Source organism: Henckelia pumila, chromosome 3 (genome assembly GCF_033568475.1).
Source record: "Henckelia pumila isolate YLH828 chromosome 3, ASM3356847v2, whole genome shotgun sequence".
NCBI lineage: Eukaryota > Viridiplantae > Streptophyta > Magnoliopsida > Lamiales > Gesneriaceae > Henckelia > Henckelia pumila.
The window spans coordinates 177,281,880-177,353,968 of NC_133122.1; the positions used below are offsets into that span (position 1 = coordinate 177,281,880).

General features: G+C 34.1%; 4 protein-coding genes and 1 pseudogene across 4 annotated transcripts in view; 2 read left to right on the forward strand and 3 right to left on the reverse strand.

Moving 5' to 3' along the window:
• Positions 1-4,156: 4,156 nt before the first annotated feature.
• Positions 4,157-8,396, reverse strand: LOC140890030 (sodium/calcium exchanger NCL2-like; annotated as a pseudogene).
• A 15,058-nt stretch (positions 8,397-23,454) lies between these two features.
• Positions 23,455-24,336, forward strand: LOC140890031 (uncharacterized). The gene has a single exon (XM_073297780.1). It carries the CDS (start codon positions 23,455-23,457, stop codon positions 24,334-24,336), a length of 882 nt encoding a protein of 293 aa, XP_073153881.1.
• Positions 24,337-30,179: 5,843 nt separating this feature from the next.
• On the forward strand, positions 30,180-32,622 carry LOC140891507 (transcription factor TCP4-like). Its single transcript, XM_073300026.1, has 2 exons — positions 30,180-31,921; positions 32,010-32,622. Exon 1 carries the CDS (start codon positions 30,674-30,676, stop codon positions 31,874-31,876), a length of 1,203 nt encoding a protein of 400 aa, XP_073156127.1. The 5' UTR covers positions 30,180-30,673; the 3' UTR covers positions 31,877-31,921; positions 32,010-32,622.
• Positions 32,623-34,389: 1,767 nt separating this feature from the next.
• LOC140891927 (sodium/calcium exchanger NCL2-like) lies at positions 34,390-37,889 on the reverse strand. The gene is made up of 9 exons (XM_073300626.1): positions 37,418-37,889; positions 36,722-36,934; positions 36,444-36,628; positions 36,199-36,344; positions 35,821-36,085; positions 35,578-35,723; positions 35,226-35,481; positions 34,850-35,137; positions 34,390-34,746 (listed from the first exon to the last, which is right to left on the reverse strand). Exons 1-9 carry the CDS (start codon positions 37,824-37,826, stop codon positions 34,483-34,485), a joined length of 2,172 nt encoding a protein of 723 aa, XP_073156727.1. The 5' UTR covers positions 37,827-37,889; the 3' UTR covers positions 34,390-34,482.
• Positions 37,890-68,121: 30,232 nt separating this feature from the next.
• Positions 68,122-72,089, reverse strand: part of LOC140891506 (sodium/calcium exchanger NCL2-like) — a 5,043-nt gene continuing 1,075 nt past the window's right edge. The window contains exons 2-9 of the mRNA XM_073300025.1: positions 70,659-70,871; positions 70,357-70,541; positions 70,044-70,189; positions 69,586-69,850; positions 69,300-69,445; positions 68,936-69,191; positions 68,567-68,854; positions 68,122-68,453 (exon numbers count right to left, since the gene is read on the reverse strand). Coding sequence (XP_073156126.1) covers positions 68,205-68,453; positions 68,567-68,854; positions 68,936-69,191; positions 69,300-69,445; positions 69,586-69,850; positions 70,044-70,189; positions 70,357-70,541; positions 70,659-70,871 — 1,748 coding nt within the window. The 3' untranslated portion in view covers positions 68,122-68,204. The remainder of the gene's footprint in view (positions 68,454-68,566; positions 68,855-68,935; positions 69,192-69,299; positions 69,446-69,585; positions 69,851-70,043; positions 70,190-70,356; positions 70,542-70,658; positions 70,872-72,089) is intronic.

The window sequence follows — 72,089 nt, forward strand, 5'->3', positions numbered from 1 at the left end:
TGGAGTCTGATCCCCCAAATCCCAGGCCATAATTCATTGTTTCCTTCAAGTATCTCAATGTCCACTTAGCAGCCTCCCAATGAATCTTTCCAGGTTTTTCCATAAACCTGCTGATCACGCTCATTGCATATGCCAAGTCAGGTCTTGTGCATACCATGGCGTACATAATAGATCCCACAACATTTGCATATGACACTTTATCCATATGATCCTCTTCATCCTCTGTTTTTGGTGATTGATCCTTGGACAACTTGAAATGAGATGCCATTGGTAACTGAACTCCCTTGGCCTCAAGCATACTGAATTTTTTCAGTGCCTTCTCCAAATATCCTTTTTGAGTGAGATATAGAAGTCCCTTTCTCCTGTCCCTCGCAATTTCCATGCCTAGGATTTTGACAGCTTCACCAATATCTTTCATCTCAAATTCTTGCTTCAATCCAGCCTTCAATCTCTGTATGTGAGCTTTATCCCGGCTTGTAATCAAGATATCATCTACGTATATCATCAAGTAGATGGGATCTTGGTTGGATTCCCTTTTAAAGTACACACACATATCCGAATTGCATCTTTTGAACTTTTGACTTTCCATGAATGCATTGAATTTCTTGTTCCATTGTCTCGGGGATTGTCTCAATCCATATAATGATTTCTTCAGCAAACACTTTGTCTTCCTATCCTTTACTCACAAATCCTTCAGGCTGCTCCATGAAGATTTTCTCATCCAGATCTCCATAGAGGAATGCAGTTTTGACGTCAAGTTGATGCAATTCCAAGTTTTGTTGTGCCACCAACGCAAGGAGGATTCTAATTGACCTATGCTTCACAACTGGTGAGTACATTTCACCAAAATCCACTCATGTTGAAGGAATCCTCTTGCAACTAACCTCGCCTTATATCTTGGAGGATTACATGGAATTATATGATCTTTCTTCCTATAAATCCATCTGCAAGATATCAGCTTGTGTTCTTTAGGTTTAACCACCAACTTCCATGTTTGATTTTCCTTTAAGGACATCATCTCCTCCTCCATAGCTTGTATCCATCTCAAGCTATCCTTTCCTTGTATAGCCTCCATATAAGTTGTAGGCTCCCATTGTTCCTGTATGTTATCCGCTACAGCTAAAGCATAAGAAATTATGTCAGCATAGCCATACCTTTCAGGGGGTATAATTTGTCTCCTGGTCCTTTCCCTGGCCAGATTATATTGTGTTGGCTCCTCCAAGTTTTCAGTAGGTGGAGGGGATTCCCTTTGCTCCTCAATCCTTTGAGACAAATTTTGTTCAGACATCTCAGTGGCTTCTGATATTTCCCACTGAGTAATATTCTCCTTCTCTGAACTAAATGGAGTATTGTCCAGGTCTCTCCCTTTCTCCTTCCTCATAGCCATTTCATCTTCCTTGAACACCACGTCTCTGCTAATTAAGCACTTCTTGTATCTAGTCTCCAGGCACCAAAGTTTGTAGCCTTTAACACCTTCTGGATATCCCAAGAAAATACACTTTAATGCCCTAGCATCCAATTTGTCTTGCCTGGTATGCACATATGCTAAGCAACCAAAAGTTCTTAACATACTGTAATCAGGCAGCTTCCCACTCCAGATTTCCTGAGGTGTTTTGAATTTTAATGCTGTAGAAGGGCACCTGTTAATCAAATATGCTGCTGTGACGGCAGCCTCTGCCCAAAATGTTTTTGGCAGATTTGCATCAATAAGCATGCACCGTATTCTCTCAAGCAAGGTTCTATTGAACCTCTCAGCTAAGCCATTTTGTTGGGGATTACCTGGAACAGTCCTGTGCCTTAGTATTCCTCCTTCTGCACATAGATTCTTGAACTCCCTTGACAAGAATTCCATTCCATTGTCAGTCCTTATGACCTTGATCCTCCTCCCTGATTGAGTTTCAATCAGTGTCTTCCATTCCTTGAACTTTTGGAAAGTTTGATCCTTGCTGGCAAGTGGAAAGACCCATAGTTTTCTGGAATAATCATCCACTATGGTCAAGAGATACACTGCACCAGCATGTGAATGAGTCTTTGTTGGTCCCCATAAGTCCATGTGTATGTAGTCCAATTTTGATCTAGTTGTATGCTGTCCAGTGTTGAATTTCACCTTGTGAGTTTTGCCAAGAGTACAATACTCACAAAATTCCAAGTCATCCTCAAGATGATCCCCCAACGCTCCTTGCTTCTTGAGTTCCTGAATACCTTTGTGACTCACATGACCCAGTCTCTTGTGCCATAAGGAAGTTGTATTCCTTCTCCCGGTCACAAGATTACAGACTGGATTTGTTACAACTTTTCCCAGCAGATGATATAATCCATGTCTCAGTTCTCCCTTGTACATGACCATGGCTCCCTTGATAATCCTCAAGCTTTTGTTGTCTCCGGTAAAAGTGTATCCAGCCTTATCAAATTCACCAAGTGAGATAATATTCCTCTTAAGCTCAGGAATGCATCTCACATCCTGCAACGTTCTTACCATGCCATCATGTAATTTGAGACTCACAGTGCCTATTCCCTCCACTGCACATGCTTTATCATCTCCGAGAAGTACTTTTGGCCCGGATAAACTTTTAAAGTTTTGAAGCCATACCTTGTGGTGTGTCATATGAAACGTGCATCCGGAGTCTAAGATCCACTCCTCCATGAGATTTCCAGAGGAAGTCATCAAAGCATCAGAAAAAGCCATGAGAGCTTCGGCTGTGTCATATCCCTCAATAACATTAGCTTCATCCTTTTGCTCATCATCCTTCGACTTCTTCTTCCTCCTCTGGACAATCACGTTTGAAATGTATTTCTTTATGACACACAAAGCATTTCAGCTTTGTCTTTGACAGTGACCTTGGTCTACTTCTTTGTTTATTGATCTCCTTCATTTGTTGCCTTCCTCTCACATTTAATCCTTCACCATTCCTGTCTCTGTCTTTTGCATCTGATTTCTTTTTTAAATCCTTAGATCTCAGTGCACTTTGGACATCTTCCAGAGATAAACTCTCCCTTCCATACAGCAACGTGTCCACAAAATTTAAGTATGATCCTGGTAAAGAACTGATCAATAAGAGTGCCTGATCCTCGTCATCCACAGCCACTCCAATGTTTTCCAAGTCTTGGATTATTTTCTCAAATGCATCTAGTTGAGATTCGAGATCACCATCCTCCCTCATCTTGAAAGCATACAAGGATTGCTTCAAGAATAACCTGCTCACTAGAGTTTTTGTCATGTACAAAGACTCTAGTTTACTCCACACTCCAGCAGCTGTATCTTCCTTCGCCACCTTCCTCAAAACCGAATCAGACAAGTTTAAGATCAGTATGATGTGGGCCTTGTGAAGTAAATCAGTCTTTTCTTGGGCCGATAAACTTGCTGGTAATTCTTTCTGCTCCTTCAAGGCAAGATCGAGGCCTTGGTGAACCAGCAATGCTCGCATTTTAATCCCCCATAATCCAAAATCGTTGTTTCCATTGAATTTCTCCAGATCAAACTTTGTGGACGTCATCGTTGCACCCTCAACCCTCAACCTGTCTCTGATGCCAATTTGTTGAGATTTTGGCAGTGGAAATTGTTAAGGGAATGCTGTATTCCGTTGGAAAAGTGTGAATATGAGAAAGCTTATAAAAGAGACACAAAGAAAATTTCCCAGAACCAAATTCTTCATTCAAATACAAGAGTTATACAAGTGATGAAATCCACTCAAATCTCTCTAAATATTCTGTGACCTTGGTTGAAAAATTTTACTGTTGCTCTTTTCACATTTGCCAATGGACCACGTGGGCTCCCTCTAAAATACTAGTTTTTTTTAATTTTTTTTTTTGGGGCTTGGAAACATAAACACATAAAAAGTTTCTGTATGGCCGGTTGCTTGTTAGAACATTGGTATTTGTAACTATAAACAATATGTCTTCGTTTGGTACTAAAGATGAAATATTAGTTTACTGAACAGAGAAATTGCAATCTTTAACTAAAATTTCCCCCTTCTGACCACAAGAATAAATGAATGATTCGAACAAATGGGAGCAGATATGATTGCCCAAAGTTGATAAGTAGTATATGAGATTGGACTATCAACCATGAACAATGAATGAATGATTTTTCATGTGACGAAATGCAACATCTTTTGTATGATTTTACAATTTTTGGAGATCTTTTTGTGAAATGGTTTCATAGATCTACGAAAGCCAGAAACCAATCAAAATCTTCCAGACTATAAACGATGACCAACGACAACGGGGAAAGCAGATAAGCCAAGAGTGATGTCCACACTGGGAAAATAGTGCTGAAACTCGATAGGCATCCGATTATGACAGATACAAACAGAACCATCAAAACTTCAGCAGAAAAATTCCACGCCACGCCCCGAAAATAGATCAGGGAGAGAAGAACTGCTAATCCCAGAATGTTGTTCATGAACACAGTACCGTATATCTGCATTGGTTAAACAAGTGGATTAATTTCAAGAAATGGCAAAATCTTTATCTTATGCAAGTAAATTCCGAGTCTTTGATTAGTTCTGTTTTCAGTCGTTTACCTAAGACAATGTCAAAGATATAGTGTGTAGCTTCGTTCTCCGGAATTCGGTGATAGCTGATACAGCTAATCTTGCATTGGTGGCGAGTGGCACGAGCACAAACACGACGTAAATGAAGGCAAGCTCGTAGCTTTAGAGAAGCCCCGAACACTATGTATAAGAGGCTCGGCCAGAACCCCAAGCATCACAATCCCCAGTATCAAAAGAAATATAGCTTTCATCCATGCTAAGGCCGATTTGTCGACGAACTTGTCCTCGATGAGTTTATCAGTCTGTTCCCATGTTTTCTGCACGAATGTTTGCTAGACAAAGTCAGACAATGATATAAAACTAACACACACTCGTGAATTAGAAGACTTATTGATGTTTACTTGCTTGATAATGATCGTCTTCGCTCTTTTACGAGATGGGATTTTGGTTGTAAGTTAGATTCAGCCATTTGGATAATCCCATCACAAATTCTTCCTCGTTAATCATCTTATCTCCATTTATATCAAGCTCTTCCATCATTTTGGATGCTCCAATATCAGCATCGCCAGGAAGTATTCCGACGCGGCTATCGGTCACTAGCTGCTTCAATTCAGAGTATGATAGGCAGTTGTCTTGGTCAAGATCGATGTCCTTGAACAACCTGAAATCTCCGAAGAAGTTTACAATGAAAACTGGAAATTTTTCATGCAAACAACATAATTAATTCAGAATAAGATAACTCGTTTTGAAATATACCTTTTCATAGCAATGATATCAGGTGAGCCATCTTCTGTTAAAAGGCTCCCATACACAGAGCTCTGGAGATGGTCCAATATATCTGGAACCAAGCGTTACATTATTTCGCGCTCTTCCCTTTTCTTTTGAACCCAAGGCTTAAGAACCTGAAACCCATATAGTCAAACGAATTTAAACATACAAAATAATCAAGATTCGAATACTTATCTCCTACCCCTTTTTCTTGACATAGAGAAAAATTCACCTTGTACAAGTCCTTGAGTGATTTAACAGAGTGATATCTAATATTCATCGTATCCTTGGTGTCATCGAGCCATTTCGACATCCCCTTGACAAATTCATCCATGGTTATTTTCTGGTCATTGTCAATATCGAATTCCTGCATTATCTCTGCAGTTGTAGTATCCTTGTCCGATTCAAGTTTTCTGAACTTGATTTCTTGCAGAAACTCTTTTAGCTCGGGGAAAGAGATAGCCTTATCTCCATCTTGATATCTTTCCTCAAACAGCCTGCAAAAGAATAAGCATCCATAATTCAATCGGAGTGTAACGGAGAAGTACTAGCTAGCATCCACGAGTCGGCTCGGTCTCAGACAAAATATGACTTGTTCTGTCAAAGGTACCTTCTTATGGTCACCACATTTGGTGAGCCATTGTCTGTCAAGAGCTTCCCCATGGTCTGATTCTGCAAGTGTTTCAGGATGTCGACTACTAAATGCTCGTGTTTTATGTATAGTAATCGCTGCCTCTGAATCCAAGTCTGAAAGAACTGCTCAATTTGTGAAACAAAAAGAGTGTTTTTTAGACCATCCCAATAGATCACAAGTACAACAAGAATTCCCAAAGGGTTGCAGAGTTAGCTAGCCTGATAAAAGAAGTAAGAAATCAAGAACATGACTGAAACAACAGGAGTGATCATCAGAAACACTCGTTGTCCATCGCAGGACAGACGAAAAGTCGTCGGAATGAGGATGATCACTAATGGTATCACAGAGACATGATCCTGGCAGTGAAACTCGTGCCCAAATCCGTAACCACGCCATAACCTACAACACATGCAACAAAAAGGGATTCAGTACCGATCACTATCGAACATAATCGACGTCCCATTTTCGCGAGAGAAATCGACCTAGTGAAGAACCAACCTGGCCATTGTGAAATCAACAATCTCTCAAAAGGGTTGTTGAATTTACTATCAGAGGGATGATATTGCAAGTTCTTGCCAAAATGCTGACTGCTGAGTAGAATACAGGTTCCCCAGATGAGAGTGAGGAGCAAGATGGCAGATACCGCCAGCAATCCCACTCCCGTTAACACGAACTCCCCGGCTAGTTCTTCACTGCTCAACAACCAAGAAGCTGCAAAAAAATAAATAAATAAATAAATAAATAAAAATAATAAAAAATTTGTTTTGTTTTAGTTCCTAATTAAAATACTAATTTATGTACTCAGATTGATTTATGAACAAATGAGTGAGTAAAATAACGTGTTTAATAAATTAGGCAAAAAAAGACAATTAATGAGTTGCCTTTGAGAAAGACAGTTGTATTTTCCGACAAAATTTTACAATAGTTTACTGGACTTTTGCAATACTGCATGGCATCGGTGAATTCAGTACTCTACCCAAACTGAACATGTACAAAGGAAAGTTTATAAATTTTGTACGAGCAGTTATGAAAAATGAACATGATAAACCCATTCTCATGATTTGGAAGTCAATAGAGCAGATGAACAGAAATAAATTGGTATCGGTTTTAATCGTGAGGAAACTAAGATTGAAACTGTTAAAAATCCCGACCGGACTAATACATGTCAACCAAATCCTATGAGAGGAAATCAAAATCAATACCACAATCAACAATCAGTTCAGAAGCGATATCGGTAACTCAAAGATATTGGAAAGGGAAAACAACATATGATATAACAAGCACATCATTCTCCACGACCTAGAGCACAGAATTTAGCACGAACCTATAGGAACAGTGAACTGGTAAACTAATCAAAGTATTTCAGATTTGGGTTCCCAAAGGATTAATCCCTCGTTGACCCAAATAGATGTGAGTACAAAAATTATTCAACCTTGTGACTGCAGGTAACAAGTATTAAAGAAAAGTTGGATGAATCATGATATTTAGACAGTGGATGCTCGAGACACATGGCTGGAAATACTAAACTACTGTCTGAACTCACTAAATGCAATGGTCCAACTATCACTTTTGGTGATAATTCACAGGGTAGGACCGTGGGTAAGAGTAAGATTATCCATGATAATATAATCGTTAAATTTGTTCTACTGGTTGAAAACTTGAAATACAACTTAATTAGCATTAGTCAACTATGTGATTATGAATACTCCGTTGAATTTCAAAAACTATCTTGTCTTGTTAAAGATGCTTCTGGTAACATTATTTTGATAGGAAACGAATGTGGAAACACATATAAAGTCTGCTGGAACAATCAGTTTAGCAAATCAGTTTGCCTCGTAGCTTCCAATTCTAAACGCAACTGATTTTATTCTCATTTCTTAGAGCATATGTCACAGTTAATTAATAGTTTACTTGTTCAAGGCTAGAGAAAACGTTTATCGATTCTTTAATTACCTGCGTCATGAATTTTTAAATATTTTAATTATTCATTCAAGAATCGTAGAATTTCTAGATGTATTAGTAGATATTACCGTGAATAATCGTAACTGATATATAAAAGACAAAGTCATGAATTTGGACGACGATTGATGGTTAAATTAATTTGAACGGGAAAGCTAGCTTTAACATATATATATATATATCACCGCACCCTTGGGTGCGGCCTATGCTCAAAACAACTTTAATTGACTTGAAATTTTCACGGTAAAATCGTCTTATAAATACGAATCCAACGATATATATATATACACACACACAGATATATATATATATATATATATATAGAGTTCTTTTATGGTGCCCAACACTATATGCTCATTTCATGTCTACCATGTACAATAGATGAGTTGACCGATATAATAGATGAGTTGACTTGTACATGGTGGACATGAAGTGGGCATATAGTATTGGGCACCATAAAAGAACTATATATATATATATATATATATATATATATATATAATATGCTGCTCACCCACATTGCCAACTTCCGTGCCAACCATTGAGATGACACTCAACTATTGGATCTACAATTCATGATCACATCCAATAGACGAGTGTCACATCATTGGCGGGCACAGAGGTTGACATGGTGTATAGGCAACATAATATATATATATATATATATATATATATATATATATATATATATATATATAGAGGATCCGAATATATCAAATCTATATATATATATATCAGTTTTGTTATGCTGCCTACTTTTCATGCTCACCACCATGTCCATCTATGAGGTGACACTCATCCATTGGATGAACCATTTGTATATGATTCATCTCATCCATTGGATGATTGCCACATCATAGGTGGGCATGGAGGTGGGCACGGAAGGTGGGCAGCATAACAAAACTCATATATATATATATATACATATATATATATATATATATATATATATATATATGCGAAGTTTTTACTAAATATAATAATTTTTCGCCAAAACAAGATTACTAAAAAGGAAATTATGTTAATTAATGATATATGTAATGATGATGATTTTTTATTTAAAATTTAAAATTAATTGGATATTATCACAATTTTGAATTCCAATTAGTGATTTTGTGTATATAAATATCAATAAATATTATAAATGATACTATGCCAATTTTTAGTTCAAAATTTAAAATTGTTCAAAATAAAAATATTTGAAATTTTATAAAAATAAATTAAAATAATGTTGAAAGTTCTAATGTCCAAACGAGTGGTTATCATATCAAATCTCTTTAAACATATATATAAATATTTATTTATATATAAAGTTAAACCCACGTGCTAAAATAGAACAAACACAATCCCTAATCCCACAACCCTTGACCCATTCTCGCCACCCACTTCCCATCTAATTTCCGTTCGATTGCTGCCGAAAAAGGCCTTCCGATCGTAATTGAAATTAAACTTTGGTCATCTATGTAGAATTGGTTGAAAAAATTGATAACAATATATAATTAGTAATAATTTTGATTGTTTCTAGAAAAAAAATTAATAATTTTGATTTTAGTCTTCCATATATATAATTTAAAATTCTGGTTCCGCCTTGACTAGACCATTGAATTGATCAACACCACCACTTTATGTTAGGATATCGGAGCTCGATTTTTTTTTTTTTTTTTTTTTGCCACAGAATAAATATACAACTCAGGTGACATTTAAGTGTTGTTATTACAAATAACTGGAGCCACATGAACCAATGTCAGCTGCTAATTAATATTATCTCGTGTCAAAACTTGCTCCTACAATAAATGCTTCAGAGTTCAAAAACAAAGAGAGACATAATGCCTTGGAAATGTTTTGATACTTGGAGAACATGTTTTCATATAAAACAAGTATAAAAATATATCGAACTATATACACTTTTTCGAAATCTCCGATAGTAAGACGGCTCACCAGATTATCGTATAATGATCCTAATTGCCTATAGAAAATGTGGAAATATAATCTTTATAAAAAAAAGGGTTGAATTTAATTTATAAGAAGACATGGCATGTAACTTAGGGCATGCATGCAATTAAAGGTAGCACACATGACACATTGAAGAAGACAACTCAAATGCCCATTTTAATACAAGCACTCATCACATTACATAAAGCTACACTTATTGCATGCATGCTTTAGGACTACTCATTCTCACCACATTTACGTTATATTCAACCCCACTTGCTCTTTATTTAATTATTTAATTAATTTTTTTTTAATTAATTTTTTTTTGAAATATATATATATATATATATATATATATATATATATACACGATTTTGATCATCCGTCTATATGCATTATCAAATTTTAGTCTTGATATAATTAAGCTACATTTTTTGATTTTTTACAATTGTATTTTTAATCGAGAGTGCTGACGTGACACTGCACTCGTCAGTAGACTCAGTACACATAAATGTCACATTTAACACGTTAGTGAAAATTGTTGGGTGGAAAAATTTTGAATGATTCCCATCTACCAAAATTATACAAGATGATTTGATCAACACAAAATATTTTTAATGATGGATCTAAATAATATCTAAATTGTTTAATCAATTCTTACAAAATTATTAAGGTTGGATTTTAGGAATTAAATTCGATGCCTACACTGTAACATTTTCGCATGATGGTTCGTGCCTCTGTTCATCCGACATTGACAGAGAAACAAGCTACAAATTAAATACTCCAAGATTTTTAATAAAAAAAATTTATTGTCAATTTTAAACAAATACATCATATTTAATTAGAACTGATATCCATGAATAGGCTCATCACATGTTTAGGTTTAATTGAAGTCCATAGCCAAGAAACAAGGCATGAGTCCAAGTCTAAGTGGTAAGATTGGCCCATGGCGGTAGGTGGTCGAGGCGAGGCATGTTGAAGTTGAAGTTGAAGTTGGAGTGGGAGTGGGAGTGGGAGTGGGTGTTGGAGTTGATGCTAAGCCTAAGAGTGAAGGAGAGTAGCTAGGGTAGAACATACCTGAAGTGGGTGAGTCACTTAGCTCTTAACCTAAGATTCGTCTCAAGGGCAATACCTCTTAGCTTCAGCCTCGCTTCAAGGCTAGTCCTAGATGAATAAGTGCGTGAGTTTCACTCACGTGGTCCCCTACCTTATACTCTATAAATATCGGGTTTGCTCACTTCATTCGCAACTCATTAATTTTATTTTTGAGGGGCGCCCAAGCTCTCCTCTTCACTCATTTATTTTCGACTCTGACTTGAGCGTTAGAGGGGCTACGCCGGGATACTTTTCAGACCCCCTCGAACACTTTCGCTTGGTTTCAGGTTCGCCTACGGACTTGGAGCTTTGGGCTTAGGTTGGATTCGGATCATCAAATTTTAGTGAGTATCAAAAACCTATTTAAAAAATTAATTAGAACCTATTTAAAAAATCGGTTTCATGAAATCATATATAGTTTTTGTTCTATCTATTTGGTAGATATCATTGATCATTGTATACTTTCATTTTTATCCGGTCATTTCATATCATTACTTCATCTTGCATTGGATCGATAATTATTAGACCATGATTTGTTAATACATATATTGTAAAAATGTTTTAAGGCTCAAACAACATATTTATTGTTTTTATGATGATAGAACTCACGGTTATATATTTTGATATTCATATGATAATAAATCTTTGAACTGATACAATAACATGCAATTCATGTTAGCTAGATAAAACATATTAAATAAAATCAGGGCAACATACATGCTCGAACGAGAAAGTCCAGCAACGAGTTGTTATTATTATGAGTCAATAAAAGTACGTCCATAATATTACTTCAATTAATTTTCATCCTTCCTTGAATTTACTAGATTGATCAGCGGTTGCTATCATACAATCTGATATTTAAATTATAGATGCAATCAATCAATTAGAGGGGGTCCAATTGGGTGTTTGTTCAAATCCAATTATTGAAATTTAAAATTTAAAAATAGCAAAATAAATTATTATATTTACACTCTTGTATTATCATAATATAAAGTTCTTTGTCAATTCGGTTTTCTAAAAGGGATTTGGTACATTATTACAAAATCACCAATAATTAACAATTAATTTAAAAAACACCAATAATTAATATTTTTGTGCATCCAAAGGCCATTTTGTGTAACATAATTCCATATTTAAAATTTTAAATTATATTTGTTAACTTAATACCTCTCTCTGTCTCTTTATGACTTCATCTTTTGAATTTGAAAGAGGATAATTAACTATGCTCCAGTAGAATATAGCGTTTGCTGAGTTAGGCCCCGTTTGGATTTGGTAGACATTTTTTTAAAAAAAAACACTTTTTTAAGTTATAATTTTTGGCTTTTGAAAAAGCTCTAATTTTGACTTAAAAAAGTGCTTATTTAAGCACTTTTTTGGTCAACCAAACACTTTATTAAATGAAAAGCACTTAAAAAAGTGCTTTTTTAACCTAGCTTTTGAAACCAAACGGGGCCTTAATTAGCTGAGATGACGATTATTATTATTATCTATATTATCTATACTCTCTATACTTATATTAATTAGCGTTTGAGAATATTTTAAGGCACCGTTTGGTTCATGAATTTGATGATGATGGATTAATAATATAAGGATTTTAAATCAATATTATTGGATTAGACAATGATAAATGACATTAATCCTTGGAAGAACTTGAGTCAAGCATTGGACAAAGCAAGGATGATTAATCAATTAATATGTTATCCTTCACACCAATTACCAAACAATGTCTTACTATATCGTAATAGTTCAACCCCATATATTAACCGATTTTGGTGTATCGAATCACACCAAAAATTCTTCTCATTTTACCTTTAAATTTAACAAACATCTCTTTTATGTTAAGATCTTAAATTACTAAATTATCCTCATTTTTATCTAACAGTCTTATCACTCTTATCTTTTTTTATTTTTATCTCTTTTTTCAAATTTCATCATTTATCAATTCCTATTAAATTATTTACAAAATTTTTTTACAACTTCTCTCTAATTTATGTATCAAATTATCAAGCATGTAAAAATCCTGTGTCACGATCGCTAATATATATTATATTGCACACGCAAAATGTGTGATGCAGTTACTAGTGATTATTATGATTATGATTATTATTTATTTATTTATTTATTTTAAAACATTTTCTTTATTCCTTTTTTGGTTGATATCTAATCCCAAAAAATGGTATTAGTATTTATAAAAAAAAGGGTTGACCCCGAAGGAGACCCCATTCCACACGAGTTAGAGGCTCATTGGCTCATGCGAAGGTTAAATCAAGGGATGTGTACGAGCGGTAGGGATCTGAAAGAGGGAGCAACATAGTCAACCCCCAGAGTATACCCCTACCATATTTTAGCAGAGAATATGCTCCACACGATGATCGAATCCGCAACGCTGGAAAATATCTTTCCACATCGCATCAGGCCTTACCAACTCGTTTATGCCTCTGTGGGCATGTTATTAATATTTATACAAGGGCAAGGGGTGGTGTTCACGACTATTCTGATATGTCTAGATGGGATAAATGGACTATTAGATTTAATATTTGGTGTACGTACGATTGTCTCCCCATTTCGAAATTTAATGAAACCTACCTCTATTATAGTGGACACATGCTTATTGGGAAATGTTTTTACAATTCCACCTTTTTTTGCTAATTAGAGTTGCTCACATTTACCAATATCTGACCGAATACGAATGCATTTACGCCATATTTAGCCCAAATTCATCGGCAAATAACATATTTTTAAATTAATGTAACATAACACAATCGATAGATATGAAATATAATTTAAATATGGGGGTCGTCATTTCAAATTTATTTTCAAATATTTTCTCAAATCAAATGCGTCTTTCCATATCAAATCATTCCCAGTACAACCTAAAAAAAAATCATATGACTCGATTTGATAAGAATAAATCTCATTACAAGTTGTTGATGACACATTTTATGTTATATCAAAAAAAATTCGACATCCGGAGAATTTCTCTCAATGTAACATCAACTATTGTATAATGATAAATCTTACATGTTTTGATGATGTCTACGCCAATTTAAAATTTTTTCAATAAATAAATAAATATTTTTCCTTGTATAGGAAAGTAAACCCTTTAAAAGAAATGTAAATTAAAACCTCCATAAATTGATAAACTTCTTCTATAAGATAATACCATAAATAGTTGGATCAGTCTTAATTTAACACTGCCACCCAACTGGTCCCACCGAGGGAGATACTCTGTGGTGGCATTTATAATACTGGATTAATCAACTTCCAATATTTATTGCATTTACCCAATTTCAGGTGCATTTTCATTTTTTATTTTTCAAAACAAAAACGAGAACAATAAAATGCAATTAAAATTGAATTTTGTATCATCTTTTAAGAATATGTAATGACTATAATGATACTCCATTAGCTCATATTTAGTTGGTCTAACTACCAATACCATACATTAATTTTGAGTGTTGTATAATTCATGAATTCAGACAATTGGAGTAGTATTTCAAATCTTTGTTGTTTGGTTTGCCCACTAGACAAATTATGGGAGAACCATCTAAATTAGTAATGAAACATGCAAGAAAAACAAGAGGAGAAATTTTGGGAAAATAAAAAGTCACCAAGTCAATTTTTTTTTTTTTTAAAATAAAAACAAAAACCAAGAGATCACTTTCAAGAATTGATGTGTTTGGTTTCATTCTTGAGGAATTATTTTTTTTTTCCATAAAATCTGAATTATTGAATCGAAACACTTTTAAAAAAATAAAACAATTTTCAAAACATTGAAAATATAGAATTGATTAAATAACAAATTATTCTGATTCGATTCCCTTCCAAGTATTGTATAATTCCATCACTAAATAAAATTAATTTTATTTAATTTCTACTACCTTATCCTTAGTTTAAACTCGACCTATTGCATCCTTCTTCGGGCAAATTATTTAAAACTCCCCACTACCAAATTTCTCTTTAACTTAACTCCCTACCCATTTCTTTCTTTATTTTCACTCCCTAGTGGTCCTCATATTTGAATTAAAATATAATTAAAACTAATTCTTTGTACGTGGGTTTGTTATACCTATCGAACCAGTCCCGGCCATGCAAGACTATTAGTTACGCAAGGTTTTCAGCCGATATACTCCAGATTAGGATCCAACATGCTTCCGTAAGATGAATTAAATTTAAATACCTTTTTGACCATAATGTCGTCGGGTCATACCTGCCGAATTTTACGAAGTGCTCCTCAAACTCCAACCACGCAGTCGCAACAGATGGTTTCTGCACAAGCTCCTTCAACGACACCCAGCACAGCCTTAATTCATTTTCTACCTTAAGGCGTATGGTATATAAATTTAATTATAAAATATGAACATGAAAGAACGAGAGATTTAGAAAATTTATTCAGACATAATATTATTACATAAATCAACTCCTTTGAAGAGGAGAAGACAACTTGTTTAGCTACTCATAGTAGCCTTGTTCTTGAAATACATAAAAGAAAACTTAATACAAAGAGAGAAAAATATTACAACAATTTATTTGTAAGAAAACTGAAGTGAATGATCGATATCTTCAGCTTCCTCAAATGCCTGTATTTATAGTTGTAGTTCCACTCGTTTCACCGAGAAACTTCAGGAAATCTCACAGCTATCTTGTATTTCTTTATGCCATTATTGATGGCATCTTTTACTAGTGGAGAAGGCAGCTGTCTTGAATTTTTTATGCCATTATTGATGACATCTTTTACTAGTGGAGGAATCACATGCCTGCCACTTTATTTTGGCTTTATTCTCCTTACATGTCTGCTTTATTGTTGTCAGGGCATCTTTTGCTTTTGAAGTAGGCCCCTGTGAAAACGCATCTTCGGTGGTCCTTGTCCACCTTTGCTTGTCTCGAAAAAATCCTTTCGATCCGTTCGGGGTCTAAAGGTTTTTCCAAATTCTGGCTCCTTCTGATTTGGGCATTCTGGGCAAATATTCTCTGACCATCGTCCAATATGAGCCATGTTACAGAATTTTCAACGAGTTTCTTTACTCCCCGGCAGCTTGTTGTTCCACAAAAGATTTCTCTTCTTTTCGAAGAGTTCTTCCGCAAATGCTGTAGTTTTTCCTGTCATTGTATTTAACAGGAACGATCCATTCACAGAATTCTGATAAAATTTGAATGGAAACTTGACTTTATCCATCTCAGTAAGACAGACCCAAATACCCCATGCCCTTCTAGTTGAGATCTCATTTTCCCCGAAAGTGGACACCAAGGGTATTTCTTCAGTTTTAGGATATTTGATAAATTTATGACTGTTTATATCAGGTCTCCTTAGCTTGATAAATGAAAGGGTTCGTTTTTTCCTTTCACTGTTGGTTCTGGAGCTGCACTTAAAAAGTATAACTCAAGCACATCTCCTCTGGCCAAATGATCATTATTTGCCCATGTTTCTTGGACTGCTTCTTGGATCCATTTTGGTAACTGTGATATCTCCGGGAAGCTTGGTGATGTTGTATAAACTGAGGCCAAAGCCCCAAATTCATACCAGAGTTTTACATCTTTAGGATTGACATTGTTTTTTAGCCAAACCCTTGGATATATTCCTGCAACATCAACCCTGCAAGTGTTCGGGTTGATTTCACTTCTTGTATTCAATTTCTCCCACCTTTGTTGATAAACCTGGAATGGAGATATAATAGATGAATTAGTATCAATCTTAGATTTTCCCTTGTCAGTGTTGGGCCTAAGATTGATCTCTTCCACTTTTACCCCAGAGGCGGAGGGTTGACTTGATGAGTTATCCTCATCAATTATTGCTTCATCCAGATCATCAAAGGCTGATGATAGATTAGCACTTGTTTCTTGAGTTTTAGATTCCTCAACATCTTGTTTCACAACCGGTGGTTGTATTTCTTATTCTTGTAAAACCAATGGTTTTAGCATATCTTGTTTATGAGAAACCAATGGTTTCTCTATAGCCTTCATAATTGGCCCTTGAATAGCAGCCCATAGTTGTGTTTGAGCTTGCATACATCCTGTAATTCGATTAGATACTTTGATCCGACCAGTTTGTTGTAACCTGCCGGCCATTTCAGCATTAATGGCTATGTAGTGACCCTTACCCGGATCACCTACTAACAGAACTTAGGCATGCAATTAACTTAATTAAACAGATATCAGAATAAAACTGCGGAAACTAAAAACATTATACAATCCCAAGTAAAGGAATCTGTAATTTATCCAAATAATATACAATCAAATCGAATAGCTGTATCAACCTCAAAACAACAGAAATAAAACCTAGACGAAGCTCCAGCTGACCAACCACTGCCTAGCCCCTCTTGGATCCACCCGCCTTGTCAAATCGCAAACCTGCCCCATGGAATAGGGTGTCCAGAAACACAGAGTACGAGACGTGAGCATAAAAAGCTCAGTACGAGAGTATGAGTATACATGCATGCAAAGTGAACTCCCTATAAACTCAAGGTCAAGGATCAGATAACAGAGACAGACCGGGCCCTGGTATGTAGCACGCTGTGCCGTCGCTTCAGGAGGTGGCTCCCATACCATAATACAAGTGGATATGCCGGACCCAAATCGATGGAAGTCCAACCACTAACAGGATAGGGAAAAACCCTACTAACAGACATCTCGAAGGAGATAGCTCAGTATGCAAATGAATGCAGCATAAATCAATGACATATAAACCATGCAGTCACATAATACATGCATACAAGGTCAGGATATCTCGAACAGTACTTCCGTACCTCAAAACAGTGCAAGCTCTACCAACTCTAGGTCCACGCCTATAGTCTGCTCTACACTGCCAAATGATACTACTATCATTAAAGTGCTCTAAAAGCCTTAACTAAGCTATTGCATACTCCTAAATATTTATAGGAAGCAAAAGCTATACCTTCGTCCGTCGTTAGCCCTTTGATGTCGATGCCTCCAGAACTTGGGCACAACTCTGCTATGACTTTCGAACGCCTCACCGACCGCCGGGTCAAGCCTAGGAAGGCTAGAACAAATCGAATAGACTAGAAAAGAGAGGGAAATACTCGGAATTGGCAATTGGAAATGAATCCCCGGCCCTCTATTTATAGACAACGATCGGAACGTCCGATCTTGCCATCGGAGCTTCCGAAGATCCTGATCTACCACGTGTCAAAATATCACTTGTTGACTTCGGATAGGGGTGATCGGAGCTTCCGATCCTGATCGGAACTTCCGATCTAGCCAATCGTCATGCCTGACGTAATATGATTGGAGCTTCCGATCCTGCATCGGAGCTTCCGATCCTGTTCGGAACTTCCGAACCTACCTTCGGAGCCTCCGAACTCTATTCAAGTAATTATGATTAATTCCTTAATTACTGATTTTGGTTTCGGGCTACTACAGGCTAACTGGTTGAACTCTTTTTGAAGCAACCCAAGGTGTTCCCTGAAATGCCTCTGTATTTTCATGATGGAATCCACGTCACTGCCTTCCATCTCTTGTTAAGAAATCTGCAAGAATATTTTCATGAGATTTAATAATAACAATATCAAAAATATAATTTTGACATAATGCTTGCCATCTTAATAACCTAGCTTTCTCAGGTTTAGATTCAATCTTATTTTTTAGGAAAACTTTTACCTGGGTGTTATCAACCTTCAGAGTGAATTTTTTAGCAAGTAAAAATAATGGTCATTTTTCAAAAGCCCTTTTAACTGCATAAAATTCCTTCTCGTATATATTTCATCTAATGGCCTCAGATTCTGAAAAAAGACCGCTACAGTATCTGCATGGTATTTCCCCATCTGGAGTGATCTTGGTAAGGACTGCTGCCCACCAATCGTCACTGGCATCCGTAAATAATACCATATCATCTTCATCTACGGGTATAGCCATTTTTGGGAGATTCTTACATATCTTTTTTAATTGGTTTACCCCTTTAGTATGGTCATCGGTCCATATAAACCTAGCATCCTTTTTTAACAAAACACTGAACACCTTTCTGTACATTGCTAGATTGTTAATGAACATCCCTGCAAAATTAACTACTCCAAGAAAACTCTGGAGTTGTTTTATATCTTTGAGTTTATCTGAAAAATTCTTTACCTTTTTCACAATATGGGGTTGTAGAATTATTCCAGTTTCATCAATCTCAATACCGAGGAATTCAATTTTCCTCGTTGCTATGACTGCTTTCTTTTCAGATAAAACCAGTCCTTCTTGTTTACAAATTTTAGAGAAAATCTCTAAGTGTTTAACGTGTTCGTCTATATTTTTTGATGCTATAAGAATATCATAAATATAAACAAACATAAAGTTGAAATAATCCTTAAAAATGTTATCCATCTTTCTTTGAAATATCTGGGGTGCATTAGCTAATCTCATAGGCATAACTTCCCAAATATAGTGTCCTTGTAGAGTAGAGAAGGCTGTGAATTTCTTACTTCCTTCTTCCATTCGAATCTGGTAAAATCCAGACTTACAATCAAATTTTGAGAACACTCTAGCATTTTGTACACAGCTAATTAGGTGTTCTCTACTCGGTATGAAGTATCCATCAAACTCAAGGATTTTATTAATACCTTGGTAGTTAATAACTAGCCTGGGTTTCCCTCTTTTTATTTCACCATGATTTCTAACCAGAAAACCTGGGCTGCTATATGGTGAAAATCCTTCTTTGATTAAACCAAGGTCCAAATGTTCCTTGATAATCATTCTCATATCCCTTTGATCTGTTATGTTCATCAGGATAGGCTTATATCTGACGAATTCATACTCTTTGCCTTCCTTTAGAGTAAGACTGACTTTGACTTGATTTCTATCCCACCATGCCAAATGATTCTCGTTGTAACTTTCTTTGAGCCTCTTTTTGACATCTTCAAGGGATACTTTATTCTCTAACTCTATATCTCTGTGATTTAGAGTTACCTTGAGAAGCTCCATATCCTCTGTTTGGAGTTCTTGTTCTGTTGTTATTTTCAACATGGTTTCTCCAAACCTTCTTGGATCTTTCATTTTTGGGTGAAAAAGTTGTCCTTTATCACCACGCTGGCTGCGAAATATATCGGCAATTGTCGATAAAAGCAACCTTGAGTCTTTGAACGATAATTTTATGATCACAAATTGTAGTGAACATAAGTCTTCTAGACTCATTGTCTTGTGTGTACTTCTTAAACATTTGTAAGATGTTATTTCCTAACAGGATATCAGCTCCTGTAACATGTAAATAGATTGGTGGTGTTTTTACCTTGTACCAAGGTGTTTGACCTGCACCTCCCATAAGGATCTCTGCTTGTTTTATTCCTTTGAAAAGAATTAAAATTCTTCGAGAGAAATCTCGTCCAGCAATCTTTGGCAATTCCTCTTCATATTCTTCAGGAAAGACTCCTCTTTTTGCTGTACAAATTCCTGCTCCCGAGTCAATATAAGCTGCAAAATACTCAGTCTTATTTCATATAACATCCCTATCGGAATGTATATGGAGAAAGGACTTGTTGTCATTTTTTAAAGGGATTACTAAATGGCCCCGCCATTTTTAACAGACTGTTTTGTAACTCAGTAATCCGATTAAGACTATTCACCTTTAGTTTTCCTAAGACCTCAAAAGGTAGAGTATGGTTACTCCTTTCTGCTTCTTCAATTCGTTCTAATAAATCATGTTCATGACTTACTGTTAGAACCTAATGGGGGGGAATTAGTATATTTTATGTCTCAAGATAGTGTTGGAGATAGAATATAATTTTGGGTATCTTGATAAAATATTATTAAGATAGGTGATCAAGGTCTAGGTGTGTTCAAATCTTGGGAGATAGATTTGAATTCAAATTTTGAAAGTCACTATCCTAGTCAATCTCAAACTCCTATTGTGTGCCTATAAATAGAGGTTCAAAGCTTAAGAAAAATCACTCATTCTCTCTTTTAATCTCCATATTTTCGTGTAGCAGCCTAAGCAATAGAGTCAATTTCTGTCCACTTTTCTCCTTATTTTCTTTCGGTTGGTTTAGTCAACTTTTGGTTGCAAGTGGCCTAAGGGATTTTCCAACCACTTTTCCCTAGTTACATGTTGAGTTAGCCTAGGGATTTGAGAGAGTAAAATTTCTCAAGGTTTGTCAGATCACTTTCGTGAATTGGGAATAAATTAAAGAAAGAAAAGGGCTTGCTTTGGTTGGTTCACAGATTAGTGTGTTTCGAGAAGTACTTCCGAATTTCCATTGAAGTTTCGGTCCAGGCTTTGCAAGGTTATTGATTTCTATACACATCTACTGTAAGTGGGCTTTTGTTTTAAAACCTTATGTATGATTTAAAATTTTGATCGTTCATGATATTCTTTCGAATTTTGCTATGTAATTGATATTCTTGATGAAGTTGTTATAAGTATGTTTTGGCACTGTTATGACTCAAATTAAGAGTGGAAAGAGAATTTCCGAACCATGTTATGTTATGGCCCTGATGCGGTGGGTAATAATAACCGTTCCATGACCTCACCCCTTATAGGGATTACATATAAGAGACTGATCAGTTAGCCACGATTAATGAGAGAAATTTCAGTGTCTGGCCAAAGTATGTAAATCATGTCTATTTTGTTATGATGATATTATGTTTTGTTATGCTTTGTTGGGACATGAAAGAAATATTTTGTTATGGAATATATTAGAAGTTTTGAGATAAATATATATATGTATATATTTGATATGATCGATCGGCCCCCACTTGCTGAGTGTTTCCCAAAACACTCACCCCTTTACTTTTTCCCTCCCAGATGGTGAAGATGATGATGTTGAGGAACGAGAACAAGATATGTTTTGGGGATGGTGATAGAAGAATATTTTAAGGATTTAATTTCGTTATGTTTATTTTGGGATTTTTGCATTAATATTTCAGTGTTAAGTTTTGAGACGTTTCCGCATTTGTTTCGTTATTTTTGGATGTATCGTGTAGTAAAGACAATGTTTTGGAATTTATTTATGATAATAGACTGGTTTGGTTTATACTGTACTATGAGGCTGGTTGTTTTATAATTTTTGTGAATTTGAAACAACGCCGGTGGCAAGTCTCGGTCTCGGGGCGTGACATTTAAGTGGTATCAGAGACCGCCAGGTTCATAAATCCGGATGGGATTCCGTACCGAAAAATTTGACGTTGTCAAATTTCGACCTTAGCCTAGCGTATCTTGGCCCGAACCGACCTTTGAGTCAAACTCGTACTTTGTATGACCAGTGACGCTTTTAGCCCTAATTCGTTTGTTTGAACCCTCGAATTCGCGTTTTTGCTATTTTTGGAAATGTTTGTTTTGCCTATAACTTTTCGTGGAAAACTCAAAATTTGATTCTGTCGATTGTCTCATACTCCTTGTGATCAGTAGTTTCGATCCTTGGAAATATCTCGAAAATTTTCATTTTTGGAAAATTCGCCTAAAAATCTTGTTCTATATCAATTCTGCCTAAAGTTTCATCAATTTGAATTTTAACTTGAACCCATTCCTATTTATTTTAGGAAGATGGCTCGCACCAAAGTTACAGCTCGCAAAAACGTTGTGCGAAGCAAGGATCAAGTTATCGAATCATTTAGGTCTTCGCTATACGTGGAGCAATACGAGAAAGAGGAAATGATTGAAAACATGAAGACGCTAAAGGCTGACAAGAGTGAGATGGAGGAGCATCAGGACCACCTTGAAGCCGATGTGGAAAGGTTTGCATATTACCTCAATAAGGAAGAGAAGGAACACGAGGAAACAAAGAAGGAACTAGTATCTGCACTAGCTAATGTGAAGGAACTTCAAGCCATACTCCTTGAGGAGGCACGCAAAGAGGCACTAAGGCGTCAAGAGTCGGGAATCCGTATCCAAGGTTTAAAAAATCAAGTGCAAGAGCTGCAACATACTGTGCAAAACCTTGAGGCGCATAACTTAGCCGCACTCGAGTACATTGATCAGCTCCTTATGGCAGCCCTTGTTGGAAACGAGGACCCAGAAGAAGTTCCGGCAGAAGATGAAGCTGCGGGCGATGGAGAAATCATAGATTAGACTATCACCTAGCTTATTCCTTTTATTCAGCACTATTTTTATTCAGCATGGTTCTGATATCTTGGTGTTTTGAGACTTGACTTGTTTTGTTTACCTTCATGAAATTTTGGGAATCAATAAAATAATTTTTATCCTTTAGATTATTTATTGATTTATTTATTCCGCTATTTCCTTTCTTCTTAAAGTGTCATGTTTCGACAAACTCTTAGAACTCCTTTACTGTAGGAATGGCCGGAGCACCCCCTAGAACTCGCAACAACAACAACAACAACAACCTGGGGGATAATTCGAACCCACCTCCAAGAATCAACCTTCGTAGAGAAGACCTTGCGGCTATTGCAGCAATAGTGGCAACAACTATACAAGGGATGAGAAACATTAACGGAAACGGCAATGGCAATCCGCCACCTCCACCACCTGCCCAGAATGGAGTCAAATTCCATTACGAGGCTCTTCGCAAGAACCGAACTGAAATGTTCAAAGGGGATGCCGATCCAGAAGTGGGACGAAATTGGATGAAAAAGATGGAGGACCAACTTCGTTTACTTGAAATTCCTGAAGCATAGAAAGTAGAGGTGATGATTCCTTTTCTGGAGGACAAAGCAAGGAAATGGTGGGAAGCCGTTTCACCTGTTATGCTAGCTATGGGAGCAATCACATGGCAGCAGTTCCGTACCACCTTTCTGAAGCAGTACTTTCCAGCTGAAGTTAAAATGCAAAAGCTGAACGATTTTGAGAATCTTACGCAAATACCAGACATGACAGTGGTGGAATACACTTCCAAGTTTAATGAGCTTGGGTCCTATGCCCCAACAATTATGGGAGACGATGATCTGAAGTTGCATCGTTTCAAGAAGGGGTTGAATAGTCGTATACAGTCGGCATTGGCAGTTTATCAGCCTGCCAACTTCGCGGATTTGATGGGAGCGGCCATCCGAGCTGAATCGGACATCAAGCGTCGTGAGAATGAATTCCACAACAAACGACCTCTGACGGGCCAATCTTCTTCACACGAACATGTGTCCAAGAGTTCGAACAATTCTGATGAATCCTTCAAGGAAACTTATGTTTCTCCAAACTGTCCACAGATCAAGCTATGCCCCACCTGCAACCTCCGACATGAAGGGGAATGTCGTCGAAACACTGGTGCCTGTTTCAACTTTGGAAAATTCGGACACCGAATTGCTCAATGTCCCGAAACCATGAAGGCAAGAACAGGACCACATACTAGTATTACTACCCAAGGCCAACCAAATGAAAATAAACCCAATGCTCGTGTCTATGCAGTTACTCAAGAAGAAGCATGCGGTGCAAACAAAGTCGTGGAAGGTACTATTCTAATCAACAATGTTTCTTTATCTATTTCATTCGATTTTGGCGCCACCCATTCGTTTACATCTAAGAGGTTCGTAAGATGTTGGAGCTTATACCTGAGTAACCAATCGCACCATTTAGCTTAGCGACCCTTAATAGTAAGTTTATCCAAGTTTCGAGGACGAAACTTCTCATAAGGTGGGGAGGATGTGAAGACCGTAAATTTTCCTAAGTTAAGGTTAAGATTTTTAATTGTTTTGTGATAATTAGTATTAGTATATTGTATGTCTCGAGATAGTGTTGGAGATAGAATATAATTTTGGGTATCTTGATAAAATATTATTAAGATAGGTGATCAAGATCTAGGTGTGGTCAAATCTTGGGAGATAGATTTGAATTCAAATTTTGAAAGTCACTATCCTAGTCAATCTCAAATTCCTATTGTGTGCCTATAAATAGAGGTTCAAAGTTTAAGGAAAATCACTCATTCTCTCTTTTAATCTCCATATTTTTGTGTAGCAGCCTAAGCAATAGAGTCAATTTCTGTCCACTTTTTTCCTTATTTTCTTTCGGTTGGTTTAGTCAACTTTTGGTTGCAAGTGGCCTAAGGGATTTTCCAACCACTTTTCCCTAGTTACACGTTGAGTTAGCCTAAGGATTTGAGAGAGTAAAATTTCTCAAGGTTTGTCAGATCACTTTCGTGAATTGGGAATAAATTAAAGAAAGAAAAGGGCTTGCTTTGGTTGGTTCACAGATTAGTGTGTTTCGAGAAGTACTTCCGAATTTCCATTGAAGTTTCGGTCCAGGCTTTGCAAGGTTATTGATTTCTGTAAACATCTACTGTAAGTGAGATTTTGTTTTAAAACCATATGTATGATTTAAAATTTCGATCGTTCATGATATTCTTTCGAATTTTGCTATGTAATTGATATTCTTGATGAAGTTGTTATAAGTATGTTTTGGCACTGTTATGACTCAAATTAAGAGTGGAAAGGGAATTTCCGAACCATGTTATGTTATGGCCCTGATGCGATGGGTAATAATAACCGTTCCATGACCTCACCCCTTAGAGGGATTACATATAGGGGACTGATCAGTTAGCCACGATTAATGAGAGGAATTTCAGTGTCTGGCCAAAGTATGTAAATCATGTCTATTTTGTTATGATGATATTATGCTTTGTTATGCTTTGTTGGGACATGAAAGAAATGTTTTGTTATGGAATATATTAGAAATTTTGAGATAAATATATATATGTATATATTTGATATGATCGATCGGCCCCCACTTGCTGAGTGTTTCCCAAAACACTCACCCCCTTACTTTTTCCCTCCCAGATGGTGAAGATGATGATGTTGAGAAACGAGAACAAGATATGTTTTGGGGATGGTGATAGAAGAATATTTTAAGGATTTAATTTCGTTATGCTTATTTTGGGATTTTTGCATTAATATTTCATTGTTAAGTTTTGAGACGCTTCCGCATTTGTTTCGTTATTTTTGGATTTATCGTGTTGTAAAGACAATGTTTTGGAATTTATTTATGATAATAGACTGGTTTGGTTTATACTGTACTATGAGACTGGTTGTTTTATAATTTTTGTAAATTTGAAACAACGCCGGTGACACGTCTCGGTCTCGGGGCATGACAATTTACCTTTAGTTTCCCTAAGGCCTCAGAAGGTAGAGTATGGTTACTCCTTTCTACTTCTTCAATGCGTTCTAGTAAATCATGTTCATGACTTACTAATTTCAACTGTTGCTTCTTCCTCTGTCTGTGAACAGAGTTCTCGAATCTGATTAAGGGATTGTCCCTTATCCAATTCTCTTGGTTTTCCATTTCGTAGAATTCTTATTGAATCCTCCAAGTCTTTTCTTTTGCCATGAACTCTATTCCTTTTTCAAGGCGTTTCCATGGTTTATGGTCTCCAGGAATTCTAGACCAAGAATGAGTTGATCCATTTCTTTTCCTGGAATTCCCCAGATTTGAACTTCCAATTCTCCAATATTTATCACTCCTTGGTAAGTTCTTTTTTCCTGTTGTTCCAAATAGTAAATCGAGTTATAAGGGAACAAGTTCCGATGACTTGTAATTTCGAATACTATTTTCACTTCTTTCCATCCTTCTGGAGATCTAAGTTTTCCTATTATAGAAAACTCTTTTTCTTCTGGTGGAATTTCTTGAATAGGAGATTTGTCCCATCTCCTGCTTGTCATTCTGTCTCCTTGGAAAGATAACCTTCGGGGTTCTATTTTAAGGTCTCTGTATAGAACCGATCTGTCTTGAATTTGAATGTCTGTTTCCTGAATTAAAGAAAACTCGATTCTTTCTGGGTATATTGCTTGAGCAACTTTCCCAAAGATCTCTGAAATTTCAATGAACTTATTTCTAATGAATAATTCAGAATGGTGAGTATTAGAAAGAGCATATGAAATTTGATACGTAATAGAATATGGCCTATTACCTTCCTTCATTAGTCTTTTTTTCTTGAAGTTTTGATGCAAAGTCAAGGCTCGACTAAAATCTCTATCACCTAAATTGTAGGCTATTCTTGGATAAATAACTCCCATAATTTTTCCTGCACATAAATTTCCCGAGATAGTTCCTAGAACTGCATCTTGTATATTCCCCATTCTTTTATCGCATACTACGATATCTATGGGTGAATCTATTTTTTCTTTAAAAGTAGCCTTGATCATAATCTGGATTGCTCCAATATGAATCCAAGACATTGTCTTTGCTACTTCTGCTTTTAATTTATGTGATTCTTCTCGAATTTCTTCAAAGAAAATTAACTGCATTTCAATTTGATTATTGGTTAATTCCATAGGGATCGCCATTTCCCTTCTGGATACCTTATAAATCAAATTATGTCTTCTTTGTCTTAGCCCTAGGTTTCCTAAGACTCTTTCAACTTGTCCTGCCGAAAATCCTTGGTACTTCTGTTATGTTGGATTTTCTCTCATAATTATTTGGACAATATTATGAGATATCGTGGTTTGACTAAAGAACCCAGCCAAACTTTCATGTGTTTCATGGCGAAACACTTCCTCTTTACTCTGATTCTGATTCTTATTCATCTTCAGAAACTTCTCGACTAAAAAATATCTCTTCTTCGTATATGCTTTCATCTGAGGGGATATCCTCAAATTGATATACTTGGACTAGATCTTGAAAGAAGACCGCATCATCCATATCTGGTGTTGCTTCAAAGAGTTTAACTCCTTTTTTTCTCGTTTTCTGGACAATTTGTAGATATATGTCCTCTTGCTCCACATGTCAAGCAGTTGCAATCCTTGAAACTTTCACTTGCTCTTGTATGAGTTCTTCTGAAAGTTCTTCTTGACGGTGTTCTTCCCTTGCTTTGTGATGAGCCTGTTGCTGGGGATGTTCTTGTAGGTCCATTTCTTCTACCTGATCTATAGGATCTGGTCTTTTGTTTGAACCAAAATGTTCTTGGTTTCCAAGAACTTTTCATTCTTTTATTATAGGGATTATTTCTGAATTTCTTCCTTTTAAATCTCTGTGATCTGTTTCCAATGATCGTTGGAAGATCATTTTCTCTACAACACAAAGGTGTACGCTTATCTATACCCCTTATTTTCTTGTAGTTCTTCTGTAATGCTGCCATATGGCACCATTCTGCTAATTTTCCTTTTAAAAAGGAGGCACGTCTTGCCAATGTGTCAAGATTGCCTAGAACATATTCTTTAATCAGCATTTCTCTCCAGGGACTTGACATTTTCGCAAAAAATAGCTGAATAGCTATATTTTCCTCGACTCCCGAATTTCATCTGTATTTAGTGAATAACATAATGTATTTATCAACTAAGCAGATATCATGTAACTCGAGGCTATAAAGAGCTTGAGTATATCTTTTTTTTTTCTCTGTATCTTGATTATTGAAATAGTCTACCCCTATGAATTGTGCTTTAAATAGGGTGACCATTCTTTCTCCAATCTCGCTGAGGGATTCTCCTGCTAAGATTGATTCCTTAGTTTCTTGCATAGTCATCTCCCATGCGATCTTAACAGATCCCATTAGACTCATTTCTAGAAGTTTAATGAATACTTCTTTATTGAGATCTAATGTCCCTGCTGCTATTCTCATAGCTGACGTCCAATCATCTATAAGATCTTCTCTGTTTTTAAAGTCCAAAACATCAAGGTTTAACATAACCCCGTAAGGATGTATTGGATCTAAAACAGTTTTTCCATAAGGATTTTGATGGAGTGAGATTTTACTCCTTCTCGATCTGGTTCCTGCTGGATGTGAATTTTCTCCAACCTGGAACTCATTATATGGCTCTTCTGTTTTAACCACATATCTTGGGGGATTCCCTATGGGTTTTTCACCCTCAGGGGAATTCATTTTTAGATCTACTACTTTGAGATTCGCAAAAAAATCCGCAAGATCTTGTAGATCCTCGAGATTTAATCTTTCTAAAGTAGTCATCAGATAGTGTTTTTCTCTAATACTGCTTTTATAAGATTAATCATCATTTCATCATTGGTTAAAGGTTTTTGTACCATTTTGGTTTTACCTTTCTGATGTAACAAAGGTTCGGTACCAAATGAGAGTGGTAACCTTTCTACTGTATTTTCTTTTCTAGAACCCGAAGTGTGTTCTAGATTTATGATTTTATTTTGAAGATCCTTTAGGTTTTCAAGAATTTTTTCTTGTTTCTTAAGGATTTCTTCAATTTGTCGAGGTATTTCATACAGCTGATTGTTGTAATATTGTACCGTCTTTTGAATTTCTCTAAGATCTCCGGAGAGTTTAGAGGAATCTGGGGTAATCTCTAAAAATTGAGAGTTAGAAATCATTTTTCTTTATCTCTTCAAAATTAAGAGCATTAATCACAACCTGTTGTAAGTAATCTATTGTGAATATATTAACTTCTTTATAGGATTTCATATGAATAAAATCCTATTGATTCAAACCTTCGTTTAAAGTCATCTTTTTAAAAATCTTCTCCTCAACAAAGAAAATCATGAATTAACGAATAATATTATGTCTGAATAATTAACCTAAGGCTCTGATACCATTTTTACGGATAATTCTTTGTACCATGAATAAGCACAAAATCTTCAGATTTTAGCATAAAGTCTTTAGATTTTAAGCATAAAAAAGCATAAATCCAGTGCAAGAATTAAACAATTAAAAATTCAAGTTTTGTGGTCCTAGAGAGCTATTGCAAAGAATCTTATGGGTAGGGAGCTAGGGCAAAGTCAAGTTTGGGTTTGGGGATTTATCACCAATTTGCTTTCCTTCTTCATGAAATAATAAAAAAAAATCGCTATTAATATTAATATTAACCAGTGTTTTCGGAACCGGACCGGACCGGCCGGTTCGACCGGAAATCGGTCGCCGAACCGGTCCGGTTCGACCCCAAAAACCGAAAAACCGGTCCAACCGGTCAAAATCGGTCAAAACCGGTTGGACCGGCCAAGAACCGAAAAACCGGTTCAACCAGTTAAATCGGTTCAACCGGTTCAACCGGTTTTTCGAATTTTTTTATTTTTTTTATTTTGAAAATTTAAATTTTTTTATTTTTAAACCTTAAATTTAATATTTTTATATATAAATACATTATTATTTGAAATTTATACTTCATTTAAAATTTTTTTAAATAATTATTGGTTTTTTAAAAAATAAATAATTTATTATTTAAATAATTTATAACTATAATTAATATTTTAAATATATTTACATATTTATTTAGCTTTTAAACTATGTTAAATATATATTTTATATCTATTTATATAATTTTTGAGTTTTTAAAATTTCAAAATATATTATTTATTATATTAAATTATATAAACGGTTTTCTGGTTAGACCGTCCGGTTAAAACGGTCCGACCAATTTGACCATTTTTTTTAAGTAAATCGGTTCGATTATCGATCCGGTTATAAAATCACTGATATTAACAATAAAAGGAAAAACTAATAAGCAGCAGGCAACAGAGGACTGGAGCCTAGGTCCCATTGATGATTCCTCAGTAATCTTTAATCTCCATTCTGCCCCCCAAACATTTATCACTCTCATGAATCCCACTTCTATACAATATATATACAGAGACAAACAAAGCTACAAGCGGGGATTGAAGCTGTTAAACAAAATCATTCCTTTATTTCTGTTTTTTCCATTTTCAATCAAAGATTTAGTGTGAGCTAGGTTCTTGATTATATTTATATCCTTGCTGCTTATCTATCAAGATTACAGAAGGGGTGAGGAGAGAAGATGGGTTAGCCAGCTTCAAGAAAATGGTGGGTGTAATGTGATTGGAAGAGGGAGATTATCGAGAAATGGAGTGAAGAGGGAAAGTGTGTGTTTCGATCGAAAACTGGAAGAGGGAAAGCATAATACTGTCAAGGGACTGAGTCTGGATCAGTTACCAGCAGGGCCGTCGCCACCGCCAAAGAAGCGCTCCTCGGCGGTGGAGCCGTCCGGCGCCGAACATGCAAGATTGCGGGAGGAAATGGGGGAGAGAAGCCATCACCACCAATCGTCTTCATCGAGATTAGGCTTACGAAACATTAATGGAGGCGAGGTTGTAGAGGTCCAAGGAGGCCGCATTCTCAAGTCTATCGGCAGAAAAGACCGCCACAGTAAAGTTTGTACAGCGAAAGGACCCAGGGACCGCCGTGTGCGGCTGGCGGCGCACACGGCCATCCAGTTTTATGACGTACAAGACCGCCTCGGGTACGACCGTCCTAGCAAGGCTGTGGATTGGCTCATCCAGAAGGCTAAAACCGCCATTGATGAGCTCGAGGAGCTTCCTGCCTGGAATCCCACCATCTGTACTTCTGAGCAAGAAGAAAAGATTGGAGAAGAGCAACAACATGAGCTCCATCAGGCTAATTTGGTGATTAGTAATGTCTCTGGTCATTCTAGTAAAAGGGGGCTGCTGGGAAGTGAAGAAGAGCAGCAGGACCTGCATCAAGTGAATGAACAAAATCTCACCTTTTTGCCGACAAATTTGGACACTGGTTCCTTCGCTGATTCCATCACGTCCTTTCCTATGGCTGCTTCTGCTCAATCCACTTCATTATCTATGGATTTTCAGAGCTTCCCAGTTCCTAACTTTCTGCCTAGAAACAGTAGCCACAGCCAAGATTTGAGGCTCTCTTTGCAGTCGTTTCAAGATCCAGTTTTGCTCCAGCAGCGGCATCAGGATCCCAACCACCAAACAGAACAAGCACAAGTTTTATTGAGTGGGATTCCGTTAGGATTCGACGATTGGCCCGAACACCAGCAGCAGCAGCTGGCAGAACTCATTCGATTCCAGAGGCTTCCTCCGGCCTGGAACACCGGTGGAGATCCCGGGAGTGCAAGTGGTGGAGCCGCGGTCGCTACTCGATCCTTGTTTAATTCGCCTCAGCCGTTGCTGCAACAGCTGCTAGGCCAAAGTCAAAACTTTTCACAGAGGGGAACCCTTCAGTCCAGTAACACACCTTCGTTTCGTGCATGGATGGACCCATCAACCATTTCAATGGCATCCGCTGAACACATTCACCATTATCCAGCAGTTGTGCCTATGTATCCGTCGGGCATCGGATTTGCCTCAGGAGTAGGTGGCTTCTCTGGGTTCTGTATTCCTGCACGAATTCGGGGTGACGTAGAGGAGCAAGATGGCTGTTCGGACAAGCCATCCTCTGCTCCTCCTGATTCTCACCGCTAGGCATTAATCATGGAAGCAATAACATCTTTGTTCTTCCATTAACAGGTCATATTCTCTAGTCCTATTTGTGTTTTTTTTTATCAAATTCACATGTTATGCACTCATTGTATATTCAATTGAACTTGCTTTGCAGGTAGCTACTCATTGTTACAAGAAATCAAGAATATGAAATTCACGTTGGAAGAACAGATGAAGTTTGAGTAGGTTTTACTCATATAACCGGCCGTGAGGTGAAGAATCAAAAGCTTAGTTTCAGGTTTTTCGGTTTCGATTCGTCGCATGATGTTATTTAGCTCATGTTTAAAGCTTTGGTTTCGTTGCTCATGAATGAACGGGCAAGTGGACTCAACTTGGTTTCAAGTTAATTGAATTCACTGGCTTTCATAATATTAGTTTCAACTTTTGTCACTTGGTTTAGAAAATCTTTGATGAAAAAGATGCCTCATTGTGATTTCTTGATTGTTAGCTTTACTGCCTTCTGATTCATATCCCTTCGGCCCCCCTCGAATTGACTCATCCTTTACATCTCCATCGCTGCCCGGTTTCGGGGGCACATAAGGAGAGAGGTCGTTTTCCATTTGTAATGAGATGACTCAAAGATAAGGACCTTTTGTAGTGGTTCACCATGTAGTAGTAGTACAAGGCTAGCTAGTAACTTGCATTTATCGCCAACCGAATCGACCTTGTTAGTTTTTTATGGTATAGATATTGAGCTCAAGCTCGACATTTTAGCCTGTGGATGCATGAAGATTACTTTTACATAAATCACTCGAACCTCGAACTGATAGCTCAGCTCTTCTTGTTGTAAGGTCCGTTTGCCTTCGTCGTCTCATCGAATGCTTGTGAATCTGTGATATTGGGAAAATCTGCAGGTCGATATAATTTGTTTTACATCAAGTTGTTGTGAATGAAAAATGAAGGTAAAGAAAACATATAACCAATCTAGAGTACAACCAAAAAAAATTATTCTTGGACATGAATTCATGGTCCCCTCCCCTGCAAATCTGCCTCAGCCTGTGGCTTAAAAAATCTCCAAGTCTAGTTGGTATTTATATCTTAAGAAGAAAGGGAGGAACAATTGGCTTGTATTGAGATGGTGACAATTGCTTGATGGTTGTTGGTACTTCTTTATGATTGATGAGAGTACCCATTAAAAGATGGAGGCAGAACACATTGTTGGGATTTTACAATGCATACTTTGATTTGATTTGATTTCTTTCTCCCCTTGGTTGAAAATTTTTACTGTTGCTCTTTTCACTTTTGCCAATGGACCACGTGGGTTCCCTCTAAAATACTAGTTTTTTTTTAAAATTTTTTTTTTTAAAAAAAATGTTGTTTTATAGGGCTTGGAAACATAAACACAAAAAAAGTTTATGTATGGTCGGTTGCTTGGTAGAACATTGGTATTTGTAACTACTAGAAAAATGTACGTGCGTTGTACTTAACAACAATTTTATTTGATTGAGACCGAAGTTATCAAATTTTGAATGTTTAGCATTTATTAAAATCAAGTGTTATACTATTTACGGGCAAGTTCAAACTTCAGTCACCATGATTCAATATCTAATTAGCTAATGAAGTGGTCATATGATCTATTTAACTTTCTTTTTTGTTATATTTGTCGGTTTCTGATCGACGGTTTTTTGTAGTGATATTATATATTTATGATTGAGTTTGATTTATTTTTTAGCTAACAATTTTAAAACAATAACATATGTTATATATTTATTGAAAACGTAAAATTTAATAACTAAAGTGTCACTTTTATATTTTGAATTAAATTTAACAATTAATCTACTTTGAATAATAAATCAATGGACACACAATTAAGATAAATTTCAATTAATATTTTTTTAAATTTAAGAAATGAATTAAATATTAACAATTAATATACTTTGAATAAATAAATGGACAAAAATTAATTACTCTTGACTAATCTAGAAAATGAAATGAAAAACCCAAAAAAACATTGGAAATGACAAAAATATTTAATCAATAGTATGTAAGATAAAGAAGGACAAATTAAAAAATTCACAATTGGAACTCATATATTAATAGAGGTGGGTTTTCGGCATACCGTATCAAAAATATTGGTATGAAAAAAATTCATATCGATACCGATATCGAAATTCTGAAATTTTGATATGCAAAAAACCCATACTAATACCATATAGATACCGAAAAAAATTCAATATACCAAAAATATATATATATATCGAAAAAATTTCGGTACGGTATCCCGAAAAGTCGATATTTTGGTTCGATATCCCAGCCCTATATATTAATATATAAGAGTAATAGATAGATAATAGATAATAGAAATAGATAATAGATAAATAATATGCATCGCTTGGTACGAAAGATGAAATATTAGTTTACTGAACAGAGAAATTGCAATCTTTAACTAAACTTTCCCCCTTCAGACCAAAAGAATAAATGAATGATTCGAACAAATGGGAGTGGATATGATTGCCCAAAGTTGATAAGTAGTATCTGAGATTGGACTATCAACCTTGAACAATGAATGAATGATCTTTCATGTGACACAAAATGCAACATCTTTTGTATGATTTTACAATTTTTGGAGATCTTTTTGTGAAATGGTTTCATAGATCTACCAAAGCCAAAAACCAATCAAAATCTCCCAGACTATAGACGATGACCAAAGATAACGGGTAAAGCAGATAAGCCAAGAGTGATGTCCACACTGGGAAAATAGTGCTGAAACTCGATAGGCATCCGATTATGACAGATACAAACAGAACCATCAAAACTTCAGCAGAAAAATTCCACGCCATGCCCCGAAAATAGATCAGTGAGAGAAGAACTGCTAATCCCAGAATGTTGTTCATGAACACAGTACCGTATATCTGCATTGGTTAAAAAAGTGGATTAATTTCAAGAAATGGCAAAATCTTTATCTTATGTAAGTAAATTCAGAGTCTTTGATTAGTTCTGTTTTCAGTCGTTTACCTCAGACAATGTCAAAGATATAGTGTGTAGCTTCTTTCTCCGGGATTCTGTGATAGCAGATACAGCTAATCTAGCATTGGTGGCGAGTGGCACAAGCACAAACGCGACGTAAAATGAAGGCAAGCTCGTAGCTTTAGAGAAGCCCCGAACACTATGTATAAGAGGCTCGGCCAGAACCCCAAGCATCACAATCCCCAGTGCCAAAAGAAATATAGCTTTCATCCATGCTAAGGCCGATTTATCGACGGACTTGTCCTCGATGAGTTTATCAGTCTGTTCCCATGTTTTCTGCACGATTGTTTGCTAGACAAGGTCAGACAATGATATAAAACTAATACACACTCGTGAATTAGAAGACTTATTGATGTTTACTTACTTGATAATTATGGTCTTCGCTCTTTTCCGAGATGGGATTTTGGTTGTAAGTTAGATTCAGCCATTTGGATAATCCCATCACAAATTCTTCCTCGTTAATCATCTGATCTCCATTTATATCAAGCTCTTCCATCATTTTGGATGCTGCAATATCAGCATCGCCAGGAAGAATTCCGACCTGGATATCGGTCACTAGCTGCTTCAATTCAGAGTATGATAGGCAGTTGTCTTGGTCAAGATCGATGTCCTTGAACAACCTGAAATCTCCGAAAATGTTTACAAATGAAAACTGGAAATTTTTCACGCAAACAACATATTTAATTCAGAATAAGATAACTCCTTTTGAAATATACCTTTTCATAGCAATGATATCAGGTGAGCCATCTTCTGTTAGAAGGCTCCCATACAAAGAGCTCTGGAGATGGTCCAATATATCTGGAACCAAGCGTTTCATCATTTCGCGCTCTTCCCTTTTCTTTTGAACCCAAGGCTTAAGAACCTGAAACCAACATAATCAAACGAATTTAAACATACAAAATAATCAAGATTCGAATACTCATCTCCTACCCCTTTTCTTGACATAGAGAAAAAATCACCTTGTACAAGTCCTTGAGTGATTTAACAGAGTGATATCTTTTATTCATCGTATCCTTGGTGTCGTCGAGCCATTTCGACATCCCCTTGACAAATTCATCCATGGTTATTTTCTGGTCATTGTCAATATCGAATTCCTGCATTATCTCTGCAGTTGTAGTATCCTTGTCCGATTCATGTTTTCTGAACTTGATTTCTTGCAGAAACTCTTTTAGCTCGGGGAAAGAGATAGCCTTATCTCCATCTTGATCTCTTTCCTCAAACAGCCTGCAAGGAAATAAGCATCCATAATTCAATCGGAGTGTAACGGAGAAGTACTAGCTAACATCCACGAGTCGGCTCGGCCTCAGACAAAATATGACTTGTTCTGTCAAAGGTACCTTCTTATGATCACCACATTTGGTGAGCCATTGTCTGTCAAGAGCTTCCCCATGGTCTGATTCTGCAAGTGTTTCAGGATGTCGACGACTAAATGCTCGTGTTTTATGTATAGTAATCGCCGCCTCTGAATCCAAGGCTGAAAGAACTGCTCAATTTGTGAAACAAAAAGAGTGTTTTTTAGACCATATTCCCAACAGATCACAAGTACAGCAAGCATTCACAAAGGGTTGCAGAGTTAGCTAACCTGATAAAAGAAGTAAGAAATCAAGAAAATGACTGAAACAACAAGAGTGATCATCAGAAACACTCGTTGTCCATCGTAGGACAGACGGAAAGTCTTCGGAATGAGGATGATCACTAATGGTATCACAGAGACAAGCATGATCCTGGCAGTGATACTCGTGCCCAAATCCGTAACCACGCCATAACCTACAACAACAAACCTGGCTTCAGTACCGATCACTATCGAACATAATCGACACCCCATATTCGCGAGAGGAATCGACCTAGTGAAGAACCAACCTGGCCATTGTGAAATCAACAATCTCTCAAAAGGGTTGTTGAATTTACTATCAGAGGGATGAGATTGCAAGTTCTTGCCAAAATGCTGGCTGCTGAGTAGAATACAGGTTCCCCAAATGAGAGTGAGGAGAAAGATGGTGGATCCCGCCAGCAATCCCACTCCCGTTAACACGAACTCCCCGGCTAGTTCTTCACTGCTCAACAACCCAGAAGCTGCAAAAAAAAAAAAATTTGTTTTGTTTTAGTTCCTAATTAAAATACTAATTTATGTACTCAGATTGATTTATGAACAAATGAGTGAGTAAAAGAACGTGTTTAATAAATTAGGCAAAAAAAGACAATTAATGAGAAAGACAGTTGTATTTTCCGACAAAATTTTACAATAGTTTACTGGACTTTTACAATATATACTGCATGAGGGCGGACCCAAGTGTAATGACATTCTCGGGTGGTCCGAAAAAATTTTAAAATTTTATATATATTAATTTTGAAAAATTTTGGATTAATTTGATAGTAGCCCGGGTGGTTCGATTCAAAATATTAAACAATTCTAGAGTTTAAAATTTTAGCCTGGATGGTTTAAAAATTCTGGTCCGCTTATTTATTGGCAAACATGTGTGAATAGTAGTTAAATAATCCAAAGATTCAATTATTCATCATCCTTTTTTCGTACTAAATCAAATAATAATTAATTACCAAGAAGAATCAATGCTTCGGGGAGTGAGCCAATGATCTGAAACACAGAGGCACCAAACACACCAGGTCCTAGGATCTTGAAAATCCTCTCCCCGCCGGATCCAACGTAGGATTCGGCATGAAACAGCAAGTATTCGTACACCATAATCAAGAACATATGCCCCCAAACAGTGGTCGAACATGGCAGAAATCCATACATCTGCTCGCACTTTTCGTCGTCCCCGTGCATTGACATTATTATTGCCCCCCCTTTCATCTGTATCACATCAGCTGAATTCATCATCATCTGAAATCCGTCTGAAATCGGCTCTGGCGGGGCCGGCCTCGACGTCCCGCCGGGGCAGTGCAGCGTCAGCAGCAGGACGAATAAAAGAGTGAAATATGAAAGAATTTGTGGCAATATTTTCATGGTGAACTAATTTGAGCTTTATTTGCAGAGGATCAGCTGTGCTTGATTGTGTTTTGTTTTTGAAATGGGATTTGTTGTTATTTATACATGCAAACTTTGGTTGACTATAATATATTTATTTGGAGTGGTTAGGCTTAGCAGCCATGGAACTTTCATGGTGTCGTCTGTACTAATAATAAGATTGACCAGTAATTTCTTGGCAACTTTCTTTAATTATATATATTATCTTTAATTACTTGAATTGGTTAAAATTTCGAATCATTGAATATAATGCAAAAATACAAAAATAAAAAAAAAAACAAAGAAACCAAAAAAATAAAAAAAATAAAAAAATAATAAAAATGAATCATTGAATGGATGCATGCGCATGCTGCGGCAACTTAACGAGGGAGGATAAAAACCACTGTTTCACATTTTATTTTACGTACACGTCTAAATTCAAGGTCTTGGTTTTCGTCAAAAAAGTTCCGTCTTCAATTATATTACAATTTACTTTTTCCACTATTTGATAAAAAGACATTATGTGCAATAACTTATTTTAAGATTCCGTTTGAGGGGAGTATTTAAAAAACGCTAGCTTTTAATGGATTATAAGTGGAAACTTTTGAGATATTTGTTTGGATTTATTTTTTAAGAATGTTTTTCAAAATATTTTTTTAAAAAAAGTATTTTTCAAAGTATACTTTCTTAAAAAAGATGTGGTTTTTGATATTTTTAGAATAATCATCAAACTTCTCAACAACAGTAAAAATATTCGGGAATTTTTTTTTTTTTTTGGTTTGTATGTTTGTTTTTTTGTGATTTTGATCATCTATGATAAATTTTCAGCTTAGGACCTGCACCTTTCAATTTTTGGCGATTTTAGTCATTTTCGTCTGGATCGCTGATTTACCACTACATACATCAATGTTACATTATCATTACATTGATGTTACATCGGAAAAAATGATTAAAATATTTTTTTTTTAAAAAAAACAAACAAAGATAACGGTTAAAATTGAAATATAACAAAATAGATAGCCAAACGTAAAAGACAAAAAAACAATTTTCGCAAAACATTTTTATACGATATTTGTCCAAAATATTTATTCTTAAAAAACAAGCTTTAAAACATTTTGTAAAAACAATTTTATAAAAATATTGTACAAATACTTGTCTAGAGTGCTTCCAATTAAACATTGGTTTTTTTCCCCCTCCAAATTTGGATATATCGTCTATCGAGTTTTTAAATTTTATAAGAACCAACCGTAAGCCCATAGCTAGGGATACATCAATTATGTGTGGAACGAACAAACATCATTTTTTTTTTCTCAAAAATGAAAAATGTGGGAGGTGAAAAAGTTGAAATGACATAAAAATCAGTATAGTGTATTTTGAGATAGTCAAAATAGTGGTAAGAATTCTGATAAGAGAAAATAGTTGAGAAAGAATGTGGGTGTAAAGGGTATTTTTAGGCATTTGAAAAACAGACCAAGTCAACAACAAAGCAGTTTCTATAAGATGCTCAAACTTAATTAATAGTAAAAGATATTGGCTTTTTTTTCAATTTTTTTTATTAATAAACTGTTAATAAAATCAAATTAATAAGCATTAATCGATTATCGATAATCTCCATTTTCTGGTCGTTTGTGAAATTATCTTTTTGACTGATATAAATTCTTGAGCAAAATTTGAAAGATGCTAAGGCTCTCTATGGACAAGTACTTGTAAAATATTTTAATAAAAGTGTTCATAAATTTTTTTTATAAAATGTTAAAAAATTGTTTTAAGAATAAGTTTTTTGACAACTATTCTATAAAAAAAATTTATAATTAAAAATTAATATATTTTGATTTTTATCAATGTTTTCAATTCTAATAACAATAAAAAATTCTCATTGTTCTTTGAAAACTATACTAGGAGAACATTTTTCAAAAGATATTTTTAAGAAACATTATACACAAATCTTGTCCAAACACATAATAGTTAGTTTTTTCTCTTGTAAAACACTAATAATATTTTTAAAATACGTGTCTAAACAGAATCTAGGAAATTATTACATGATCATAACATTTTTATATTTTGAATTCTATGCTTTTGGCGTGGAATTTGAATTTATTGGATAATGGCATTTTCAAATAAAACTTAATCAACCACTTGACGTGTGGCTTGTACGTGGATAAGATGGGAAAACTTTTTGGTTGAATTTGTACGAAATTATTTCAAATTATTTTTGTTATACAGAGAAATGATATTATAAGTTTCAAATTTATAGTATTTCAGGCTAATTAAGATGAATTTTAAGTTTATCTCAAAGTAAATGTCATTAGTGTGTAAATAAATAATGTATTATTTTTTCATTGTTAATCATAAAACTATAGTCGAAATTCATAAATTTCAAATGAATCTCCCATAACAACTTTATTGATTTATTCTTTGTAAATAAAATGATTTCCCAAAAGAATATTTTTAATTACTCTTATTTAATATAATTTGCAATACACCTTTCTTGAGAGCGGAAGTATGTGTGGTTGGTTCAGATGTAGTGAAGTCAGGAACAACGGTGAGGCCAAAACGAGGGTTGGGTTTGAAGATATTGTTTCTGGAGCGAGTAACCATAGGATGGATGCTGGATGGTTGGGTAGGGGGGACGGCCGTTTGATTGGGTGGAGGTGGAGGTTCGGTCGTGATAGGTGGCGGGTTCGGGGGTGGTGTAGCAGAGGTGAAGGTGTTTGGCACAGGACACGGCTCAAGTGGACAAGGTAGTGAAGGATCAGCAGCCAGGGAATCCTCCATCGGCACATCAGACGGCACTCCTAGAGATGAACCTGCACCAGAACCACCACTGGCAAAGGAAAATTCAGACTCCACAAAGACAACATGACGCGAGACGAAGATTTTGCCAGATGAGAACTCAAAAGACAGGTAGGCCTCTGTGTGAGGGAGTAACCAAGGAAGACACAAGGTGATGAGCGTTGGGTAAGCTTGTGGGAAGAATATGGGCGAAGCCAGGGGTAGCAAAGACAACCAAAAATACGAAGTTTAGAGAGATTTGGGGGGACACCGAGCAGGCGTTCGAAGGACGACGTGTAAGACAAATTGCGTTTAGGAAGTTTATTGATGAGGTAAAATGTTGTGGCAAAGGCAAAAGGCCAAAACTTGGTAGGAACACACGCATGATGGAGAAGCGCTAGATCAGTTTCAACAACATGACGATGACGACGTTCAGGAAAGCCATTGTGTTCAGGAGTATGGGGAGGGGTGGTCAGATGAAAAATCCCATGCAGACTAAGAAAGTCTTTGAGAGCAAGAAATTCACCACCATTATCAGTGTATAGGGTGAGAATGAGACGACCAAAACGTTTTTCCACAAGTGACTTGAAACACCGAAAAACAGGGAGAACGTCCGACTTATGTTTTAAAGGATAAAGCCAAATATATTTGCTGTAGTGATCAACAAAGATAACATAATATTTATAGTCATCACTAGAAAGAACAGGGGAGGTCCAGACATCAGAAAAAATAAGTTCAAGAGGAAATTGAGAGGATAATGAAGAATCATGAAAATGTAATTTATGACTTTTATTGCACTAACAAGAGTTACAATTAAAACGACGCAACGGAGAATTAAAGGACGACAACGACTTAGACACTACTAATTGACGTAGGACTCGATCAGATGGATGACCTAGACGATGATGCCAGACGGGCTGAGACACAAAAGAGGAGGTAAATGCCAGTGGTGAAGACGGTGTGGGCGCAGACCAGGAGTAGACATCATCTTTAAGTGGACCCTGATGGAGAATTGCCCCGGTGCAACGGTCCTTCACCTGAAAAGCAGAGGAAGAGAAAACAACCAGGACGTCATTAGATTTACACAGTTGTGAAACTGATAAAAGATTCTTCTGAATTGAGGGCACACACAAGGCATGAGGAAATTGAAGAGAAGCAGGATTAATGGGTGCTGAGAGACAACCTGTGTGGGTGATGGGAAGACCAGTGCCGTCACCAACAATTACACCATCAGAACCCACATAAGGGTCATGCATTGAGAAATTGGCAAGATCAGATGCCACGTGATGAGTGGCGCCGGAGTTAAGAATCCAGTCAGATGGAGAAGACGGTGCAAGCGAGTAAGCCGCTGGGGAAGCAAAAGGACCAGAGGCGGAATAAGACTTCCCAGAAGGTGCCGCAAGAGCTGGTAGATACTGAAAATCCGGGCAGCGTTTGGAAGAATGCCCCTGACGACCGCAGAGCTGACAACGCCCAAGATAGGGTCGAGGGACACGCTGTCCGTTTGCTGACGGAGACGATTGCTACGGCTGCCGGGAATCCCAGCCGCCAGGGTGGCGGATTGGTTATTGGTGCGCGATGGGCGGTGAACGGCGGAACCCCCCAGTCGATCTGGCAGACGGATTGGCGGTGACCGAAAGTGTGATCTGGGTGTCCCTGCGAGAAGCCAGATGAGCTTCATGATTTAGGAGTTTATCATGTAACTCCGCAAACGATATTGCAGAATCACGGGCTTGAATAGCATGAGCAAGTTCTTTATAATCATCATCCAGACCATGAAGAACTTTGATGGTGAGATCCTCGATGTTGACAGGGGCATTCATGAAAGCCAGTTCATCAGCTTTGGATTTGATGAACTGCATGAATTCGGTGATGGACTGGTTGCCCTTGATTGGATTGCGAAGTTACGTCTTTAACTGGGTTATGCGGCCACGAGAGGGCTTGCCATAAGTGAGGGCAAGGGTGTTCCAAGCATCTGCGGATGTGGTGGCAGTAGCAATAAACGGAATCAATGACGGAGATAGTGATCCAATGATAATATTCAATATCAGTTGATCCTGGCGGATCCAGGTGGTGTACGCAGTATTCAGCGTTGAAGTGGTATCGGTTGTAACTAATTTGGCCGGACAGAGATGAGAAATGACCAGTAAGAAGGGTCGTGAACTGCAGACGCCATGAGAGAAAGTTGGAGGAGGTGAGCTTCAAAGGCGCATGAGCAGCAGCATTGAAGAAGATCGGAGTGGCAGGGGCAGCAGCTGGAGTGGTGGTGCCGGCCATGGAAAACGGTAGCGGCGGCTCGGCGAAGAGGGAGGGCGGCGGCGGCTAGGGTTAAGGATATTTTAGTGGCGTATGCCAAAGGCTCGTGATATCATATAGAAACTGATGTAATAATATTGTTTTGATATATTCCCAAGAATGAATACAAGACTAGTTTATATACAACTAAAAAATCTAAGAGATAAAAGGAAAATACAAATTACAAAATATACAGAAGATAATATAGAATATATTCCAAGATATAGAATATATTCCAATACTTTCTGCGGTTTTCTTGAAAATGTGATCCAAAACTGGAACAGTATCACAGATACAGCAATAGAGAACTCAAGTTTTTATTCCGATTTTAATACACCTAAAAATAAGAAACAAACTATACGAAGTTGTAATCGAAATCGTATAAATTAGATTTAAGATCCTTTATGCCGATTTATATATACATATTTTTTAAAAAAATTAAATTCTCATACTGTTTTATATCATATAAATATTAAATAACGAGTTATCCATTATTGTTTTCCAAAAGTTTAAAATTAAAAGAATACATTTTATTTTATATTGGTTCAAACAGTAACCATCAGAACCCTGGAACTAACTGTTCCAAAATCAAGACTATGAATTTTAAAATCTTGGTCAAGAAATGATAACGAGACGAGTTTGGAAAGGATTTATCCAAACCAATAAATAATTCACAATACCATGGATTTCATATTCTATAGCGATTAGATTATATATATATATATATATATATATATATATATATATATATATATATATATATATATATGCTCTCGTCATCGAGTGTTTAGTGAGATCTGAACATGTACAAATTGCGAAACAGAATTGACATTAGATATATCTAAACATGGAGACCAAGAGTTTTCACATTTGAGAACCGAATTTCCCATTCAAAAAATATACACTACTATTTTGAAAAACATTCCAAGTCAAACTTCATTTTTGTGGTATTTTTAATTGACTTCATTACCCCCGAAAAAAATTCGACAACAATTTATAGTCGGACATAATTCATTACTATATTGTTCTTTTTAATTTTTATGATATTTTTTTTCTAATGGGAGTTTAGGACGTAATTAAAATTTCCATTTGAATAAGAAAGGAGAATATTACTTATATTTAGGATTGAGAAAAAATACCGAAATGCCGTCATACCATATATACCGTATCGAAAAAAAACCGTATGTACTGAAATTTTTGGTAATCGGTATACGATTTGAAAAATTTCGGTATTTCGGTATACCGAAAAAAATATTTAAAAAGTCGATATACACGATACCGATACCATGTATATCGACATTTTTAATATTCTTTTAAACTATTTTTTAAAAAAAAATGTCGGTTTACTCGGTATCATAACGATACCGTACAGAATTTCGGTATACCAAATTTTTTTGGTAAGAACGGTATGGATTTATATCATACCAAAATTTCGTTACGGTATGCAGTATCGAAAATTACGATATGCAGTGTTTGTTTAATATCGCGGTATATCGTACCGAACCACCCCTACTTAGCTTATGTTAGGTGTCATTCTATGCTCCTCCGGGGGAGTACTCCCTGTGGCTTATTTGATTGACATATGTCAATAGTATTATTTTTTGAATTTTCTCTCTTGCTTTTTATTTCTTTAACCATGGTTCTTTTTTGGGCAACTTGTAGATAACTCCCTAAATTAAACATAACTTTCAATTTACTCCCTATATTTGTCTTTCCGAAAATGCCCTTGTCGTTATTTTAATCATTATTATTTCTTGAATTATCAAATGTGGAATCGGATTCAAAATCTGATTCACTTGATTCATCAAGATAATAAATATTTTCATCGTCGGATGAAAATTCAATTGTTTCTATGGGATAGAATCCAATAATATATATTTCTTCAAGAAGTTTAATTTTATTGTTCTTTTCGTTTCGTTTTGGACATTCATTCGCATAATGTCCTTCTTCGTTGCACAACCAACATGTGCAATTTTTTTCTTTACCCTTTGGGCAAGGTGGGTTTTTGTTATCAAACTTTTTATAAAATTTTCTTTTATAAGGTTTTCTGAAGAAATTCTTTTTAAATTTCTTTTTCTTATAGGGAATAAATTTCTTATTAAAAGATTTATAAGATTTATTAAATTTATTCTGTTTCTGTTGTTTTAAATATTTGTGTGACATGTTTGTTTTGCAACCGTATTCTTTTACTGTGAATTTCATTTTGTCACAACAAAGTTTATTATTTTGTTTGTAGGATTTAGAGATTCTTTTATTTAGTGTTACTTCATGACATTTCTTTGTTATTATGTCTTTGATGAATTTAATAGCTCCGCCTAAAGTTTTAGCATAAGGACTAGTTAAGAATTCATCTTTACTGTGTATAGGTATATTAGGTATCTTATTAAAGATACTTAGTTTATAATGTTCCTTTTTATCAGCATCTATTAATTGATAATAGTTTGTTTCATAATCACAAATAAATTCTTCTAAGTAACATAAATTGCATAATTTAATATTATCTAATATAAAGATTGCTCTATTTTGTTCTATATTCTTAGCTACCAAATTTGCATCATTATTAGAAACTCCTAAAAATTCTTGGTACAAGGCATCAACAAATAGTTCGAAATATCGATGTCCTGTCATTCCTTGTGGTAGATTAGTAATTACTAGGTTTTCAGCCCAAGTTCTTACTGCTCCTACCACTGTCATTTTTATCATCCCATGAGTTAAAACTTGAATATTCTCACTTTTGTCTAATAATGGTGTTAATTGAATTTGTACTGATAGTTCATTTGCCCAATGATCTATCTTTGATTTTCTTTCTTTGGCTGTTGAACAATCTAAATCTAAGATATTTTGTTTCACAAATCCTGATGTTTTTGATTCTTTAAAAATATCTCTAACATCTTTATAAGATCCAGAGTATTGGTCTCTGTTATATTTAAATTTTTCATCATCTCTTCCACCACTACCTTCTACATTCGTTCGTAGATTTAATCGTGGTCTAGAATCATCTTCAGATTCTGATTCTGAAATATTCATATCTCTGTATTGTTCTGAGTTTTGATGTGAATGATATAATTTTTCTGTATTTACTCCTATTTGTTCAAAATCAGATGAGTCGGTTTCACTAAACATCTCCATACTTATGTTTGTCATAACTAAGGGGATTTCTATACCATGATTCAATTTTGAATGGTGGTTCTTCCTCCATTTTTTTTTTCCTTTATCTATTGGAAGAACTTCCTTAAGATAGTTTAATATTTCATTACTATGTCTTTATTGTTCAATTATTAATCTAGTCGTTGCTAAATCAATATATTCTTTGAAATTCTTCTCTAATTCTTGTATTGATAGATTGATCTTATTAATATTATTTTTTAAATCTCCTAGATCTTTTTCTAATTTTATTAAGGACGTCATTGCGATGAGGTTGACTCATTAACAATAGCTTGTTTAATTTTAAGAATATTTTGATTCATGGTTCCAATCTTATCAAGAATATCTTCATCATTTCTAGCAAATGATAATGATCTTCTTGGTACAGACTGTTTTGTGATTTGGAGGTCATCTGAACTCCATCTTTTATAGGGATTTATTTCTTCAATAAATTCTTTTCGAGGGTGTTCAATTCTTGTAATATTTTCAAACATTCTTTCAACAGAAATAGTTGGTTTTGTTGAAATTATTTCTGTTTGAGAATTATTATTTATTGCTAAATCGACAACAAAGTTTATATTGATCGGATGGTTTCCTGTTAACATAAGATTATTTTTATAAAAGTAATAATCTAATGTTAAAACGTCATTTATGTTTTTATCAAAAAGAGATATATTGTATTGTGGATAAATACAAAATTTCATCTTTTTGTAACATAAATTTCCTTCAATTTTTCCAAGGATAGAATCCTCGAAATTACGTATTCTTTTGTCACGAACTGTTATTTCAATTGGTGTATCTATTTCTTCTCGGTAGTGAGCTGATATTATTATTTTAATTCCTCCGATATGAACATATTTCAGTTCAGATCGTTCTTTTTCACTGGCTTTTGCCATGATGGTATTAATATCTTGAGTTGTTAATAACTTCAGAGTATTAGACCTTGATTCGTTATTTATTTTACAAGATCGTTCTTTTGTACGAATCGAATAATAAATTAAATTTTTTCTGGGATTAATAAAATTTGAAATCTTACTTAGTATTCCTGGTTGGTCTATTAGATTTGTTTTTGAATTAAAAAACTCTGTTTCTGTATTTCAGCAAACTTACTTTGATTGAATGTAATATTCAAATTATACTCTTGGTTTTCTTCAGATTCTTCAGATTCATCGACCAGGTTGTTTTGATTTGGAATTGTTACTTCTGTCATTTTAACAGATGATAGAACTTCTTAATTTTCTTAAGGCTATTAAAAGCCTTTTTGTTGAATCTATTTGTTCTAATAAATTCTGAAAATCTTCGAAACTATCAATTGAAGATTGAAAATTTTTAAGATGTTTCAAATTGTTTTCACAATTTTCTATATCAAAATTTATATTTTGAGAATATAAATTAAAGATATTCATTTTTGTATTTTCATACATTTTCCATTTAGTAAAAATTGTTACTTTTATTATTTTGTTTTTGTTGATCGGATTTCGATAACAAAGTTTGTTCTTATTCATAACATATTGTTATGTCTTCAATTTCATCGTTTTCAGAAATTTGAATTATCATTTTCCAGTTGCTTGAAAAATGTTCTTTTTTATGATTTTTGAAATAAAAGGTTTGGAGATATTTTATTTTATTTCATAATTGATCTATTTGACGTAAATCTTTTAGTAAGATTATTTTATCAAATAAATTTTTAATCTCAATATCTAAAGTTAATCCAGGCATTAATAATCTGCTTAATTTAAGCTCTGATACCAGGTTGCGGAATTCTTCAAATTCTTATGAATTTTCTTATTCATGGATTTACAGATCTGATTCATGGATTTACAGATCTGATTCATTTATAACAGATAAATGTTTTCATATTATTTTGGTTCCATTCATGGATTATTAATACAAATTTTAGTTGATAAATTGATTCAAATATCGTTAAATCAGAAGTATTTAAACGATATTCACGAAATATATCATATTCATGATCATCTTCTATTTCGAACCAGTTTTTTATTATTAATCTTCCATTTCTTATAAAGGATGATGACATGATTAATGTATTTTGACTATTTCTTTGAATTAAGAGCTGTAGGAGGTTTAGGAAGGTTACCTTGTTTTAATGAATCTTGGTTTTGAGCAGAGGCCAAATCCTTGCTTTCCCTTAATGATCACTTGATCAACTGGTACTTGCTCTATGGATCTCCAGGTTTACTCTTAACCATGAATATTCAATGATTGGTTTCCAACCTTATCCTCCTTACGCCCTGCTTGTTTAGTTATTAGCTATAAGGCTTATTTTGTTTCTGATTTTATGTTTCTTAGTTTCTGATAGTTTTCATACGTCTTGTATGAACCAGATTGTAAGAAACTTTAAGAAGAGAGAGATACTCAAACTTCACTTCTTCTTTTACAGCACAAAACATCTCCTTTTATAGGCGTGGAGAAACGCATATATAATTAAAAATAAAAGAAAAGAGGGGGACCACCCGACACTACATAATGGAAACAACTCATTTTACATCTGAGTGGATGCCTTTAACATGTGGTGTGGTCCACGATTTCATTTGTTTTTACATTGTGTAACTCTCTGAATCACTGGTGCATTCGGACCATTTTTTTATTGGTTTGTCTTCTTTGACAGCTGGTTTGTCCTCTTTGACATCTGCTTCTTCTGTCTGAATGGGTTGGCAATTTCCACATTTGTGAGTGGAAATCATTGTTCTTAGTCTTTGACATAACATTTGTTGGGTTTCTCGGGTCATGTCAACTCTTGCTTCATAGATTGGAGCTTCGAATTGAGCTAACATGGCTTGTTCTTTCTTTTGGATTGTCTCCTTGTGTCCAGTGGTTAATAAAATTTTACTGGTTGCAAAATTTATTTTAACCTTTGAGTTTCCATCAATCTTTCCTGTCTTTGAGATCATATCAATCAATGTCTTTATTCTTATCTCAGGAAGTGTTGAGATATCCATTACTGGTTTCTCTTCATTTGATCCTTCGAATAAGAACTTGTCTTTTTGTTTTCGACATTGAATATATACCATTGGTTGATAGAATTTGTTATCATCCCAATCTGGAAGGGTTGAGTGAATACTCAATTTTAATACTGGATCGTCCTTAAAGACTGCTTTCTTGAACTGGATGATACTATTTCTCAACTGATATGGAAATAGTTCTATTTCTTGATTGTTGGGACTGACTTCCAATCCACTTAATAATCCATTTGAAAAAAATCTTGCGACTTCATGCGCTGGAGCACCTTGCAGTGTTCTTGCTCTTGATATGCTCTGTGTGTCACAAGTTTGTAGCCAAGATTCTGCAGATGGTTTGGCTATTCTCAAATAGTTTAGTGTTTCAAAGAATTCAGTCTTGGGTTTTTCTGAAAAATTTGTTTTTTCAAAAATTGGTTTTTGTGGTCGCAGATTGACCATCTTTCTTTCTTTCTTTTCAAGGGCACTTTTAAACGTCCTTTCTTATTTTTTATTTTTCTCGGTGCTGGCTGCGTCCACCGGTTCTTTTTTCTTTTCTTTTTCTTTGTCAGTGTTGGCTGTGACCACTGACTGTTTCTCTTTTATCTCCATTATTTTGTCAAATGGAGTTGCCATTTTGATTATAATCTACACAAGAAAACATATTTATATATATAATGGTTAGTAAAATAACTCTTTTTGTGAGTAATTCAGATAGTTTTATTATGCGTATCATTGCATTTATAAATTCTTTTGCAAGAATTGAATCAATCTTAAATTGATTATTTTACTCAAAGAGTAATTTATGTTTCTGAATATAAATCTCATTTCATTAATTTATATTCCCCATGCTTTCTGAGGCATGTTCGGATGACTGAAAGTCATAAAATAATTCATGTTTCTGAATATAAATCTCATTTCATCAATTTATATTCCCAATATTCATCTGAAGCGTCTGTTTCAATTATTATTATATCTTTATTTGAAGGAAAATATAATTCAAGAAGATTACTAATTATTTTCTTTTTAATAGTGTCTATGTAATTAGTATCTTTTTTCGACCATTTCCACTTATAGTCCTGTTTAAGTTTTACCTGAAGAGGTTTTCTGATTTCTGCAAGTTTCTTAATGTAATTTCCAGAATAAGTTAATAATCCTAAAAATCTTCTTAATTGATCTTTATCCTTGATTTCACTAGGAAAATCATGAATTTTCTTAAGTATATGCGATTGTAAACAATGTTTTCCATCTTTTATTTGTAATCCTAAATAATTTATTTTTGTTTTGAATAATTGTGCTTTCTTTTCAGAAAGTATAATTCCATCTTTATGACAAATATCTAAAACTGTCATGAGATCTTTATAATGTTGATCTAGTGTTTTTGAATAAATTAATATGTCATCTATATAAACACAACAAAAATCTATATATGATTTAAAAGATTCATCCATATATCTTTGAAAGATACCTGGTGCTTGTTTAAGTCCGAAAGGTAATACAGTCCATTGATACTGTCCTTTTGGACAACTGAATGCTGTAAGTAATTGTGTTTGTGGTTCTAGTTGAATTTGCCAGAATCCTGATTTACAATCTAAACTGGAAAAATATTTCATTTCTCCTATATAAGATAGTAAATCATTCTTATTTGGGATATAATATTCATCCATAATTGTTGCTTTATTCATCTTTCGATAATCAATTACCATTTTTTTCTTATCAGTATCTTTCTTACTGACATAAAAGGCTGGTGAAGAGTGTGGACTTTTACTAAGGATGATTATCTTAAGTTTTAATAATTCTTGAACTTTTTTTTTCAAATATTTTTACATCATCCATGTTACATCTTCTTGGTGCTTCACGGATTGTGATATTAGGGTCTTTGAGTTTTATTGAAGCAATGAATTGTTTTCTTTTCTTAATTTTGTCCTGAGGATTTTCAGAATATATATCATGAAATTTCCTCATGATTTCTTTTTCAGGATTAATCGTTAAAATATTTTCTATTTTTAGTTCTATTGTATTTGTATTCCGTTTATGAAAATTCTTTGTAAATCTTTTATTTCCTAAGCGAAATGCTGTTCGTATTTTGGGAATGTAAATCATTGATGATCCTTTGTTTAAAGTTATGTGATCTTCAAATTGTGTAAAGGAAAGATATTCTCTTAAAAAGTTATTTTCTATTATAATGTTCATTCCTGATTCTATTTGATATATAATGGGTATTACAAATTTTGTTTCTTCTATTTCTATTTTTAATTTTTCTGCTACTGTATTAAGCATGATTATTGATCCATCTCCTATTCGAACTTTTAATCATTTATCATATTTCTTCCAATAATGATTTGGAAGTATATGCTTGCTTCCTAAACACATATTTGCTCCTGTATCAACATAAGCATGTATATGATATGGTTTATGTTCTTTGATTTTAATTTGAATTTTTATATATATACTATTTGGATTAGTTTTGTTTTTATTATCCATTCTCTCTTTTTTTTTTTTTTGTAAGAGATAAGGGTAAAATTGGTATTTAGAAACAAAAGTTTCTCTCTCCAGGGAGTTGAAAGTAAGTTTTATTTATGTAGGGATTTATAAATAAGTTATAAAGTGTTTTAGGGAGTGATTGAAAATTAACCCTTTTTTTTTTGCTTTTTTTAAAAAAAATATATTTCTGATTGGTTTTTTATTCTCATTTTTCGGTTGCTTTGGGATTTTTTGAGCATCTCGTTCTTTCTTCTTTTTCTTTTATTTTTATTTCGCAAACATTTCTTATTTCTTATTTTCTTGTGTATTTATTATTTAACCTTTTTTTTTCCAACCATTAGTACTTTTATAAAATTGGAGAACACAATTTTGGGTGATTAAATTAAATATTTAAGTTATTATATGTTAAAACTTAAACATTATATATGCTTTATGTTTATTTAAGATATTATATGATAAAATTTAAATATTATGAGGAATTTATATTTATTATATATATATATAAATTTTTATTTTATATTACACCAAAAAAAAACTACATCATAATATTAAAAACGATGAATGTGATATTAAAATTCAAAAATCATACAATCATCATAAACCATATATTTTCCAACCAATAGCTGAGTAGAATTGTATTTTCACTACAATTGAGCAAAAATATGTTCCAGCAACATCATTCAAAATCTAAAAAAAACGTCCAGCAACTTTGATTTCTTCAATCTCTTCAATCAACCTATCAAAATTACACCCAATTTATAATAGTTAAAGACTATTTATATTCATAGAATAATACTATCTGTATACATTTAAAGCAAGGTACAAACCTGTGGAAAATTATAAGATAAATGTTGCATCAGATTTGGAGTCAATCCACTTAAATTGTTATGCAATCCATGTTGATCCTGATCCTTTGTAAGTATTATGAGAGTAATATCAATGTATTTAATTACGTAATAAAACAATAAAAATATGTTTCACTTACCATATGGATTATGGAATTTAATGTTGGGCAAGATAATTGAAGTGACAAATGAAAGCCAGAGGAGTCATTTCTTGAGTTTCATTTTGAGAAAAATAAGATGGATGACTATTTGCTCCTTCAAGTGAAGCTCTATCTCTTGTACGTTGAATCCTTTCAACTCCACCTATCATATTTTAAATTGATATCTTTATGTGTAAAGAAAAATTATTATTTCAAATATCCAAACAATAACAAAATCAAGTGAACCACAATATATATAACTAAAACGTTAAATTTGGATATAAATATTACCTTTTCTTTCTTCCTTTTTGAATCCCAATGGCTTCGCATACTAGAGTTATTTTTTTCCCTTTGATCGAACAAAAGCAAGATCACGGATGACTATTTGATTGCTTTGACGATCATCTTCACCAACATTTCATCATTAATTTACTCTCAAGTTCTCAAGAATGTCATTCAACTCTGTCGAAAGACTTTGAAGCCCTCTTCTAATCAATTTTTTCGCATCAACATGCTCTGTACTTTTTGTAATAAGATCATAACAAAGTCTCATCATTTGATTTCTGTAGACAACATCAGACGCATGCTCACTTTCTACACTAAATTTTCACCACATTTTACTCTATTTCGAATTGTTTTCATCCACCGCATCTTTATGTATTTCTCAGGTATCTCATGCACATTCATAAATTTTAGAACAATCAAAATATGTCTACACAACACTCCAACTGTCTCAAAATAATAACAAGTGCATTTGATTTCATCAGTTTCAACATCAAATGTGACGTTTCGAATCCTAGTTGATTGTAAAAGTGGTCTTATAGCAAACTCTAGTGGATTTCCCAAGAACGAAGACGATCAAACTCAATGTCTAAAGAATTCACCAATTCCTTTCCAAATATTTTGTACATTTCAAGTGTATAAACAGATGCGGCATGTCGTAGCAATGGCTGATTTTTCACCAAAATTGCAGGCACTTTATGTCGACACTTGTAATCTTCTTCACTTTCTTTTGTCCGCTATCGTTTTTGAATTTCTTCAAATCTCTTTAAAAATTCAAACAGAGTACAAGTTCTTTTTCCACCATCTTTCAAAATCGAGTTTGTGCATTCGATTCTAGAGGTAGCCTTAAGTCCAGCACAAAATCTATCATTACTAAATGTTGTCGACCATTTACGTCGTATTTTGTGCATTCCCCTTAGCCACGAATGGTTTTCAATACCGAAATCACAAATCATTTTTGTCCATACTCCTTCAAATTCTTCTTCAGAATCACAAAGCTGCATACACTTCATGAACATACCCTTAAATGCTTGATTGGTATTCAAATGACCCAGATGTGAAGGAGCATTTTTTGAAATGTGCAATTGGCAAAGACGGTGTTGTGAATAATCAAACACTGATTCAATAGCATTCATCATAGCTTGACACTGATCTGTAAAAATTGTTTCTGGTTGTTTTCCTCCCATAGATTCAAGAAATGATTTAAACAACCACTGAAATGAAGTTTCTGTTTCATCAGACATGAAAGCTAACCTAAACATCACATTATCCATATGATGGTTTATACCAACAAAGGGGGCACATATTAAATTATACTTATTAGTCCGATAAGTTGTATCAAAAGAAATCACATCACCGAAGTATTCATAATCAATTCTAGCTCGACTATCTCTGAAGAAAAAATTAGACAGATGACCATTTTCATCCATTTGGACATCCCAATAAAATAAATCTTCATCATTTGATTTAGTTTTAAAATAACGTATCAATTCCAAAGCATCACCATTTTCAACCCTCAAGTGTTCTTTAGTCACATTATTCAGATAATTATAAGCATCTTTTCGAATGAAACCTAAATTTTCCACCCCGTGTGACTCTTTTTCCATATATATAAGACAACGCACTTGAAGGTTTTATCTCAACTTCTGACATTACTCTTAAAGTTTCACCTTGAGCATATGAAACTTTACGAGCCGATTGCAACAAATATCTTTGATTTTCATCAATCATTTCATGATTATGCTCAATATAAAAAATGGCTACTTTCCAATTTTCATTTTTTTTCCCTCCGAATTCTAAGTCTCGCCTTACAATTGGTTCTTGTTTCTAAATTTTGATACATAGGTCTAATGTTATTTGAACTCTGCTTTTCATCCTTTAATCCTTGAGATGAACATTCAAATTTTTTTCATGTAAAGATCTTTAGAACCACTAAAATAAGCTTCTTTCCCCCTCCGAGCACTAAAACATTTCGTGTGTGCATACTCACAATATAATAAATATGCATCCTCTATGCTTTTAATAGTTTGGCCAATGGCTAACCATTGCTCAAATTCTTCAATAGTAGATTCTGTTGAAAAATATATTATTATTATTAATATTATGTTGAATATTGAATGTTGAATGTTGAATATTGAGTTGTAAAATGTGGAAAATTAGTGTGTGATAATGTAGATGATGATGTATTTATTTTTGGACTAATCTCAAATGTGGATCTATAAATAGGTCTTCATTTGTGATGAAAAATACAATTGAGTTGAGAGAAAAATATTATAAAGTGTAGAGTTTGATATATTTTGAGTTTTGTAGTTTTTACTTTTTACCATAAATTTTTACTCTTTCACAACACGTTATCAGCACGATCGCTCGAAGGTTTTCTATAATTTTCGACGCTCCAAAATACAAGAAGAAGTCAAAAATATTCAACAAGTAAGAATTTTTATTTTACTGTTTATATATTTTTATTGTGTATATATTAATATATAATATCATGTTATGAAAAAAAAAATAAGTTTTTTTCAAAACTTGTTATAAATCCTGGGAGGATGTTAAGACGATATCCCACACTCCCGATAAGGGATACGACATGTATAAAAGCATCTAAGGTTCTTAAATAATATAATCATATTTGTATAATCTCATGTTATTATATTAAAGGTTGTCTATGACACCGATCTTATAATAATGTGATATGATATACTATACCTGACTTTATACTAACTATATTGATATAATTTCATAATATTATATAAAAAACTGTCTACGACACTGACCTTATAATAATGTGATATGATATACATAATTATTTAATTATCATTATCATTATACGCATTGCATTATTATCACGAATTTTTATTCAACATATACTCGATTTTTTCTTTACCCTCAACGGTCACAAACGGCTAGTTTTTGGTCTATAAATATGTTCACTCAAACTTATTTTCAATCACACCAAAATTCACTCTTTCTCTCAAAATATTTTTACTCGATTTTTCAAAGATGGAGATGATGGCATTTATAAGGCTATTTTTCATAACGATTATGATCATCATGCTCACGAGTCTTGTACTCACCAGCGATTTTCCACCACATACTTTTTATCTATTTGTATAAGCACTTGTAATTTTTATTTTTCCATTATTTTGTATTGTCATATTAATGGAAATTAACTAATAAAATGCATTGTTATTTTTCTAGTACCACCATGTCAAACTTGACAAAGTTTGAATTCGTTGCACTCGATATCACTGGAAAAAATTATATTCCATGGACTCTTGATGTTGAGATACATCTTGAGTCATTGGGTCTAAGTGATACTATCAAAGAAATTAATATATCAACCTCACAAGATAAAGCAAAGGCAATGATTTTCTTACACCGACATCTTGATGAAGGGTTGAAATGTAAGTATCTCACAGAAAAAGCCCCAGTGATTTTATGGAAAGGATTGAAAGAAATATTTGAGCATATAAGAGAAGTGATACTCCCGACCGCCCGTGATGAATGGAATACGTTGAGATTCCAAGACTTTAAAAAAGTCAGTGATTATAATTCTGCAATATATCGAATAGTCTCGCAATTAAAATTCTGTGGACTTGAAGTAACGGAGATGGAAATGCTTGAGAAAACATTTTCCACTTTTCACGCATCAAATATAACTCTACAGCAACAGTATAGAGTGCGTGGTTTTACGAGATATTCTGAACTCATTGCATGTCTTCTTGTGGCGGAAAAGAACAACGAATTGTTAATAAGAAATCATCAATCCCGACCCACTGGATCAACGGCATTTCCTGAAGCAAATGTCGTAATGAAAAATCAAAATCAAAATCAAAGGCATAGACCAGATTTTGGTCGTAGACGAGGTCGAGGACGTGGGCGTGGACGTAAAAATGATCGCGGCCATGGATATGAAAATAATCGAGATAGTTACTTTAATAACTCATCTCAAAAGAACGTCACGAACCACCCACCAAAAAGGCAGCATGAAAATACGAATGAAAATGAAAATCACTCAAAAAGAACTGAGAGTGTTTGTTATAGATGTGGTACTCCAGGACATTGGTCACATATTTGTCGAACCCCAGAGCACCTATGTAAGCTCTATAAAGAATCGACAAAGGGAAAAGGAAAAGAGACCAATTTTGTTGGAAATAGTGACCATTTAATTGGTTCAACTAGTTTCAATGCTGCAGATTTTTTGAATGATTTCGAAGACATTGATTAAAGATTGATTGAACTAGATTTGTATTTTTCATGCATTCTTGTATTATAAAGCATGTTATATTTTGCATTTGTATTGAAATTAATTTTTTTTTATTGCATTTTTGTGAAGTTTGATAAGGAAAATGCTATGAGTAAACATGGAAATAATATCATGGAAATTTGCATACCGGATAGTGGTACAACGCACACTATTCTGTGAGATGAAAGATATTTTTCTTGAAAATAAAACCAACAAAAACAATGGTAAATACAATATCAGGTCCTGTAGACTTGATTGAAGGTTATGGTAAAGCACAATTTTTGTTACCAAATGGTACAAAATTTCTGATAAATGATGCTTTATATTCACCACAATCGAAAAGAAATTTGTTGAGTTTTAATGACATATATTCTCATGGATATGATACTGAGACGATAACTGATGGAAATCAGAAATATATATGTCTTACCACATATAAATCAGGAAAGAAATATGTGGTTGAAAAATTATCAATGCTCCCTACTGGATTGCATTATACACATATAAGGCCAATCGAATCAAATATGGTGGTTAATAGTTCTTCAATATTAATCAATTGGCATGATCAATTGGGACATCCTGGTTCAATAATGATGCGAAGAATTATTGAAAATACGCATGGTCATCCATTGAAAGACCAGAAGATCTTTCAGAATAATAAGTTTCAATGTAAATCATGTTCTCTTGGAAAACTTATTGAAACATCCTAGAACTTCTAGTAAATTTTTTTTTTAAAACTCTCTGATAATAAAATAATGAATATAAATATATATATATATATGCCCATACATATATATATCATACTTTAAAAATAACTTTACTTAATTTAATATAAATCTACACATTAAACATAAATAATAACGAAAGTACATGCATGCAAATAAATACCTAACATTAATTACTAAATAATAATCCGTAAGATTGTCATAATAAAATTCCTAAATAATATTTCCTTGACAAAAATCCATGCAAACTTATAAAATAAATACTAAAAATCTAATAATAAAACATATGCGGAAATAAATGTTCTAGTCTCAACATAAAATTCATCTTAGAGCAATGGTCACGGGTTCTAGCCGCCTGGATACTCATACGCCCTCGCCGCCAGTCGGGAACACATTAACTTCATTATTATTCTGATCACCTGCACCATTTAAATCTAGTGAGCCTAGAGGCTCAGTACGTTCTATCCTTATATAACAAAATGAAACCACACACAAGCACACATCATATAAAATACGTGAATAATAATTATACGTGCATGCTTTTAAAATATTATGAATATAAACATGAAATAAAATCATACTATTTAATCATCATGCTATAACATGTATCATCATAAATATCATAAATTAACTTATCATATTTTCTTAGTTCTCAACAGGTCGTATCCATGTCGGTGGCATCATACTGAGCGATTGATCAATCTATAAACCAACGTACGCGGCGGTGGGATTTCCACCTCTGTGCTGCCACTTCACCAGCCCTCTCAGCTGGATCCATAAGCTCATCATACATAAACATCATTAGGAAGGTCACCGGGCCCAGGTATCCCGGCCTCCAACCACATCACTTTCCACCTTCACTTCAACTTCCATAAAAATATATATTTTTTTCTTAACATGCAATTAAACTTATCATAAAAATTCTTAATGATGCATGAATTTGAAAATTCTCACTTATTTCTTTATTTTCATGAAAATTTGTCCGTAAATATATATTTAATTTATTTTCTTAAAAATAATACTTATATATCTAATAAAAATGCATGCATGAATTAAATATATATTTACGAACATTTATTTTTTCTTCCAAGGACTTGTTCGAGCTGCTGACCACTAGACTTAAACTCAAAAATTCTTAGACTGGCCCAAAAATCCAAAAGCCCAACCTGACCTGGCCCATTAAGCTTCTTGGGCCCTCAAGCCCAAGAGAAACTAATGGGCTCACTTAAAATATAATTTAAGCCCATTAACTAATTAACTTAAAATTTAATTAATAAAATTATTGTTTACCCATTAATTATAAACTAGACCGATAAAATTATTAAACCCGACTCCACTTGGCCCAATAATTCTCATGGATCACACGGTCCATGACAAATTAATGGGCTCGCTTTCATAATTATTTAATCCCATTAAACTAGTCCAATTAATTAATTAATCAAGCCCAAACCCATTAATTGTTAATTAATCTCTCATTTAATTAAAATAAAAACACCCGAGCCCAAATAATAAAAATCTAAACCCGGACTAAAATTATTTGACCCATCAATTTAGACCCGAACCGGACCCGGATCCAAGGACCCAAGCCCGGCCCAAGAACACCCAGACCCACGTGACCTACTCCCCATTCTCACTTCCTAACTCCTCACGGCAGTGACCCTTTTCCCCTTTGCTTCAGCCCAACTCCGGCCACCCCTGGCCGGAGCTCCGCCGGCAGGACCTCCCCAGGGTCCTGCCTGACCGACCAGAGCAGCCCTTGGTCCAGCCAGCTCCCTAACTAAGCCACCCGATCCCCTCCTTCCTTGTTTTGATGCGCAGACTGCGCATCCACCACCCTTCCCTTTTCTGACCAGCTTCGGCCACCCCAGGCCGGAGCTCCGACGCCTGGACCACCCCAGGGTCCAGACAGAACCTTAGGACTCGGCTTGGCTCGAGTCAAGCCCCTGCCTGAACCAGCCGAAGCCTCATCCCACAACCAAGCTGCGGCGTTCCGATCCGAGGAAGAGCCACGCCCAGCCCTGCTTCTAGCCCTCTCCAGACCCTTTCCATCCACCTAACCTGACCCTAAGGGACCCTAGGTCGACCCCCAAACAGTAGGTAGCAGCCTCAAACAGCCATGCATGAAGAACCATGTCAAAACCGAGCCATCATCCTCAAAAACGTGGGTTATGCATGAATTATGAAAAATCTCTTGAAAATATGAAAAACTCATACATTAACATATCATTCATACTTAAAAACAGTGTATATGATTTAAATGGTGTTCAAAGATGGATTCGAAACGTGCCTTGTTGAAGATTTGAACAAAACGTTGATATCGACGCGTATCGGGCTCGCCGGGACGAACAGACCTTCAAACTAATTTAAAAACCTTGAAGAATTGGATATGGAGGCTAGTGATTCTGCTGTAAAAATGTGGGAGATGAGAAGGAAGAAGGTGGAGGCGGCTAGGTGAGTTTTGGCGTGAGATAAGGTGGGTTTTTAGGTTAGAATAAATTAAATTACACTAATTAAACTAAGTAGATAATTATACCATAAAATATATTTAAAACTCATAAGTAAAAATATAGGTTAGGTAACATAATGAAAATCCCGTAATAATAATTACATAGATTTTTAAAAGTTATTAAAAGTCATTAAAATTACTTATTTTGGGTAAAAACTAGCACATAATTAAATATATATCTAAATACCTTAATTTTCTTTAAATTATACCATAAAATAATATTTTAAGGCTCCTAAAAATATCATAAAATATTTTGGGTGTAAAAGTAATATTTCGTCCGTCCACGGTCCCGCCTACGCGATAAAAAAAATAAACTTTCTAAGATAAATTCATAAATCACCTCCTACCTATTTAAATGCCGAAACAAATATTTAAAACATGCTAATAAATCATATAATTTAAATAATCACTCATTAAAACAATTTGACACATTTTCACATTATTTTAAAATTATTAAATCCTCTAGTTATGCATGCGGATTTACGTGCCGAATTTCTGGGCGTTACACTTATTATAAGACCATCGCCAGCTAAAATCCAAACAGAATCACCCATATTTCTTGAACGTATTCAGGGTGATATTTGTGGGCCAATTCATCCACCATGTGGACCATTTTGATATTTTATGGTATTGATCGATGCCTACAGCAGATGGTCACATGTATGCTTATTGTCAACTCGGAATGTGGCATTTGCAAAACTAATGGCTCAAATAATAAAATTGCGGAATCAATTTCCCGATTATACAATCAAGAAAATAAGACTTGATAATGCTGGAGAATTTACTTCCCAAACTTTCAATGACTATTGTATGTCAATGGGAATTACTGTTGAACATCCTGTTGCTCATGTTCATACACAGAATGGATTAGCTGAATCATTGATTAAACGTATACAACTGATTGCTAGACCAATGATTATGAGAACAAAACTCCCTATTTCTATATGGGGACATGCAATTTTACATGCTGCGGCATTAATTCGCATCAGACCAAGTGCATATCATAAATTCTCCCCATTGCAGCTTGCATTTGGTAAAGAATCAAATATTTCTCATCTGAAAATTTTTGGATGTATGGTGTATGTGCCTATTGCACCACCTCAACGATCAAAAATAGGTCCTCAAAGAAAAATCGGTATTTATATCGGTTATGATAGTCCATCAATCATTCGATATCTTGAGCCTCAGACAGGCGATGTGTTTATAGCACGTTTTGCTGATTGTCATTTTAATGAAGAAATCTTCCCAATGTTAGGGGGAGAAAATAAATACATCGAAAAAGAAATCACATGGTATATACCATCATTATTACATTTGGATCCAAGGACCAAACAATGTGAGAAAGATGTACAGCAAATTGTGCACTTGCAAAGAATTGCAAATCAAATGCCAGATGCATTTGCAGACACAAAAGGGGTAACAAAATCATATTTACATGTTGTAAATGCCCCTGCTCGAATTGAAATTCCAAAAAAACAAATTGAAGACACTCATGATGTCATAAAACGCTTGAAGCGTGGAAGGCCAATCGGTTCCAAGGATAAAAATCCTCGGAAAAGAAAAGGCATAGAGAAACACGATGATCATAAAATAGAAAATGGTGTTCCAGAAGAAACACCTGATGATGAAAATGTTCTGTCAGAACCACAAACTGACGAGAATCGTGAAATCTCTATCAATTATATTAATACTGGAAAAATATGGAACCGAAAAGATATAGAAGATATTGATGAGATATTTTCTTATAATGTGGCATGTGACATCATAAATGAAAACGAGGATCATGAACCAAAAACCTTTGGTGAATGTAAAACTCGTCATGATTGGGCAAAATGGAAAGATGTCATCCAGGTTGAATTGGATTCGCTGAATAAACGTAATGTTTTTGTACCTATAGTCCTTACACCTGAAGGTATAAAACCTGTTGGATACAAATGGGTTTTTATTCGAAAGCGAAATGAGAAAAATGAAATAGTCAGATATAAAGCTAGACTTATTGCACAAGGTTTTTCTCAAAGGACTGGAATTGATTATGAAGAAACGTATTCTCCTGTTATGGATGCAATTACGTTTCGATATTTAATTAGTTTGGCAGTGTCTAAAAATTTGGAAATGTGTCTGATGGATGTTATTACGGCTTACTTATATGGATCACTTGATAGTGATATATACATGAAAATCCCTGAAGGATTTAAGATGCCTGAGACACAAAGTTCAAAACCCAGAGAATTTTATTCTGTAAAATTGCAAAGATTATTATATGGGTTGAAACAATCCGGCCGAATGTGGTATAATCGGCTAAGTGAGCACTTGATGAAAAAGGGATATGTAAATGATCTAATATGCCCTTGTGTTTTCATCAAGAAAACAACATCCGGATGTGTAATTATTGTTGTATATGTTGATGATTTAAACATCATTGGAACGAATAAAGAAATTCAAGAGGTTATGATGTACTTGAAGGAAGAATTCGAAATAAAGGATCTTGGAAAAACCAAGTGCTGTCTGGGTTTGCAAATAGAACAAAAAGAATGTGGAATTTTTGTTCACCAGGAAAATTATACAGAAAAGATCCTTAAACGTTTTAATATGGATAAATCAAATCCATTAAGTACACCAATGGTTGTAAGATCATTAAACATAGAAAAGGATCCATTCCGTCCATGTGAAAATGATGAAGTTATTCTTGGTCCAGAAGTACCATATCTAAGTGTCATTGGTGCCCTTATGTATCTTGCAAATTGCACTAGACCAGATATATCTTTTGCTGTAAATTTATTGGCAAGATTCAGTTCATATCCAACAAAGAGGCACTGGAACGGAATTAAACATATATTCTGTTATCTACGAGGGACGACAGATTTGGAACTTTTGTACTCAAAAGACACCAATCAAAGTATCATTGGTTATACCGATGCTAGATATTTATCTGATCCACATAAGGCACATTCCCAAATCGGATATGTATTTACTCATGGAGGCACCGCAATTTCTTGGCGTTCACAGAAATAAACACTCGTAACGACTTCATCAAATCACGCTGAGATTATTGCGCTACATGAAGCAAGTCGTGAATGTCTTTGGCTAAAATCAATGACACAACATATCCAAACTTCTTGTGGATTATCAGTAGACAAGAAGCATGTGACGTTGTATGAAGACAATGCTGCATGTATTGCTCAAATGAAAGAAGGATACATCAAAAGTGACAGAACAAAACATATTCCCCCCAAATTTTTTGCCTACACTCAAGAGCTTGAGAAGAATAAAGATATTGATATCTGTTACATTCAATCAAGTGAGAACTCATCAGATCTCTTCACAAAGGCACTTCCCACGAAGATATTCAGAAAGCATATATACAACATTGGGATGCACAATCTACGGAATATGTGAAGAATCACTCATGTTAACATGAGGGGGAGTTTACGTGGCTGCACTCTTTTTTCCTTACTATGGTTTTTATCCCACTGGGTTTTTTCTAGTAAGGTTTTTAACGAGGCAGTATAAAACACGTAATGAAGACAGTCATCATATCACGATCATCATCACAAGGGGGAGTGTTGAAAAATATATTATTATTATTAATATTATATTGAATATTGAATATTGAATGTTGAATGTTGAATATTGAGTTGTAAAATGTGGAAAATTAGTGTGTGATGATGTAGATGATGATGTATTTATTTTTGGACTAATCTCAAATGTGGATCTATAAATAGGTCTTCATTTGTGATGAAAAATACAATTGAGTTGAGAGAAAAATATTATAAAGTGTAAAGTTTGATATATTTTGAGTTTTGGAATTTTTACTTTTTACCATAAATTTTTACTTTTTCACAACAAATTCAAATTTGTTTTGAACATTCATTGTCTCAAATTTTTTCAGCTTTGCCGTCTCCATCAGTGCAATTAACACCATTTTCATCATTTGGCATACCATCTGTGCAAATAATAGAGATAAAACTAATAAATATAAAACATCATCTACATACTCAAATAATAAATAAAAATAATAATAATAATCTACATACTCAAATAATAATAATAATAATAATAATAATAATAATAATAATAATAATAATAATAATAATAATAATAATAATAATAATAATAAAAGTTGGAAGCCATATTCTGTATCCAAAAATGTTAAACACCGACAATATTGTGTCAAAATTTTGTTCAGTAATAAAATTTCTCTTAATATTCACACAAAAAATGATGAAACTTAATAATATTAAATATCATGACTCCACAATCTTAGAACCTAAAGATCCAAATCATTAAAAAATTAATTATTATTTAGATTTTCTATATTTTTTAATATGAATATAAAACGTTATTAAAAAACAAAACAAAAATCAAATGCCAAATCTTTCCTTTTGTAGAAAAAGAAAGAAATTTCCAAAATTATGCAGTAATCTTTCAATATTGTGTGATTTGGGAATCTCATTTTTTTAAAATTTTATTATATTAATATTTTGTTCACATGCATGAATGAAAATAATAATATAGAAAAGAAAATAAAGAAAAATAACATTCATGTTAGAAATAACGAAATAAAAGACATTAAGAAAAAATTTACCTTCCATTAAAAAATTATTGCTGCAAAAACGTATGAGTTTTGGGTGGTTGAGTAGGCAGGAAGAAGATGCTCATTAATTTATCTGATTTAATGTTCTGAAAAATTACGCTTATTTTATTGTCTTATACGGAACCATGGTTGGGTGGACAACCTAAAGTTAAACAAACCATGAAAAAGAAAAGAAAATAAAAAGATACATAAACTTTTTAAAAAATAATATTATTGGACACGTGTCAAGCAAATAAGGCACAAGGAGTACTCCTCCCGGAGGAGCATGTACTCTACCCTTATCTTATCAATATCTTACAAGACATTTTATGCAAGTTTAAACTTTTATGTACTACGTTTATCTCAATTAAGTCTTTTTTTTTTATTTGTCTCAAGCATATGAGTAAAAATTATTTTGGTATATGAACTATTAATAAAATGTCAAATTAGTACACGAACTATTGAAAATTGTTTAATTAATATATGATTAAACTCAAAAGTCAATTTTACTTTTTACTTAATTTTTTTAAGTCCATTATTGTTATTAAATTCAACTAGATACATATTTTATATTTTAAATTATTTTATTGATTAAAATTGTAAAAATAAATTCATATTTAGTACTGATTACTATACTATAAAATGAAAATTTTATATCATATATCCGAAAATGTATTCAACATGATATTTGTATATTATAAATGAAAAGACACACAAACACACACACACACACACACACATATATATATATATATATATATATCATATTTTAATTTTATTGATATAAATAGTAATATTATAACAGATAAAAGAGAAAAACTCATTTATTATATTTTTTTAATATAGATTATTTTTTAGTGCAAATTTTTTTATAATATAAATTTATTCTTATAATTGTAATAACATAATTTTGAAAAATAAAATGTGTATCTATTTTAATTTAACAAAAATATTGGACTTTAAAATAATTTAGGTAAAGGGTAAAATTGACTTTAAAACTTGATCATGTATCAATTAAACCATTTTCAATAGTTCATGTACCAATTTGATATTTTATCAATAGTTCGTATACCAAAATGAATTTTACTCCAAGCATATAGATTTGTACTTTTAATACCGAAAAATTCGGTATCCGCACCGTATCAAAATCATCGGTTTATCGAAAATTCAATAAATTTGATATTTTTTCAATGGGATAATCTCAATATACCCAAAATTGGATATTTTTTTCCCACCCCTAGCTCTGTCGCACAAGGTTTAAGGATAATTATTAACCTAAAACTCTGTCTGTTTGTAGGTTGCATTCTCGAGGGTTAACGCAATTCATTAACTCAGAGGAATTCATTAACTCAGGGGTTTATCCATCAAAACGCTCAAGTATTGTGATTCATTTAAGCACAATACCTTATAAACAAGGCTAGTTAACTAGTCTGATTAGCGCAATTCGTTAACTCGAAAGTTTATCCAATATTCATTAAGTAAATAGCTTGATATATATATACAGGTCATTATGTTAACTCGAAAGTTAATGCAATTAGTTAAATCGAATGTTTACCCAATTATCTTAACTCGAGAATTTTATCCAATATTCATAATCAAAAGGCGGTTCGGTCGTCGTTCAAAAAATGTTGAATGATATCTCTTCAAACGATTCACCGTGTAATAAAATATATTTATAATATGAATATATATATATATATATTATATATATATATTTTATATATATATATATCTTTTTATATTATTAAAGTAGAGACTCTCTAATTAACAAACTTTTAATTAATTGGTGAAGTTTGATTTGAAATTACTATTATCTCCTAACATAATTTTCAAAAAAAGCAAAATTATTGGGTAAAATAGTCATTTTATACAGTTTCTTCTTTTTTAGCCATTAAAAGCTTACTTTGTGCTCTTTGATATTATTTTATTTATAAAGTTGACACTCACTTTATAAGATATATATATTTTTGTGAATATTTGTTTAGAAAAAAGTTATATTTTTATTAATTTTTAATTTTACAATTTATTATTTATTTTCTTCGTTCAAAAAACGAAATGTACGAACACGCAACGCATACAACGAAATACTAGTATATATAATGTGAATGATGGCTTATTAGAAGCTTATAAACTATACAAATCGTAAGCATAATGCTAGTCGGAGACTCGAAGGGGGAGAAAATTAACTTACATTCCATTAAATTTATAGAGCAGTGTGTTCATAATCGAACTGATCTATCTGAAAAAACGGTCCAACTGGTCGGACCGTTTTAACCGAACGGTCGAAACGAAAAATCATTTATATAATTTAATATATTAAATAATATATTTTAAAAACTCAAAAATTATATAAATAAGACAAAAATATATATATATAACATATTTGAAAACTAAATAAAAATTTAAATATATTCAAAATATCAATTATAATTATAAATTATTTAAATAATAAATTATTTAATTTTAAAAAACAATAATTATTAAAATAATTTTTTTAATGAAGTAAAAATTCTAAATAATAATGTATATATATATATACAATTTTGCTATCCTGCCCACTCACCGTGCCCATCTAATGTGCCCATCATGAGATGACACTCAACTATTGGATGTGATGAATTGTGCGTCCAATAGTTGAGTGCCACCTCATGGTGGGCACATTATGTGGGCACGGTAGGTGGGAAGGATAGAAAAACTCATATATATATATATATATATATATATATAATAAATTTAAAGTTTTAAAAATAAAAAATCTTAAATTTTAAAAAAAAATAAAAAATTTCGAAAAAGTTGAACCGGTTTTCCAGTTCTTGACCGGTCCAATCGGTTCTTGAGCGGTTTTGACCGGTTAGACCGGTTTTCCAGTTTTTGGAGTCAGTCCGGACCGGAGAACCGTCCGGTTCCCGATCGAACCGGCCGATCCGGTTCCAAAAACATTGCTATAGAGTTATACTATTTTATAATTTTTTTTTAAGATTTGACTTTACAAGTTCGATGAGTGCTAGGTGCAATGATTATCTCAGGATAGAGCAATCGAAACACAACTCAACTCTTGAACTATTTTGGGTTTAAAATATTTGATACCACTGGTAAATAAAAAAAATACAAGATATATTTTTAAACTTAAATCTCCCCCTTCCGACCACAAGAATATGTGAATTATTCGAACAAATATGAACGAATACAACTGCTCGATGTTGATAAATACGATCGAAAATGAAAATGAGACTAAAATAGCATTTGAGAGAGCTTCTAGCAAGCACTTCTCAGTTTTTCGAAAAACAAAAGCTCTCTCAAACACTATGTAAATCAAGCAAGAACAGTGAATGAATGAAGAATATATCATGTGACAAAATGGCTTCTGTTCGATCTTAAAACAGTTTTTTTTGTGAATAATTTCACAGGTCTACGAAAACCAATCAAAATCTCCAAGACTATAGACGAGGACCAAGGATAGCGGGTAAAGCAGATATGCCAAGACTGATGTCCAGACGGGGAAAATAGTGCTGATACTCGACAGGCATCCGATTATGAGGGATACAAACAGAACCGTCAAGATCTCCGCAGAAAATTTCCATGCCACGCCTCGAAAATAGATCAAGGAAAGAAGAACAGCTAATCCCAGAATGTTGTTCATGAACACAGTACCATATATCTGCATTATATGTTGTTCAAATAAGTGGATTAATGACAAGAAATGACACTCATTTCTTATAGGGTAAATCTTTGATTACTTCTATTTTAATAGTCTAAGAGAAGAGAAGGAACCTCAGAAAATGTCAAAGATGTGGTGTGCAGTTTCTTCTTTCGTGTTTCATTGATAGCAGATACGGCTAATCTAGCGTTGGAGGCAAGTGGTATAAGCACAAATGCAACGTAAAATGAAGGCAAATTTGTAGCTTTAGAGAAACCCCGAACACTGTGTACTAGAGGCTCTGCTAGAACACCAAGTATCACAATCCCTAGTACCAAAAGAGAGATAGCTTTAATCCATGCTAGAGGCGATCTATCAATGAACTTGTCGTCAATGAGTTTATCAGTCTGTTCCCATGTTTTCTGCACAATTAGTTTGTGAGACAAAGTTAGACAATTGATATGAATTAACAGTTATGAAGTAGCAGACTTATTGAGGTTTACTTGATAATTATCATCTTCGGTCTTTTTTGGCTTGGGAATTTCGTCATCAGTTGGATTCAGCCATTTGGACATTCCCATAACAAATTCTTCCTCGTTAATTGACTGATCTCCATTTACATCAAGTTCTTCCATCATTTTGGATACTGCAAGATCGGCATCACCAGGAAGTATTCCAGACTGGATATTGGCCACTAGCTTCTTTAATTCAGAGTAAGATATGCTGTTGCTTTGGTCAAGATCGACGTCCTTGAACAACCTGAAATTTCCGATGTTCATAAATGGATACGAGAATTTTTCATGCAGCTATTTTATTCAGAAAACACTAATACTAGAATATATAACTGGACTCTTTTTTAAAATATACCGTTTTAAAGCAGCGATATCTGGTGACCCATCTCCTGTTAAAAGGCTTCCATATACAGAGTTTTGGAGTTGCTCCATTATATCTGGAATCAAACTTTCCATCATTTCACGTTCTTCCCTTTTCTTTTGAACCCATGGCTTAAGAACCTGAAAACCAGATAATAAGCTATAAGGGATTCCACTACATAATACAAATCAAGATTCGAATAACTTCTTGATATGTTGAAACATTGTACCCCACAATAATTTATCTCCTATTCCTATTCTTACTATAGAAGAAGATTTACATTGTACAAGTTCTTCACTGAGTTAACGGAGTGATATTTTTCACTAATTGTATCTTTGGTAATATGAAGCCATTTCGTCATCCCCTTGACAAATTCATCCATGGTTATTTTCTGGTCATTGTCAATATCGAATTCCTGCATTATCTCTGCAGTTGTATTATTCTTGTCCGAATTTACTCTTCTGAACTTGATTTCTTGCAGAAATTCTTTTAGCTCATTGAAAGAGATAGTCTTATCTCCATCTTGATCTCTTTGCTCAAACAGCCTGCAAAAAATAAGCACGGATAATTCAATCAGTGTGTAACCGAAATTCGAAAAGAAATATCCATGGGCCAGGAGTCGACCTCAACACAAACACGACGGAGACTCGTTCGATGCTAATAAGACAATTACGGTACCTATAAACTCAACTAAAAAAGAGAGCACTCGATCAATTTATCTACTTTGTCAAAAGGTACCTTCTTATGGTCGTCACATTCGGTGAACCATCATCGGTCAAGAGTTTGCCGGTCGTCTGATGCTGCATATGTTTTAGGATGTCTAGTACTAAATGCTCGTGTTTTATATATAGTAAGCGCCTCCTTTGAATCCAAGGTTGGAAAAACTGCTCAATTTGAGAAACAAAAGAGCATGGTTAGAATGATCATGGAACAACAATTATATTTCCTTAAATCAAATCATTTTTTAAACATCCCAAAAGACATAATATGAAGATTAAAGCATCCCCAAAAGGCTGAGCCCAATCAAACATGTCAAGATCACAAGACAAACCTGATAAAAGAAGTAAGAAATCAGGAACACTAACGAAACAACAAGAGTGACAATCACAAAAGCTCGTTGCCCATAGAAAGGCAGGTGAAAAGCTGATGGAATCAGAATGATCACTAATGGAATCAAAGAAAGAAGCATGATCCTGGCGGTGAAACAAGTGCCCAAATCTGTAATCACGCCATAGCCTACAATACAACCAAATAATGACTAAATCAAACATCAAAATACACAGTAATCGAAACGCAGAACTGGACCGGATACAGATTCACACACACACACACACACAAATCGAGGGAACCCACCTGGCCATTTCGAAATCAAGAATTTCTCAATTGGGTTGTAATATTTACTATCGCCAGCATGGGATTCCAAGTGCTCCTGAAAAGATTGACGGCTGAGTGTAATACAAGTTCCCCAGATGAGAGTGAGGAGCAAAATGGTGGATCCGGCAAGAAGCCCGACGCCCGTCAGCACGAACTCCTCAGTTTGTTCTTGGCTGCTGGACAAGCCAGAGGCTGCGGGGAAAAGAAGAAAATTTGAATATATAATAAACTTTTTTATTTTTACTTTTAAATTTTTATTGATACTATTCTAAATTCTTTATATTTATTAGTACTTGCCATAACAAGTTACGTTCTTATACAATATGTTTTTTTTTTAAATAAAAACCAAAAAAAAAAATGAAACAATTTAAATATATATTAAAAGATAAAGTAAAGAGGATGAGGATTTGGACATACCAACCCTTCAATTTTAATAAAATATAAATAGATTATTTAATTTTTATTTATTGTTATTTATTTTAATTAAATTGTTATGATTTATATTTATTACATCTATTATCCCTGTGAAATCACGAGTGTTGAAAACTCATGTGACTTAAACCCCTTGTGTTTTCAAATTTTGTTTACAAATACCTCTGGAAACAGTCTAGGAGTGTCAATTCGGGTAGGTCGGGTGAGTTCGGATCGAGTTGACCAAAATATATATTATTTTAAAAATTTTCAACCCGAACCAACCAAAAAATGGCTAACCCGGATCGAACTCAGCTAACCCGACTAACCCGATCAAATTGATTTTATTTTTTTTAACAAAATAACTAAATAAAAATTCAAAACACATAATAATAAAATAATATTTAATTTAATCACATAATAACAAAATCTAAACTCATATATAATTTAAAGTTGAAAGTATAGTTGTATAAATTTAAAATATACTTACTAAAAAAGTAAAAAATTATTTTAAAAAATCAATATTGTACAAAATAAACATTAGACGATGAAATTTTATTATATTCATATACAATAAATTTTTTGATACAACATATAAAAATGTATCAAATCTTTCTTAATTTTATATAAAAATAATAATAAATTTCGGATCAACCCGAGTTGACCCGAACCCAACCCGATTAATTTTTTCGGGTTAAATTTTTGGGTCAACACGATCCGACCTGATCCAAAAAACTTACAACCCTAACCCGATATTTTTCGGTTCAACTCGTGTCGGATTGATAGTTTAGCTTGATTTTTGACACCCCTAGGAAACACGTACGAACAAGGGATCGTGTGCTCAAAATTTGAAAACATGAGGAGTCATGTGCTCAAAATTTAAAAATACAGGGAACTAATATATCATAATATTTTCATAAGGGTTTTTAAGAATTTCAGTATTTCACGGGGTAGTGTAGCAATTACTTTTTTTAATACAATTCTGGTTGTTTACTACTA

Coding starts and splice junctions, on each gene's coding strand:
- LOC140891507 (XM_073300026.1), top strand. CDS start 30,674: ATGGGGGAGAGAAGCCATCACCACCAATCGTCTTCATCGAGATTAGGC.
- LOC140890031 (XM_073297780.1), top strand. CDS start 23,455: ATGATTCCTTTTCTGGAGGACAAAGCAAGGAAATGGTGGGAAGCCGTT.
- LOC140891927 (XM_073300626.1), bottom strand. CDS start 37,826: ATGAAAATATTGCCACAAATTCTTTCATATTTCACTCTTTTATTCGTC. Junction 36,345..36,443: donor TTTCTTACTTCTTTTATCAG/GTTAGCTAACTC, acceptor CAAATTGAGCAG/TTCTTTCAGCCTTGGATTCA. Junction 35,138..35,225: donor GCGAAGACCATAATTATCAA/GTAAGTAAACAT, acceptor ACAATCGTGCAG/AAAACATGGGAACAGACTGA.